At 40.4% G+C, this 72,089-nt stretch overlaps 3 protein-coding genes across 4 annotated transcripts; 1 reads left to right on the top strand and 2 right to left on the bottom strand.

The window, feature by feature from the left end:
* Positions 1-918: 918 nt before the first annotated feature.
* Positions 919-2,378, bottom strand: LOC144997445 (chitinase CLP-like). Its single transcript, XM_078957355.1, has one exon. The coding sequence runs from the start codon at positions 2,351-2,353 to the stop codon at positions 1,058-1,060; it is 1,296 nt and encodes a 431-aa protein (XP_078813481.1). The 5' UTR covers positions 2,354-2,378; the 3' UTR covers positions 919-1,057.
* Positions 2,379-46,845: 44,467 nt separating this feature from the next.
* Positions 46,846-48,322, bottom strand: LOC144997452 (chitinase CLP-like). Its single transcript, XM_078957361.1, has one exon. It carries the CDS (start codon positions 48,317-48,319, stop codon positions 47,018-47,020), a length of 1,302 nt encoding a protein of 433 aa, XP_078813487.1. The 5' UTR covers positions 48,320-48,322; the 3' UTR covers positions 46,846-47,017.
* Positions 48,323-58,644: 10,322 nt separating this feature from the next.
* ORG1 (OBP3-responsive protein 1) lies at positions 58,645-64,722 on the top strand. Of its 2 annotated transcripts, none has more exons than XM_078956818.1 (14): positions 58,645-59,012; positions 59,760-60,084; positions 60,168-60,211; positions 60,287-60,365; positions 60,497-60,619; positions 60,834-61,019; positions 61,375-61,461; positions 62,115-62,194; positions 62,369-62,456; positions 62,566-62,646; positions 62,776-62,852; positions 63,015-63,150; positions 63,234-63,293; positions 63,996-64,722. In XM_078956818.1, the coding sequence occupies exons 2-14, from the start codon at positions 59,776-59,778 to the stop codon at positions 64,605-64,607; spliced, it is 1,962 nt and encodes a 653-aa protein (XP_078812944.1). In that variant the 5' UTR covers positions 58,645-59,012; positions 59,760-59,775; the 3' UTR covers positions 64,608-64,722. The 2 variants fall into 2 exon arrangements, with proteins under 2 accessions (XP_078812944.1, XP_078812943.1); XM_078956817.1 differs by having other exon boundaries at positions 59,751-60,084.
* Positions 64,723-72,089: the final 7,367 nt, after the last annotated feature.

Raw genomic sequence — 72,089 nt, 5'->3', positions numbered from 1 at the left:
GTTACTCCAGAGCCAAAATGATGACTTATGTTCTTGGATTTCATATGGATGGTTTTTATGTGGCTAGAATTCTCTCTCAAAATGTCATCATTTGTCCATGGTGTGTTGTGATTCCATTTGAGGCATTCATACCATTGGTGCTAAGTTCTTAAAGGCCAAATACTACAATTTCTACAAGCTACACAAAGAAGTAAACACCTAACTAGTATTTTATGTTGTTTATATCATTTTTATGCTAGTTGTAGGCTTAAAGCTTTGGAAACAATATTGCATGTATATTTAGAGAAAACATAGATCCAAAGCTTTTAGGGTTGTATGTGCAACATAGGATGTTGTAGTATACTAAACCCAATAGGACTTCGGTCCAATGTTGGGGTTAGCCCGATGCAGATTATATGTTTCCGGATTTCGTTCCGGTGTCGAGGCGGTCCCGAGAAGAGTATATGTGTGCTTGATGTCTTTGTGATTAATGTATGTTATGTGTTCCGAGGCAAACCCGATGCATGTTAGTTATATGTTATATGTTATGTTATGTGTATATGATATATGATGTGTATGTGTCTGGGTATGCCCGATGTCGAGGTGAGCCCGATGCAAGATGGGGTCTGATGTCGGGGTGAGACCGATGCCGGACAGGAGTTTGATGTCGGGTTCGTCCCGATGCAGCTAGGGGGTGTCACATAGTTGTATTATATATTGTATGATATATATGTGTATGGTATGTGATAGTTTGAGGGAGCTCAATAAGTTTCGTGCTTATAGTTTTCAGTTTGGTTTCAGGTACTTCAGCTAGCAAAAGGAAGGGTTCGGGGTGATCGCATGACACACACCACAGTTTCCAGCCTGGAATGTTTACTTGATATATGATACATTACTTGATACATTGATAGATTTTTAGGTTATAAACAAAGGGGAAAATTTTCAAGATTATTTGTTTATTGATAGCACATACATTGAAATAGATTAGTTGACCAATTTCAACTACACTTGGAAGACAATGAACATTAATTTTTTTATCAGGCAACCAACTGACATACAACACGCATATTCCCACTGCTTAATTAGTGAGCGTAAAGTTGAAGTTAGCACAAGAAGTCTTCTTGCGTAACAACGAAGAACTGAACCCAAAACTTGAATTCTCTAAATCAAATACCAGAAAATTGTCTTCTAACTGAAACGTCCCGATCACAATTGCAGGTTCACTTGTTGCACCACCATCAACAAACCCCAGACACGCTACGTCTGTTGTCACTTGCTTAATGGAGTTAGCAGTGGCTATACTCCACTTCTTCCCATCCTGAAGATTAAACTCAATATCGGGAACTCTTAAACCATTAACGGAGGCGTTGAAACAAAGACCAAATGGTGCGATAGGGTTTGCAGGAGGGATTCTTTTTGTAACCAATGAAAACCTCCGAACCACCCACTTATAAATGTCACTTCGAAGAGTGGTGTAAGGATCAACTGTGCTAAGCTTGGTGGTGGCATTCCCGGGAATATCAATGGATCTTGTTTTAATTACGATGGAATTGAGACCAATGAAGTACCCAAAAGAATCGGGATGGTTAATTAACGGAGTATAAGAAAGAAAACTCCTTATGTCAACATTTGATTGGGGAAGAAGGTAATAAGAACTATTTCCATAAAAGAAAACACCAGGAGATGATAACGTGCTGGGTAAACACAAAGCCATTATTCTTTCAAGGGGTTCATTTAAATATGCTGGAAATGCATAAGGAGAGGAGGAAAGCGCCATGACACCACTAACATTCACAGGGAATGATTGAAATGAAGAAGAAGGAGCACATGCAGCATTAGGGTAAGCACCATATAAACCATTGAAAACATTTCTACCATTGCTGGTGTTCACCGTGAATTCGTCATAGTCCAACAGGGCGTTGTCACATGATCCAGTAATAGGATTGACCACGTTGACTGGGCATGTGCAGTAACCCCATCCAGGTAACGTTGAGCCATTGTTTACTGGAGGGCAGGAGGGATTCTTGTATGAGTAAGTAGTTCGTACATCTGTGCATTGATATTCTTCGCATGAGACTGGATAGGTACAGAGTGTGTTGGCAGGACAACTACCAGCGAACGTGTTCCATACCAAAATACAGTCGTGCCATATGAAAGGAGCATCGAGATCTATAAGGAAGTTTGCATGCAGGAATTGCATGTTTACGTATGTTGTCATGATCTGAACACTATAGAGAGGCTTAGCAGCATCTGTATGTTTATATACAGGAACAACTACAGAAGAATAAGGTGGCACAAATTGTGCTATGGCTTCATGCTTAAGAGAGATGAAGGCTAAAGCAGCGATAGCGACTAGTTGTGTAAGCAAAAGCATTTTTGAACGTTTGTGTACTCTGCAGTGTAATTTCGAAAAGGCATCTGGCAGATTTATACATATGTAGGTGAAGGGTTATGTAGGAGAAGAAAGAAAGTCAATGGTGTAGGAACTCAAAAGCGAATAAAAGAAGCAAGAATCTTCTCTGCTCATCCTTTAAAAGATGTCTAACATTGATGATTCGTATGTACTTGTTACGCTAACGGAACATGGTGAGATATTTAAAATAGGGTTAATTGAATAAGCAAGTAATCAAGTTTAAATCTTCAATATATAAAAACTTAAAAGGTAATATGTGGTGTCACATTAATCAGGTAGATATTATATTTGTCATATTTTAATCAAAACTTATCATTTGTATGATAGGGTTATTATACTTGCCATGCTACCTACTTTTTTTTATTTAATATAGAAAATAAATATTTCAATCATATAAACTTTTTAAAAACATAAATTTCATTAAAAATAAAATAAAAATACAACTCAACAAGAAAAAAAAAACATAGAAATTCAAATTACAAACCTAGAAAAAAAAAAAAAAAAAAAAAAAAAAAAATTGAAAAGCAAAAGCTAGATGTTATATTTTTTCGCAAGATCCTCTTTGGCTTTTATAGCTTTTTCCTATTCGCGTTCGGATAGCTTGTTTGTGGGTCTCGTTAAGATGGACATTACACGAGTTTTTTATTTCTCTTGTGCAACTTCCAAGCATTGCTCCAAGGACGACTTCAAATTGTCCATTTTGTTGTTAGTTGATCAATGTTCCTCTTCATTGAGGTCAATCCCGACATGCGCACAGACGCTTGACTATGTATTGTTTCGGATGTTTTGGTTCTTTTAGAAGAACTACCTGTAAAAGTTTCAGAAAAGCCGACATCTTGCCATTCTTTTTAACAATTTTACAATGTTCCAAACATGTAAAAATTTCAATGGCACCCCTTTTTTATTTTGGTATATGTTAAGAGCTTTTTCCAAAATGGTTTCGTCGTTTAAGTCACTTTGTCATTGTCGTTTCACACTCGAAAGCACACCGTTAAACTCCGTCATCACTTTGTTGACATTTCGCCACTTCGAATAAATTTGGTCTTTTTTTTCGGTAATCACCAAGATTCATCTCGTTGAAAAATAACGCGTGATTTTCCGGAAGAAAGTTGGACAATCTTGGTTGTTTCTGACCACCAGATCTTCGAAAACATCCACCCAAGCACGAGTTAACGCCTTTTCTTCGGCTAGTGTCTATTTCTTTGGAACCGCACTTCCGCTTTTTTTGGGTTGTGGGCGATTCTCTTCTTGCTCTGATTCCGTTTCAGTGATGACTTTGGGTTCTGCTTCACTTGGAAATTGGGTTTGGATTTCAAAATTGGTTGGCGAGTCGGGAAGATCATCAAATTGATTAAAGTCATTGTCAATTTGGGATGAGAAATTCATTTGTGGTTGTTTTGAAACTGGAGTTGCCTTTGAAATTGTGGTTGATTTTGGAATTAGGGTTGGTTTTGATATTGTGCTTAACTTTAAAATGGGTAGTAAACTCCACCAAAGTGTAATTTGGTGGAGAATAACTAGGTCGATCGCGTTGATATTGAACAAAGTTTGGAGAAGAAGGTAAGATGTAACACCCAAAGTTTCAAAGGCCAAGAAGAGAAAGAAAAGCCCTAATTTAAGGGCCGACTCGGCGAGTCCAAGGAGGGACTCGGCGAGTCCGAGCGGGATCCGGGTCGAGGTGTAAGCGACCGACTCGGCGAGTCGGTCAAGGTGACTCGGCGAGTCTGGTCTGTGCGTGGAAAACCCTAAATTCGGGACTTGGGGCCTATATAAATGTCTTAATCTTCTTCCTAGGGTTCCTTACTGCCTCTTTAGCCCTGGATATCAAACCCTAGCTGTCATATCTCCTAGTTGAGCCTTGGAAGGTGCATTAAAGCTTGGAAAAGGAAGAAGGAACTTGGAGGAGCAAGAAGGAGCTATAGATCTGGGATTGTGAGTTCATTCTGAGCACTTAGAGGTAATAAACTAGTTCCTGGACCCTTTTTGCACCTAGATCTATGTGTGGTTGTTGGGGCTCTTTTGCCATAATGTTATTATTTTGGGTTAGAAGCCGGATCTGGAGTTGCTACTTCAGATTCAAGTGTTTTAGGGCTTGGAGAAGCATAAAGTATCAGCCATTGAGTCGATTTTGAAGTCCCTTGGCCTTACACCCTAGTTAATGGCGTATCTTGCCTAGATCTCCTTCTCTACACGTAAAGTTTGCAACTTTACGTGTGGAATAGGCTTGGGAAGGGTGGATCTATAGTTTGGAGTCCATGCATGACTCAAAAATCCTCTGCATGTAAGGAGATCTGAAGGGACTCGACGAGTCCTTTGAGTGGACTCGGCGAGTAGCATGAAGTTTTGGAGAAACTCGACGAGTGGAATGAACAACTCGTCGAGTCGTATGAAGATTGCCTTGGACTCGGCGAGTCTGTTCTTGGACTCGGCAAGTCAGGTCGCAAAACCCCAAACCCTTCGAGTTGTGACTCGAATCAGTGAGTCGGGTGGAGACTCAGTGAGTTGAACAGGTCTAGACTCAGAAATCGGTAGACTCGGCGAGTCATGGACTGACTCGGTGAGTCGAGTCGCGGATGAAAGGAATCTGATCATTTTGAACTCGGCGAGTCAGTAGGGTGACTCGGCGAGTAGGGTTGACCTGGAAGGTTGACTTTGACCAGGACTTTGACTTTGGACCAGGGTGGACTTGATTGTCTTTCGGGGGTCAGTTAGACTCAGTGTTGCATTGATATTGGTAGTTCGGGGAGCAAGGGGAGCAGGAGTTCCGTGAGTTGTCGGGAAGCAGCTAGTGAGATCATCAGCAAGTTCAGCCAGTTCAGGTGAGTTTCCCTTTGTGTGAATGGGTCTAAGGCCACAATGCCGGCCCATGTAGTTATGAGTAGAAGACCTGGGGGTTAGCCCTAGGCACAGTATGCTAGCATTGTTTGCAGTACGAGGTCCAGTAATAGCGGGCGGGCGCCCAAGGAATTGTTTATATATGATAGTTTATACTTGTTGTCTGTGTCATACATGTACGTACCTGGTAGGGAGGTGAGTGTGGGCGAGGTCCCGTATCTCACCAATAGCAGAGTGTGGATGGGGTTCCATATCTCACTAGTAGCAGATTAGGGGCGAGGCCCGAATTAGAACAGGAGTGAGAGTGGGCTAGGCCCGTACCTCACTACCATTAGGAGCATGGATGGGGTTCCATGACTCCTCAGTAGTAGGACATGGGCGAGGCCCAGGAAAGGCGAGGCCTTAGGACGGAACCAGTTGCATGTGTTAGTTATGTGTTATGAAATGTTTATGTGTTATTATTTGTTGACGGGCGAGGCCCTGTGACAGGCGAGGCCTAAGTAAAACAGATCTGTATCCGAGCGGGGCTCAAAGCCAGGCGGGGCCTGGAGCGGCGGGGCCGTTGTAGCGGGCGAGGCCCGAGGTAGGGGGCGAGGCCCAAGATGGGGGGGCGTGGCCCAGTATGTGCAGTATGTGGTTATGCATGGTATGTGGTAGGGTGGGGAACTCACTAAGCTTCGTGCTTACGGTTTTTAGTTTTGGTTTCAGGTACTTCCGGTAGCGGAGGGAAGAGCTCGGGGTGATCGCATGGCACACACCATAGATTAGACAGCCTGGGGATGTTTACGTTGATAACGAACATATGTTTTGAAAACTTATACTCATATTATGTTTTGGAATGATGATGATACTTTAAGTAATGATTTATTAAAGAAATTTTTGGTCTTAAATTTTGGGTCGTTACAAGTTGGTATCAGAGCCTTGGTTTGAGGGATTCGGGCATACTCTCGGGTGTGCCTGAACTCAAACTGAGGGGTCGGATAAAAAGTTTTCAAAAGCGAAACGATAGTTTTGTAAAGAGAGTTCTGAGAAAGAAAACGGCTTTATAAAAGTAAAAAGAATTCAGAAAGAAAAGAACTTGAAAAGAGAAAAGAGGTGTGGTGCATGCAATCAACCGAGCTCAAGTAAGTACCCCAAAATACCCATACAAGTTTATGTTTTGATTATCAGTTAATAGAGCAGCATGCTAGATTAGGACTAAGGATCTAGGGAGGATGCCTTATGTGCCTGTTATATGTGCTTTTGATCTGCATGATAGTGCTGAATAGTCAGTAGTAGGATAGCCTGATTAGGTTTTGCCTGAGTTAGGAGTTGTGTTGCATGCTAGTTCAGATTCTTGCTATGTGGATATGATTGCTTGAGTATGTCATGGTTAGATTTTCCCTTGTCTGAATGTTGCTTGCTTTGTGCATTGTGGGATTCTAAGTGATGGGAGTTAGCCATTAGGTGGATACGTGACGTCACATGTGATCAGGGTTGAATAATCTCAGAGTGTTGGATTTGGTCCTATTGCGCAGCTCTTGTTTGAGTCCAACCATTGTAGGAACGAGTCTTTTACTTGAAGGATTATCTGAGCCTCGTCACATGTGATGGTATCCAGGTGATGGCTAATTGGCATTGCGAGGAGGCCTTCAACAGCTGAGGACTGGTTGAGTTGAGTCAAAGGTTTCCCTAGGGTAAGCCTAGGATGAGGTAGTGCTGGGAGCAGTAGTAGTAGAAAAAGGGACCTGGTGGAGTCAAAGCAGTTCCTGAGGAAAGTACGGATAGAGGTGGAAGGTAGTATGGGCCCGTACTACTGAAAACAGAGGATCCGTACTCGATTCAGGGAAGGCCGAGACAAGACCGGGAACCTGGTAGTGAGTATGTTTGGTCTCGCAGCAGGGAGGAGTATTCTGATAGTGGTTATGTTGTATGTTTCAGTATGGTGACATTGCAAGAGGGACCAGCGGGCGGATCAGGCGCCGGAGAGGGATTAGGCTCGGGTTTAGGGGCCGAGCAGCTCGAGGAGCGGATGAGGGAGTTGATATCAGCGGAGGTTACGCGCAGTATTCTAGCTCAGACTCCTGTGATCTTTGGCACGGTCAAGGAGGGTATATTGGAGATTTTGGATGAGAGGCTGGGAGCCTTCCGTACTGAGATGATGGCTTTGTTGGGAGCGCGTACCTTGACATTTCGGGAGTTCAGGGCTTGCGGGGCACCAGATTATCATGGGGCTAGGGACCCCATCGCTAGCAGCAGATGGTTGGCTGATGTTGCCAACGCATTCCGTACGAGCCAGTGTCCTGAGGAGGACAAGGTCAGACTCGCTTCCTGTCTTCTGAAGGACAGAGCGAGGGATTGGTGGGAGGAGATTGGTCACGCTTTGGGGGATGATGCCGCGTTGGACGCGATGACTTGAAGTGATTTCTCAGCGAGGTTTAGAGCGGAGTTTTCGCCGATTATTGAGGTGCAACAGTTGGCCCGGGAGTTTCAGGATTTGACGCAGACTACTGAGACTGTGGCGGAGATCACCGCCAAGTTCAGAGAGAGAGCCCTTCTTGTTCCGCAGTATGTCGCGGATGAGGAGATGAAGAAGGCACGATATCACGAGATGCTGAGGGATGACATCAGGGAGTTCGTGAGCAGGTCCGGATGTAAGACTCTGGAGGATATGATTTCTCAGGCTAGGGAGAGGGAAATTGATTTGGAGCAGATCCGAAAGAGGAAGCCGGATGAGGTTCAGGTAGCCGCGAGTTCGGGAAAAAGGCCCAAGGGAACGGATTCAAGGTCGAGGGATTATCAGGACCGCAGTCGATGCGGAAGGTGTGGCAAGACGCACGGGGGCGCGTGCAGGAGTGGTAGTGGTGGTGAGTCTGGCTGTTTCAGGTGCGGTCGGACGGGTCATTTTAGCAGAGATTGTACTGCTACCATCACCCAGGGATCAGACTTGATATGTTTTCACTGCAATCAGCGGGGCCACAAGAAGGCCCAGTGCCCTAGTTTGTTTTCAGCAGGACGGGTGATGGCACCCGCTCCTGCAACTTTGAGGATCAAAGACGGCCGTTAGGGCCGTGCGGAGGCGCCTGCGGTAGGAGGCAGGGCTTTTCAGATGGCTACTTTGGAGATGTAAGCAACGTCGGACATTGCAGGTATGCGACTTCCGTTTTCAGTTCTTTTATTTTGTGCATGATTATATTGTTATGGTTCTGCATCATTAGCGGTTGAGAATTTTATTTTCGAGCGGGTTCATTGGGATCGAGTTATATGCCATTTGCATACCTTGGTTATTGGTTAGTAATTAAGGGATGAGTTGTATCGAAGAAGGTTACTTTGAGTGCAGTATCCGTAGCATGCCTTGGAGGGACTCGGTATGTCTCGCTAGTTCGGAGCCGTATAAGTTTTAAAATGGACAGGTTGGATCCTTAGCTATGGTAAGCTTGGGATTCCTCAGCGGATTGATTATGGTAGCAAGGATTGGGATTTCTTCTCACCGATCATCGAGGTGTGAGCAGGATCTTAGTGGGGGAGAATCCTCCGAGTGTATAAGGGTAAGGGCACGTGAATCCAGATCGGGTATATGATTTCGGATAAGGAAAAGGGGTAGTTCAGCGTTTAAAAGTTCAGGGTTGGGAGTTTGAGAACTTCCCATCAGCGCGTGCATGTGAAGGGTAATGGTGGGTATGTGGTTCGGATTCAGGTTAAAGGGCCACATGTAGAGCTCGTGTGAGTCGAAATGGGGATCTTGAGGTCAAATAGCAGGAGATGTTTTCGTGTCAGCAGTCAGTGGTGGAAAGTGATGTAAGACTACGGGGCAGTCGTAGCATTTTGTAGTAGCTCGTTGCCGGAGTCGGGGCGAGGCCCTTATCTCCTAACATTCAGATAGGGATCGGGAATAGAAAATGGATGAGAATGGTATGGAGTTGCCTGTATAGTCATGGAGAGATGAGACCTTGGAAGAGGCCTCTCCAGGATACAGTCGGGTGAGACCCGTGGGCGGGGCCCGTATGAGGATAGCAGTATAGGTGAGACCTGAGAGCCGGGTGGCTCAGTAGTACGGTTGGGTGAGACCCGTGGGTGAGGCCCGTGAGTTTTAGCAGCACAGGTAGGACCTGGTAGGATCTTAGCGTCTAGACAAGGGGATCGGGGATCCCAGGAAATTGTAGTGCCAGCATGGTAGAATAGATTGAGCTGTATAGGTGGCGGAAGTATCTTCGAATGTCGCTGGGAGCGACTAGTGGTTGTGCTGGGTCAATAATCGGTGAGGGTCGGTAATCCAGTTGTTGATAGGTTGGTAGGGACCAAGATGGCCTCAGTTCATTCGGAAGCCAGATAAGAATAGCAGGATTCCTAGTCAGTAGCAGTGCGGGGATGCAGAGTATGGTGGAATTCAGTTAGTCGATCGTGGGGTGCTCAACACCAAATGATAGCAGGATGAATGCCCAGAGGGTACTGGCAACGATGACCCGTACTGGGAGTAGTGGGAGTAATAGATTTGGTGAGGAAAGGGTCTTCACAGCGGCAGAAGGGATAGATGGTTATGGAGCGTTGCCTTGGGAAGACAGGGAAATCGCGCAAGGAAAGAAGGGGTGGACCCTTATGTTGCAGTACTCGGAGATTACCAGAAAGATTGTCGGTGGAGTAAGTTGTGTTTCCAGGATGTTCATGGTCAGGATGTGTAACAGCCCGAAATCTCAAGTATTGTTAAAATTACATTTTGGGGTGTTTTAAAGGGGGGACTCGGCGAGTTGGAGCCAGACTCGCCGAGTAGGATCGCAGACCTGGTCGCGGGTTCGCGACTGGACTCGACGAGTCAGATAGGGACTCGGCGAGTCTGCGTTGTTTAGCGAAAACGCTAGCCGTTTAGGTTTGGGATGTATATAATGAACTTATAGGCCGTCATTTTCCGTCTTTAGCCTACTGAGAAGAACCCTAATCGGTTGTGTGCATCTGGAGCAAGGATTGAAGGCCATTAGTGGTCTTGAAGAAGTTATTGTGCAAGGAAGAGAAGGGTTTAGCTAAAGGAACAGCAAGGGAATCACATTCTAAGGATTGGAGATACAGAGAGCACATTATCCAGGTAAGGATTCATGTATACTCTGTTATGGTGATGCATTTAGAGAATTAGGGTTTATGGAACCCTTTTATGGATAGATTGAATGTTACCCTTGTTTCCCAAACGATTGTAACCCTGTATTAGGACCCTTGGAGGTCCAGAATATCCCATGTCTGTGCATTTCGGGAATTGGTGAAGGTTTTGTATTGAAATCCTTATGCCTTAGGTCAACATGTAAATTATAAGTCTTGGAGTGTATCATGAGCACCTAAATGAAGACCTTATGTAATGGACCAGTCGAGGAAGGCCAGACCTATGAATGGTCGGAGCAGTTATGACCTTAGGAAGCAGTTTGCGCGACTGCATGGCATGGACTCGCCGAGTCAGATGAGCAGACTCGGCGAGTAGCTTGAAGAATAACTGGGACTCGTCGAGTTGTTCATCAGACTCGGCGAGTGGAGTCGGGGTGGCCCCGCGATTCTTCCAGGAGTAACTCGTCGGGTCAAGGAGGATACTCGACGAGTAGAAGGGAAACTTAGAGGATTGGAGGACGACTAGACTCGCCGAGTCGCCAGAGTACTCGCCGAGTCCGGTCGAGTTGACCGTGGACCGTTGACCAGAGTTGACCTATGTGTAATTTCTTAGGGTCAGTTGTCTTGAAAGATAAAAGTATTAATAAGAGAATACATTACCCAGGGAGCTTGAAGCTCGGCGGATCAAGTGCAAGTGATTTCAGGAGTTGCTAATTTCCAGTATCCACGAGGTGAGTCTTCTCACTATACTATACCCGGAAGGGTTTGACTGTGTGATCGAAAGGTCGAATACGATGTATGTTATATATGCTATAAATAGAAAGGTAGTTGCTATGCATGATATGTATGTTTATACGGGCCGGAAGGCGATATGTTATGTGACAGAAAGGTCAGGTATGATATATGATGTATGTGCTATGTGCGTTAGATTAAATATGTTATGGGCCGGAAGGCAATATGTTACGGGCAGGAAGGCAATATGTTACGGGCCGGAAGGCAATATGTTACGGGCCGGAAGGCAATATGTTACGGGCCGAAAGGCAATATGTTATGGGCCGGAAGGCAATGTGCTATGGGCCGGAAGGCAATACGTTATGGGCCGGAAGGCGATTATCTCATTGGCCGGAAGGCATTGTGCAGTGGACCGGAAGGTCAGGGCCTGGAAAGGCGTATGTGTATAAGGTGTATATTGGGGAACTCACTAAGCTTCGTGCTTACAGTGTTTTATGTTATGTTGTTTCAGGTTCTTTCAGTAACGCGGGATGGCACCGGCTCGATTGTACACACCAAAGAAAGAGTTGTATTTGGAGGATCCTGGTTTTCTATTCAAGTGAAAATGGAACTATGTTTTGTAATTCAAATATGAATAAGATTTTAAACAAGTGTTTTAATATTAAATTGATTATTTAAATGAAAATTTTGCCTTGAAAATCACGGTGTTACAAATTGGTATCAGAGCCTTGGTTTGAGGGATTCGGATACGCCTTCGGGTAAATCTGGACTCAAACTGAGGAAGTAAGAAAAAGTTTTCAAATAAATAGTTTTCTAAAAGTGAATAAGAGTTCAAAGAGAAAGCAAGAAAGAGCAGTGTGTACAATCAGCCAGAGCCAAACGGTGATTTCCTAAAATACCCTTACTTTTGTGTTATGAAATATCTATGATGCACTTTATGAGATATTATTGCATGCTAGAGATAGGCTAGGTATTTCATATCTTAGGACTAGAGTGGCCTGATTTGTGATGCCTTAGCCTAGGGTTTGTTGTTATATGTGCGTTATGCTTTTGTGTGTATGTGATGAGTGAGGGTATCTAGTTAGAACGCACGAGGGGTAGAACTACAGAGTTCAGTGGTACTTCCAAGGATGAGCCGAGAAGGTGGAGCTGTCACAAATAGGGAGTCCTATGTATTCTTCGATGCTCGAATGTTGCTTGCTTTGTGCTTTGTGGAATTCTCGATGATGGGAGTCAGCTACTAAGTGAGTATGATGATATTCAGGAGGTAGATGGCTGGCATCATTAGGAGCTCTTCAGTAGCTGATAGCAAAGAAGTGGGAGGACGGAGGAAGGGACTAGGGAGTAAACCTAGCCAGATGAGTGCGCTAGTAGAGTAGAGGATTTCGCTGGGGAGCGAGCACGCGCAATGGGATTGGTGAAAGAGCAGGTCGATCAGCTACTTAGGAACTCTGGGATGGTCTGTGTGGAAAGTATGGGTAGATGTGGCAGGTAGTATGGGCCCGTACTACTGAAAGCAGAGGACCCATACTTGATACAGGGAGCATTCTGAAGGTCCTAAGGAACGGGATGAGGAGTGATGTTATGGTTCGAGTACCATACATCGGAGCAGATTGCGGAGTGATGTTATGGTCCGGGTACCATACATCGGAACAGATTGAGGATAGATGTTGTGGTTCGAGTACCATACATCGGAGTGGATTGCGGAGTGATGTTATGGTCCGGGTACCATACATCAGAATAGATTGAGGATAGATGTTGTGGTTCGAGTACCATACATCGGAGCAGATTGAGGAGTGATGCTATGGATCGGGTACCATACACCGGAGCAGATTAAGAAGGAATGTCATGGGATGAGTACCATGGTTCGTAGTGGATGATGCTTGTAACTATCTTGTTATCCGGTCATGATCGATGAGGTAGAGATCGGACGCTATGGGTTTTAGGCCTGTAGACCATGATTGAGTATGGAGAGGCGTTCCTCGAGGGGAAAGGCGAGTGCCTATCAGAGTATTTTGGTAAGGAGTTAAATACAGAGGAAAATTTCGGTTGAGTCGAGCAATCAGTCGATAGAGGAGAAGTCACCTTCTAGGTGGGTGGTGCCATTATGTTCGTGTGCAAGACACGAGAGGCCTGATGTTTCAGTTTTGGATTGGGAATACACCCTGCAGGTTGTTATCGATAATGAGTTCCCTCAAAGTATCAAGTAGCAGGTGTGCCGCGAGGCAGTGACTTATCGTGAGCAGACAGTCAGTTGGGACTGAGGTAGTCGAGGACCACACCACACCTAATTGGGAATAGTAGGTTGTGTTATAGTGGTAGCAGTGGGGAGTTCAGTCGAGTTTTGCAGTGCAGAGAGTTTTCGTCTATGTTGGGAGTGGGTCCCTGTCCTTGGGACAATTCCGGGTTGGAACATTGGTTGATGAGTTGAGGTGAGAGGAACGATGATTTTGCAGTGCAGTCTATGAGCCAGAGATGTTATCAAGCAGTTCAGATACTTAGTGTTAGATTGGTATGGGATTTGGAACGATTAGAGGCAGTCGTGATGAGAAGTTCTTGGAGAGTTAATCAGAGGTTCAGGGTATAGAGGGTTGATTGACTTCCTTAAGGGGGGAATTATCGGGCGTTGCATAGCACTTCCTCGGAGCAGGTACGATTTCGCTGGTGAAAAATAGTCGTGGGTTGGTTGAGTGCTAATTGGTGATGGTTCGAACTCTAAGTGGGGGAGAACCGGGTGCAGTATGTAAGAAAGTAAAGATTTGTCAAGAGTGGTTATAAGTGAAGTATAGAGATATGCTGTAAGAAATCATGAGACCAGAGGTGTCGGTGATCGAGAAAAAGGGTCAGAGTGAGTTAATGCGGGAAGTACTCGAGGAAGAGAACGAATGTATCCATGATAGGTATTTGGTGTCGTTGCAAGTAGATAGAGAATGATTGGGTCGGTATACGCATCCTTGTTTGGATTTTGAGTGTCGGGGAAAAAGGGATTCGGAGGATTATCAGCATATTTCGTAACGTCGGCGTTATCTCGTATTCCAATCGAGAAATTAGATACACCGAAGTTGTAAGGTGGGAAAAATATAGATTTAATTATGGGTTCAGAAGGAATGTATTTTGTGTTTACATGATGTTTGGGGCAGGAGACCAGTGGTTGTGGCAGTATTCTGGGATATCCGGGTATGATATCTTTATTTCGGAGTTACTCGTGAATCTTGAATTGGATCGACTTGTGGTATGTCAAGTATCTATGAATCCAATAGGAGCCCTCGAGTATGGAAATTCAGGGAGATTATTTGAAAGAGTGGATTTTCGCAAAGGTGGGCATTTGTTATGTTGATTGCCTCCAGGGTCTGTGATGGATATTCGAGTTGCAGTACTCACTAGTCAGAGGGTGTTGTGATACTGCGTGGAGTTGCAGTACTCACTAGATGGCAAGAGAATTTCGACGTTGGAATATTTTCGAGCAGTGTATGAGGTGGAAGAGTTTCGAGTTTGGGTAGCCCTGGTATTGAGTTTTTGGAGCTTGGATGTTGAGTCGGGGGCGAGACGGGGGTCTCCGTCTATGTCGGGAGATGCGGTGAGATACGCAAGGAATACGCACAGCAGTAACCACAGATTTGAGTCGAGACGATCCTCGGTTGGATTATATTTTCTCGCACGAGGAAAAGAGGATTTGGTGACTTGCGTGTCACTGGGTCGGGATAGTGGTCACGGGGAGAAAAGTTAGTGGGATATTTGGATCACGATATGGGTGACCATTGGGGGCTCAGATGTGGAGCCAAAAGTTGATCTGGTACTCAGTCTTGAAGAGGAACATGGGAAATGAGCTTATCATGATGACATCTGAGGACACTTTAGAGAGGGTGAACGATTCAGACACCCGAAGACATGCTTCGGGCATGTGTATTAGATTTCGGAGAAAGCCGCAGTACGTAGTTATCATTGGTTGAGTTGTCCCATATCAACAGCCATCATTAGTGCATTGGTATGCCGCCCTTTTGAGCTGTTGCATGGAAGGTGATGTCGGACCCTCATTCGCTGAGGAAAGGTAATGCATGGACCCGAGAGTCATTGCGAACAGATCCAGAGCATGTGTAATACATGGAGTAGTGGCAAGGTTGTCAAGCGGATTTCCCTAGGTAAGGGAAGAGAAAGGTATGTTGGGACTAGTGCAGCATGTGCATGCGAATACAAGAAGGGGACTCGTGAGAGTTGCTCTGAGAGTGCGAATGGGTCTCTCGGTCGTTCCGAAATGGATAAAGTGGGCTTTGGATCGAGGATCCGGTGATTCATGGTTTCCTAACCCTTATGGGTCGAGTGATCGTTGAGATTTGGAGCAGAATTGCATCGTGGGTAATTCTCGGTTACAGGGAGTAGTGGGCAGTACAGAGATCGTGCTTCAGTCGACAGAACAGATTCAGCAGGTTAAACAGAGGTTATTGATCGCCTAGAGCTGACAGAAAAGTTATGCAGACAGACGCCGGTGCGAGCTTGAGTTTCAGGTCGGCGACTTCGTACTCCTGAGGGTCTCTCCTGGAAAAGGGGTGATTCGATCCAGGAAGAGGGGCAAGTTGGGGCCCCGGTGTGTCGGGCCTTTTCGTGAAATTGTGAGGGTAGGACGGGTGGCCTATCGTTTGGAGTTGCCAGCGGAATTGAGATAGATCCACGACACTTTGCATGTGTCGCAGTTGAAGAAGTGTATAGCCGATGAGTCAGTAGTGGTTCCACTAGAGAACAATTAGGTGGATGCGAGCCTGAGTTACGCTGAGAGGCCAGTGGCCATCAGGGATCGGAAGATCAAGATCCTGAGGAACAAGGAGGTACCTCTGCTATTGGTTCAGTGGCAACCTCGGAAGGGATCGGAAGTGACTGGGGAGCCGGAACGTGAGATGCGGGAGCAGCATCCGGGACTATTTTCAGAGTGAGACTTCGAGGGCGAAGTCTGATTCTAGTGGGGGAGAATTGTAACAGCCCGAAATCTCAAGTATTGTTAAAATTACATTTTGGGGTGTTTTAAAGGGGGGACTCGGCGAGTTGGAGCCAGACTCGCCGAGTAGGATCGCAGACCTGGTCGTGGGTTCGCAACTGGACTCGACGAGTCAGATAGGGACTCGGCGAGTCTGCGCTGTTTAGCGAAAACCCTAGCCGTTTAGATTTGGGACGTATATAATGAACTTATAGGCCGTCATTTTCTGTCTTTAGCCTACTGAGAAGAACCCTAATCGGTTGTGTGCATCTGGAGCAAGGATTGAAGGCCATTGGTGGTCTTGAAGAAGTTATTGTGCAAGGAAGAGAAGGGTTTGGCTAAAGGAACAACAAGGGAATCACATTCTGAGGATTGGAGATACAGAGAGCACATTATCCAGGTAAGGATTCGTGTATACTCTGCTATGGTGATGTATTTAGAGAATTAGGGTTTATGGAACCCTTTTATGGATAGATTGAATGTTACCCTTGTTCCCCAAACGATTGTAACCCTGTATTAGGACCCTTGGAGGTCCAGAATATCCCATGTCTGTGCATTTCGGGAATTGGTGAAGGTTTTGGATTGAAATCCTTATGCCTTAGGTCAACATGTAAATTATAAGTCTTGGAGTGTATCATGAGCACCTAAATGAAGACCTTATGTAATGGACCAGTCGAGGAAGGCCAGACCTATGAATGGTCGGAGCAGTTATGACCTTAGGAAGCAGTTTGCGCGACTGCATGGCATGGACTCGCCGAGTCAGATGAGCAGACTCGGCGAGTAGCTTGAAGAATAACTGGGACTCGTCGAGTTGTTCATCAGACTCGGCGAGTGGAGTCGGGGTGGCCCCGCGATTCTTCCAGGAGTAACTCGTCGGGTCAAGGAGGATACTCGACGAGTAGAAGGGAAACTTAGAGGATTGGAGGACGACTAGACTCGCCGAGTCGCCAGAGTACTCGCCGAGTCCGGTCGAGTTGACCGTGGACCGTTGACCAGAGTTGACCTATGTGTAATTTCTTAGGGTCAGTTGTCTTGAAAGATAAAAGTATTAATAAGAGAATACATTACCCAGGGAGCTTGAAGCTCGGCGGATCAAGTGCAAGTGATTTCAGGAGTTGCTAATTTCCAGTATCCACGAGGTGAGTCTTCTCACTATACTATACCCGGAAGGGTTTGACTGTGTGATCGAAAGGTCGAATACGATGTATGTTATATATGCTATAAATAGAAAGGTAGTTGCTATGCATGATATGTATGTTTATACGGGCCGGAAGGCGATATGTTATGTGACAGAAAGGTCAGGTATGATATATGATGTATGTGCTATGTGCATTAGATTAAATATGTTATGGGCCGGAAGGCAATATGTTACGGGCCGGAAGGCAATATGTTATGGGCCGGAAGGCAATATGTTACGGGCCGGAAGGCAATATGTTACGGGCCGGAAGGCAATATGTTATGGGCCGGAAGGCAATGTGCTATGGGCCGGAAGGCAATACGTTATGGGCCGGAAGGCGATTATCTCATGGACCGGAAGGCATTGTGCAGTGGACCGGAAGGTCAGGGCCTGGAAAGTCGTATGTGTGTAAGGTGTATATTGGGGAACTCACTAAGCTTCGTGCTTACAGTGTTTTATGTTATGTTGTTTCAGGTTCTTTCAGTAACGCGGGATGGCACCGGCTCGATTGTACACACCAAAGAAAGAGTTGTATTTGGAGGATCCTGGTTTTCTATTCAAGTGAAAATGGAACTATGTTTTGTAATTCAAATATGAATAAGATTTTAAACAAGTGTTTTAATATTAAATTGATTATTTAAATGAAAATTTTGCCTTGAAAATCACGGTGTTACAGGATGCATCCGAAGTTATTATCTGTAAGGATTGGCGTTGGTCTGAATGATTAAACGGAAGGCCAGCAAAGTTAGGCAGCTGGTGCTAGAATGGATGGTGGGGCTTTGGAGGTTGATCGCCGACAGTAGAGTATAGTAAACTTCGAGGACGAAGTTTAGTTTAAGTGGGGGAGAGTTGTAACACCCAAAGTTTCAAAGGCCAAGAAGGGAAAGAAAAGCCCTAATTTAAGGGCCGACTCGGCGAGTCCAAGGAGGGACTCGGCGAGTCCGAGCGGGATCCGGGTCGAGGTGTAAGCGACCGACTCGGCGAGTCGGTCAAGGTGACTCGGCGAGTCTGGTCTGTGCGTGGAAAACCCTAAATTCGGGACTTGGGGCCTATATAAATGTCTTAATCTTCTTCCTAGGGTTCCTTACTGCCTCTTTAGCCCTGGATATCAAACCTTAGCTGTCATATCTCCTAGTTGAGCCTTGGAAGGTGCATTAAAGCTTGGAAAAGGAAGAAGGAACTTGGAGGAGCAAGAAGGAGCTATAGATCTGGGATTGTGAGTTCATTCTGAGCACTTGGAGGTAATAAACTAGTTCCTGGACCCTTTTTTCACCTAGATCTATGTGTGGTTGTTGGGGCTCTTTTGCCATAATGTTATTATTTTGGGTTAGAAGCCGGATCTGGAGTTGCTACTTCAGATTCAAGTGTTTTAGGGCCTGGAGAAGCATAAAGTATCAGCCATTGAGTCGATTTTGAAGTCCCTTGGCCTTACACCCTAGTTAATGGCGTATCTTGCCTAGATCTCCTTCTCTACACGTAAAGTTTGCAACTTTACGTGTGGAATAGGGTTGGGAAGGGTGGATCTATAGTTTAGAGTCCATGCATGACTCAAAAATCCTCTGCATGTAAGGAGATCTGAAGGGACTCGACGAGTCCTTTGAGTGGACTCGGCGAGTAGCATGAAGTTTTGGAGAAACTCGACGAGTGGAATGAACAACTCGTCGAGTCGTATGAAGATTGCCTTGGACTCGGCGAGTCTGTTCTTGGACTCGGCGAGTCAGGTCGCAAAACCCCAAACCCTTCAAGTTGTGACTCGAATCAGTGAGTCGGGTGGAGACTCAGTGAGTTGAACAGGTCTAGACTCAGAAATCGGTAGACTCGGCGAGTCATGGACTGACTCGGCGAGTCGAGTCGCGGATGAAAGGAATCTGATCATTTTGAACTCGGCGAGTCAGTAGGGTGACTCGGCGAGTAGGGTTGACCTGGAAGGTTGACTTTGACCAGGACTTTGACTTTGGACCAGGGTGGACTTGATTGTCTTTCGGGGGTCAGTTAGACTCAGTGTTGCATTGATATTGGTAGTTCGGGGAGCAAGGGGAGCAGGAGTTCCGTGAGTTGTCGGGAAGCAGCTAGTGAGATCATCAGCAAGTTCAGCCAGTTCAGGTGAGTTTCCCTTTGTGTGAATGGGTCTAAGGCCACAATGCCGGCCCATGTAGTTATGAGTAGAAGACCTGGGGGTTAGCCCTAGGCACAGTATGCTAGCATTGTTTGCAGTACGAGGTCCAGTAATAGCGGGCGGGCGCCCTAGGAATTGTTTATATATGATAGTTTATACTTGTTGTCTGTGTGATACATGTATGTACCTGGTAGGGAGGTGAGTGTGGGCGAGGTCCCGTATCTCACCAATAGCAGAGTGTGGATGGGGTTCCATATCTCACTAGTAGCAGATTAGGGGGGAGGCCCGAATTAGAACAGGAGTGAGAGTGGGCTAGGCCCGTACCTCACTACCATTAGGAGCATGGATGGGGTTCCATGACTCCTCAGTAGCAGGATATGGGCGAGGCCCAGGAAAGGCGAGGCCTTAGGACGGAACCAGTTGCATGTGTTAGTTATGTGTTATGAAATGTTTATGTGTTATTATTTGTTGACGGGCGAGGCCTAAGTAAAACAGATCTGTATCCGAGCGGGGCTCGAAGCCAGGCGGGGCCTGGAGCGGCGGGGCCGTTGTAGCGGGCGAGGCCCGAGGTTGGGGGCGAGGCCCAAGATGGGGGGGCGTGGCCCAGTATGTGCAGTATGTGGTTATGCATGGTATGTGGTAGGGTGGGGAACTCACTAAACTTCGTGCTTACGGTTTCCAGTTTTGGTTTCAGGTACTTCCGGTAGCGGAGGGAAGAGCTCGGGGTGATCGCATGGCACACACCATAGATTAGACAGCCTGGGGATGTTTACTCTGATAACGAACATATGTTTTGAAAACTTATACTCATATTATGTTTTGGAATGATGATGATACTTTAAGTAATGATTTATTAAAGAAATTTTTGGTCTTAAATTTTGGGTCGTTACATAAGATGTTTGGGTTTTGAGTGTTTTTTTTTTTTTTTGGTATTTTGTAACACTTGAATCCTGATATGTTTCATTATTTCCCCTTGAGTTATTTAAAAGTTAAATTTTGGTATATGGCCAGTACGCTTAGTGTACTAGCTGAAAAGCCAGTACGCGGGGGGTACCAAGGGGTACGCTTAGCGTACTGATGCGAGGTTTAGTCGTGACTCCGGACACATATGTGGGGCGTACGTGTGATTTAATGAAACCCTAATTTACGGTGTTGCACACTATATAAACATCTTATGTCATTAGGGTTGTCCTGTTTCCAGCCTCTAAGCCTCCAAAACCCTAGAAATCGTTCCTTAACCTCCATTGTTGTGTTTTTGAGCTCATTGTGTGGATCTTGGTGTGTTTTGGTTCATATTCAAGAAGAAGGAGTTTGGTGCAAGGTTGTAGATCAATGAAGAGCTTGTGGATATTGATTCTCTACTTTATTTCCAGCTTGTTTGAGGTAAAAAGCTATGATCTTGTTTATTAGAAGCTTAGATCTAGTTTAAATGAGTTTTAGAATCTTTTTGGGCTTCTGGTCTTAAGCATTAAGAGCTTAAAAATGGGTTTTGGCTTAATGGGTGAGTACACTATACGTACAATTCTATACGCGCAGTGTACAAGCCATTTAGTGTGTACGCTTAGCGTAAAGCTGAGTACGCCTCGAGTACTAAGGTTATTGGGTTTTATGTTTTGGGCTTCAAGATTGGGCATTTCTTTTAGGCTTAAGTTCTTGGGTTCTTGTTGGGCCATCTTAGTGCAAGTGTTTTGGACTAAGATAATGGATGGGCTTAAGGGTAAGGCCCATGTAAGGGTTTGGGCCCAATTTGGAAAACCGGGCCATAAATGGGCCTGGGATGATTAATTGGTTTTTGGACCTTCTAGATTTTGTGTTTGGGCCTTAGTTTTAGACCAGACTAGGTGAGGGGTAAAATGGTCTTTCTACCCCAAGTATGGATTGTTGGATTTGGATTGGAATCAAAATGTTAATTGGGTGTTATTTTGTATTGATAGCTCGAGGATTTGTCGGACCATCATCCATGGATTTTCAGCGAGATTCAGCAGTCGAGGTGAGTTTCCTCACTAGGTTTAGCGGATCTAAGGCACCAATATCAGCCCTTGTTATTTATGTTAGGATACTAGGAGTCTGAGTGACCCTTGCTTGTATTATGCGCTACTATGTATACCGGGCGAGGCCCGATAACTGAATCGTATGCTATTGTTTTATGATAGTTGTATATGTGTTAGCCTGATTATATGATATCTAAACTATATGTGTATAGTAGGTGGGGCCTAATGTCAGACGGGGCCTAAGAATAACAAATATGTATATCAGGCGGGGCTGGATGTTGGTCAGGGCCCGAAGAAGGGTGAGCCCCGATAGAGGGCGAGGGCCTAGTATGTGTTTTATTATGTATGGTATGTGGTAGTTTGGGGAACTCACTAAGCTTTGTTCTTATGGTTTTTAGTTTATGTTTCAGGTACTTCTGTTTCCAAAGGGGAAGAGCTCGGGATGACTGCATTGCACACACCACATAGTTCCGCTTTTGTGATTACTCTGATTTGAGATGATGTTTGATACACTTATTTTATTTTGATTGTATGGATGATGCTTTTGGAATATTGCTTTTATTAAATTAAAAATAAAAATTTTGGGTCATATTTTTGGGACGTTACAAGTTGGTATTAAAGCCTTGGTTTGAGGGATTTGAGCACACTCTCGGGTGTCTCTGAACTCAAACTGAGGATTTGGTAGAATTTTCTAAAAGAAATGTTTTATAAAAAGGGTTTCTAATAAAAGATAAAGGGTGTGGTGAATGCAATCTACCGAGCTCAAGTACGTTCTCCCAAATTACCCATACATGTTATCTGATATGATTTGATCTGTTAATCTGTGAAATACATGTTGGTTAGGACTTATGATATGCTCAGTTTTGCATGATAGAATGTTATGAGAGATTCCTTTGTATGCATGTTGTATGAGCTTGTAGAATTGCATGTTATAGGCTGGTTTGATTAGGTGATGTTTGATTTTGGTTACTTGATGCTTGAATGTTGCTTGCTTTGTGCTTTTAGGATTTCTTACCAACTTTAGCTAACTAGTAAGCGAATATGCTAAGTTACTTATTATGGGAACTAAATGTTTTTATAAGGTTAGGTTTTAACTCTATTGCGCAGCTCTTGTTTTAGTCTAACCGTTGTAGTGTGAGACCTTTCATTCGAAGACTTATCTGGTTTTAGTGATATGTAATTGTATTCGTGAGCTAGTTAGAAGGAGTTAGTGGGACTTCCTTATGCAGCTGATGGCGGAGAGTGGTATGGAGTTTGCCCTAGGAAAACCTAGGACGAGATCTAATGTTGGGAGCTTTATCTGTGAGGGAAGTTGTATGGATGTAAGTAACTTGGTTGAGTCAGTTCAATCCTTGAGGAATGTATGAATAGATGTAGAAGGTAGTATGGGCCTGTACTACTAGAAGCAAAGGATCCATACTCGATTCAAGAGGAGTTGTGATGAAACTAGTGACGTTGTGGAGTTTTTTATTCCTCGATATATATTTCGATGCGTATTTTGATGGTTTATATGGTCTATTTTCAATATGGTGACTTTGCAAGGCAGACTTGCTGGCAGTTCTGGTGTTGAAGAGGGCTGAGGGTCAAGTTTTGGATCCGGGAAGCTAGATGAGAAAACGAGGGAGTTCATCTCGTCTGAGATTACAGCGCAGTATTCTTGAGCAGAGTCATGTGATCTTGGCATAGTCAAGAAGGGTATTCTGGAGATTCTAGATGAGCGGTTGAACGCCTTTCGCTTTGAGATGGTAGCCATGCTTGGGGCGCATTCATTGACTTCAGGGAGTTTCGGGCATGTGGAGCTCCGAACTATCATGGGGATATGGACCCCATTGTGAGCAAACAACAGTTAGCAGATGTTGCTAACCCCTTTCGCACCATCCGTTACCCAGAGGAGGAAAAGGTCAGACTAGCTTCCTACCTTATGAAGGACAGTACATGGGACTGGTGGGAGGAGGTGGGACGTGCAGTGGGTGATGATGATGTGTATGTGATGTCATGGGATGATTCTCAACCAATTTCTAAGCTGAGTTTGCATCGGTGATAGAGGTGCAGCAGTTGGTGTGAGAGTTTCAGGATCTTCATCAGACTATGGAGACGGTGGCTGAGATCACCGCGATGTTTTGGGGGAGGGCACTTCTGGTTCTGCGGTATGTCGCAGATGAGGAGATGAAGAAGGCCCGATATCATGATATGTTGAGGAGTGACATTCGGCAGTTTGTGAGCCGATCCAGGTGCAAGAAATTGGAGGATATGATAGCGTGATCTAGGGAAAGGGAGATTCACCTTAACGTGGAGAGGAAGAGGAAGTTGGATGAGGCTCAGTCATCAGGAAGTCGGGCAAGAGGCCCAAGGTATTGGGTTCCAGATCAAGAGGCCACCAGGGTCATAGCCGTTGCTTCAAGTTCGCTCTTACAGGTCATTATAGCAGGGATTGTACTGCCACCACCACCCAGGGTGTAACACCCAAAGTTTGGAAGGCCAAGAAAAGAAAGGAAACCCTAATTTTAAGGGAGACTCGACGAGTCCAAGGATGAACTCGGCGAGTCCAAGCGGGATCCAAGTCAAGGAGTAAGTGACCGACTCGGCGAGTCGGCCAAGGTGACTCAGTGAGTCTGGTCTGAACGAGGAAAACCCTAAAATCAGGACTTGGAGCCTATTTAAACGCCTCATTCTCTCCCCTAAGGTTCCTTTACTGCCTCTTTCACCCAGGACATCAAACCCTAGCCGCCACATCCATTGATTGAGCCATTTGTTGCCTTGGAAGGTGCATTGAAGCTTGAAGAAGGAAGAAGGAACTTGGAGGAGAAAGGAAGGACTATAGATTTGGGATTGTGAGTTCATTCTGAGCATTTGGAGGTAATAAACTAGTTCTTGGACCCCTCTTTGCACCTAGATCTATGTGTTGTTGTTGGGTTTTTTAGCGATGATGTTATTCTTCCAAGTTAGAAGCCAGATCTGAAGTTGCTACTTCAGATCTAAGCATATGATGGTCTTGAGAAGCACAAAGTATCAGCCCTTGAGTGGATCATGGAGCCTCTTTGCCTTAAACCCTAGTTCATGGTGTATTTTTCCTAGATCTCCTTCTCTACACGTAAAGTTTGCAACTTTACGTGAGGAATAGGCTTCGGAAGGGTAGATCTACAGTTTGGAGTCCATGCATGACTCAAAAGTCCTCTGCATGTAAAGGGCTTTGAATAGACTCGGCGAGTCTTTTGAGTGGACTCGGCGAGTAGCATGAAGTTGTGGAGCAACTCGACGAGTGGGATGAACAACTCATCGAGTCATATGAAGATTGCCTTGTACTCGGCGAGTCTGTTCTTGAACTCGGCGAGTCAGGTTGCGAAACCCCAAACCCTTCGAGTTGAGACTTGAATCAGTGAGTCGGGTGGAGACTCAGTGAGTTGGACAGGTCAGGACTTAGAAATCGGTAGACTCGGCGAGTCGAGACGCGAATGGAAGGAATCTGAACATTTTGAACTCGACGAGTCAGTAGGGCGACTCGGCGAGTAGGGTTGACCTAGAAGGTTGACTTTAACCAGGGTTGACTTGGTTGTCTTTCGGGGTTCAGTTAGACTCAATGTTGCTTTGATATTGGTAGTTCGGGGAGCAAAAGGAGCAGGAGTTTAGTGAGTTGTCGGGCAGTAGCTACTGAGATCATCAGCAAGTTCAACCAGTGCAGGTCAGTTTCCCTTTGTGTCAATGGGTCTAAGGCTACAATGTCGGCCCATGTAGTTATGAGTAGAAGACCCGGGGGTTAGCCTTAGGCACAGTATGCTAGTATGATATTCAGGACGAGGTCTAGTAATAGCGGGCGGGTGCCCAAGCATTTGTTTATATGATAGATTATACTTGTTGTATGTGTGATACATGTATGTGCCTGGTAGGGAGGTGAGTATGGGGGAGGTCCCGTATCTCACCAATAGCAGAGTGTGGATGGGGTTCCATATCTCATTAGTACCAGAATAGGGGCAAGGCCCAATCTAGAACAGGAGTGAGAGTGGGTTGGGCCCATATCTCACTACCATTAGGAGCGTGGAAAGGTTCCATGGCTCATCAGTAGCAGGACATGGGTGAGGCCCAGGATAAGCGAGGCCTTAGGACAGAACCAGTTGCATGTGTTTAGTTATGTGTTGTGAAATGATTGTGTTATTATTTGATGGCAGGCAAGGCCCTGTGACAGGCGAGGCCTAAGTAAAACAGATCTTTATCCGAGCGGGTCTCGAAGGCAGGCGGGGCCTGGAGCGATGGGGCCGGTGTAGCGGGCGAGGCCCGAAGTAAAGGGCGAGGCCCAAGATAGTGGGTGTGGCCCAGTATGTGCAGTATGTGGTTATGCATGGTATGTGGTAGGGTGGGGAACTCACTAAGCTTCGTGCTTACGGTTTTCAGTTTTGGTTTCAGGTACTTCCGGTAGCGGAGGGAAGAGCTCAGGGTGATCGCATGGCACATAGCATAGATTAGACAACCTGGAAATGTTTACTCTGATAATGAACATGTTTTTTGAAAACTTATCCTCATATTATGTTTTGGAATGATGACTTTGCCTTAAGTAATGATTTATTAAAAGAAATTTTTGGTTTTAAATTTTGGGTCGTTACAAGTTGGTATCAGAGCCTTGGTTTGAGGGATTCGGACATGCTCTCGGGTGTGTCTGAACTCAAACTGAGGATTTGGTATGGGAGTTTTCAAAACGAAAATACATTTTTGTTAAAAGAGAGTTTGAGAAAGAAAATTGTTTTAGAAAAGTAAAAAGAATTCAGAAAGAAAAGAACTTTGAAAGGAGAAAGGAGGTGTGGTGCATGCAATCAACCGAGCTCAAGTAAGTACCCCAAAATACCCATACAAGTCTATACTTTGATTACCAGTTAATAGAACAGCATGCTAGATTAGGACTGAGGATCTAGGGATGATGCCTTATGTGCCTATTATATGTGCTTTTGATCTGTATGATAGTGCTGAATAGATAGTAGCAGGATAGCCTGTTTAGGTTATGCCTGAGTTTATGAGTTGTGTTGCATGCTAGTTCAGATTCTTGCTATGTGGATATGATTGCTTGAGTGTGTTATGGTTAGATTTTTCCTTTGTTTGAATGTTGCTTGCTTTGTGCATTGTGGGATTCTAAGTGATGGGAGTTAGTCATTAGGTGGATACGGTACGTCACATGTGATCAGGGTTGAATAATCTCAGAGTGTTGGGTTTGGTCCTATTGTGCAGCTCTTGTTTGAGTCCAACCGTTGTAGAAACGAGTCCTCTACTTGAAGGATTATCTGAGCCTCGTCACATGTGATGGTATCCAGGTGATGGCTAATTGGTATCACAAGGAGAACTTCAGCAGCTGAGGGCTGGTTTGAGTTGAGTCAGAGGTTTCCCTAGGGTAAGCCGAGGATGAGGTAGTGCTGGGAGCAGTAGTAGTAGAAAAGGGACCTGGTGGAGTCAAAGCAGTTCTTGAGGAAAGTACGGATAGATGTGGAAGGTAGTATGGGCCCGTACTACTGAAAGCAGAGGATCCGTACTCGATTCAGGAAAGGCCGAGACAAGACCGGGAACCTGGTAGTGAGTATGGTTGGTCTCGCAGCAGTGAGGAGTATTCTGATAATGGTTATGTTATATGTTTCAGTATGGTGACATTGCGTGAGAGGCCAGCGGGCGGATCAGGTGCCGGAGAGGGTTTGGGCTCGGGTTCGGGGGCCGAGCAGCTCGAGGAGCGGATGAGAGAGTTGATATCAGCCAAGGTTACGCGCAGTATTCTAGCTCAGACTCCTGTGATCTTTGGCACGGTCAAGGAGGGTATATTGGAGATTTTGGATGAGAGGCTGGGAGCCTTCCATACTGAGATGATGGCTTTGTTGGGAACGCGTACCTTGACAATTCGGGAGTTTAGGGCTTGTGGGGCACTAGATTATCATGGGGCTAGGGACCCCATCGCTAGCAGCATATGGTTGGCTGATGTTGCCAACGCATTCCCTACAAGCCGGTGTCCTGAGGAGGACAAGGTCAGACTCTCTTCCTATCTTCTGAAGGATAGAACGAGGGATTGGTGGGAAGAGATTGGTATGCTTTGGGTGATCATGCTGCATTGGACGAGATGACTTGGGGTGATTTCTCAGCTAGGTTCAGGGCGGAGTTTTCGCCAATTATTGAGGTGCAGCAGTTGGCCCGGGAGTTTCAGGATTTGACGCAGACCACTGAGACTGTGGCGGAGATCACCACCAAGTTCAGGGAGAGGGCCCTTCTTGTTCAGCTGTATGTCGCGGATGAGGAGATGAAGAAGGCTCGATATCACAAGATGCTGAGGGATGACATCAAGGAGTTCGTGAGCAGGTCCGGTTGTAAGACGCTGGAAGATATGATTTCTCGGGCCTGGGAGAGGGAAATTGATTTGGAGCAGATCCGGAAAAGGAAGCCGGATGAGGTTCAGGTAGCCACGAGTTCGGGCAAAAGGGCCAAGGGATCGGATTCGAGATCGAGGGACTATCAGGACCGCAATCGATTCGGAAAGTGTGGCAGGGCGCATGGCGACGCGTGCAGGAGTGGTAGTGGTGGTGAGTCTGGCTGCTTCAGGTGCGGTCGGACTGGTCATTTTAGCAGGGATTGTACTGTTACCATCACTCAGGGATCATACTTGATATGTTTTCACTGCAATCAACGGGGCCACAAGAAGGCCCAGTGCCCCAGTTTGTTTTCAGCAGGACGGGTGATGGCACCTGCCCCTGCAACCTTGAGGATCACAGACGGCCGTCAGGGCCGTGCAGAGGTGCCTGCGGTAGGAGGCCGGTCTTTTCAGATGGCTACCTTGGAGACGCGAGCAGCGCCGGACGTTGCAGGTATGCGATTTCTGTTTTCAGTTCTTCTGTTTGTGCATGATGTTATATTGTTATGGTTCTGCATCATTATCTGTATGAGCATTTCATTTGAACGGTTTGATTGTGATCGAGATATATGCCATCCTGCATACCTTGGATATTTGGATAGTGGTTAAGGGATGAGTTCTATTGGAGAAGGTTACTTAGGGTGCAGTAACTGTAGCATGCCTTGGAGGGACTCGGTATGTCTTGCTAGTTCGGAGCCGTATACGTTTTAGAATGGACAGGTTAGATCCCTAGCTATGGTAAGCTTGGGATTCCTCAGCGGATTGATTATGGAATGGTAAAGGATTGGGATTTCTCTTTATTGAGCATCGAGGTGTAAGAAGGATCGAAGTGGGGGAGAATCCTCCGAGTGTAAAAGGGTAAGAGCATGCAAATCCAGAACGAGTACGCGATTTCTGAGAGGGAAAAGAGGTAGTTCAGCATTGGATGGATTGAGTAGTTCAGGGTTGGGGGTTTGAGAAACAGTTTGTGCGTGTAAATGGTAATGGTGAGTATGTGGTTTGGATTCCGGTGAAGGGTCGCCTGTAGGGCACGTGTGAGTCGAAATGGAGATCTTGAGGTCAAATAGCATGGGATGCTTTCGTGTTAGTAGTTAGTGGCAGAAGCAGCATGTAGAGCATGGAAGAGTGGCGGGAGAGCCTCGGCTTTCTTCAGCAGCAGTTTGTGGTGGAAAGTGATGTAAGACTACGGGGCGGCCGTAGCATTCACTAGCAGTCAGTGGTGGGAAGTGTTTTTAGACTACGGGGCAGCCGTAGCATTCCGTAGTAGCTTCGTTGGCAGAGTCGTGGCGAGGCCCTTATCTCCTAGCATTCAGATAGGGATCAGGAATGGGTAATGGATGATAATGGTAAGGAGTTTCCTGTATAGCCCTTGAGAGGTGAGACCTTGGGAGAGGCCGCTCTAGGATATAGTCGGGTGAGACTCGTGGGCGAGGCCCGTATGAGAATAGCAGTATAGGTGAGACCTAGAGCAGGGTTGCTCAGTAGTATGGTTGGGTGAGACCCGTGGACGAGGCCCGTGAGTTTTAGCAGCACAGGTGGGACCTGTTAAGGATCTTAGTGTCTAGATAAGGGGATCGGGGATCCCAGGAAATTGAAGTGCCTGCATGGTAGAATAGATTGAGCAGTATAGGTGGTGGAAGTTTCTTCGAATGTCGCTGGGAGCGACTAGTGGTTGTGTTGAGTCAGCGATCGGTGGGAGCCGATAATGCAGATATTGATAGGTTGGTAAGGACTAGGGTGGTCTCAGTTCATCCGGAAGCCAGATAAGGAATAGCAGGATTTCCAGTTAGTAGCAGTGCGAGTATGCAGCGTATGGTGGAATTCAGTTAGTCGATCGTGGAGTGCTCGACACCAAGTGATAGTAGAAAGAATGCCCAGTGGATACTGGCGATGATGACCTGTACTGGGAGTAGCGGGAGTAATAGATTTGGTGGAGACAGGGTCTTCACAGTGGCAGAAGAGATAGGTGGTTATGGAGCATCGCCTTGGGAAGGCAAGGAAATCGTGCAAGGAAGGAAGGGGTGAACCCCTACGGGGTCAGTGCAGTATTTGGAGATTACCAGAAAGATTGTCGGTTGAGTAAGTTGCGTTCCATAATGTTCAGGGTCAGGATGGACCCGAGATTATTATATGTAAGAATTGACATTAGTCTGAATGACTGAGCGGAAGGCCAGCGAAGGTAGGCAGCTGGTGTTAGAATGAAGGGTGGGGTATTGCAGGCAGATCACAGGCGGTGGATCATAGCAAACTTCGAGGACGAAGTTTAGTTTAAGTGGGGGAGAGTTGTAACACCCAAAGTTTGGAAGGCCAAGAAAAGAAAGGAAACCCTAATTTTAAGGGGGACTCGGCGAGTCCAAGGATGAACTCGGCGAGTCCGAGCGGGATCCGGGTCGAGGAGTAAGTGACCGACACGGCAAGTCGGCCAAGGTGACTCGGCGAGTCTGGTCTGAACGAGGAAAACCCTAAAATCGGGACTTGGAGCCTATTTAAACGCCTCATTCTCTCCCCTAAGGTTCCTTTACTGCCTCTTTCACCCAGGACATCAAACCCTAGCCGCCACATCCATTAATTGAGCCATTTGTTGCCTTGGAAGGTGCATTGAAGCTTGAAGAAGGCAGAAGGAACTTCGGGGAGCAAGGAAGGACTATAGATCTGGGATTGTGAGTTCATTCTGAGCATTTGGAGGTAATAAACTAGTTCTTGGACGCCTCTTTGCACCTAGATCTATGTGTTGTTGTTGGGTTTTTTAGCCATGATGTTATTCTTCCAAGTTAGAAGCCAGATCCGAAGTTGCTACTTCAGATCTAAGCATATGATGGTCTTCAGAAGCACAAAGTATCAGCCCTTGAGTGGATCATGGAGCCTCTTTGCCATAAACCCTAGTTCATGGTGTATTTTTCCTAGATCTCCTTCTCTACAAGTAAAGTTTGCAACTTTACGTGAGGAATAGGCTTCGAAAGGGTAGATCTACAGTTTGGAGTCCATGCATGACTCAAAAGTCCTCTGCATGTAAAGGGATTTGAATAGACTCGACGAGTTCTTTGAGTGGACTCGACGAGTAGCATGAAGTTGTGGAGCAACTCGACGAGTGGGATGAACAACTCGTCGAGTCAGATGAAGATTGCCTTGTACTCCGCGAATCTGTTCTTGGACTCGGCGAGTCAGGTTGCAAAACCCCAAACCCTTCGAGTTGAGACTTGAATCAGTGAGTCGGGTGGAGACTCAGTGAGTTGGACAGGTCAGGACTCAGAAATTCGTAGACTCCGCGAGTCATGGACTGACTCGGCGAGTCGAGATGCGAATCGAAGGAATCTGAACATTTTGAACTCGGCGAGTCAGTAGGGTGACTCGGCGAGTAGGGTTGACCTGGAAGGTTGGCTTTGACCAGGGTTGACTTGGTTGTCTTTCGGGAGTCAGTTAGACTCAGTGTCGCTTTGATATTGGTAGTTCGGGGAGCAATGGGAGCAGGAGTTTAGTGAGTTGTCGGGCAGCAGCTAGTGAGATCATCAGCAAGTTCAACCAGTGCAGGTCAGTTTCCCTTTGTGTGAATGGGTCTAAGGCCACAATATCGGTCCATTTAGTTATGAGTAGAAGACCCAGGGGTTAGCCCTAGGCACAGTATGCTAGTGTGATATTCAGGACGAAGTCCAGTAATAGCTGGCGGGTGCCCAAGCATTTGTTTATATGATAGATTATACTTGTTGTCTGTTCGATACATGTATGTGCCTGGTAGGGAGGTGAGTGTGGGCGAGGTCTCGTATCTCACCAATAGCAGAGTGTGGATGGGGTTCCATATCACATTAGTACCAAAAATGGGCGAGGCCCAATCTAGAACAGGAGTGAGAGTGGGTTGGGCCCGTATCTCACTACCATTAGGAGCGTGGACGGGGTTCCATGGCTCATCAGTTGCAGGACATGGGCGAGGCCCAGGATAGGCGAGGCCTTAGGACAGAACCAGTTGCATGTGTTTAGTTATGTGTTGTGAAATGCTTATGTGTTATTATTTATTGGCGGGCGAGGCCCTGTGATAGGCGAGGCCTAAGTAAAACAGATCTGTATCCGAACGGGGCTTGAAGCCAGGCGGGGCCTGGAGCGGCGGGGCGGTTGTAGCGGGCGAGGCCCGAGGTAGGGGGCGAGACCCAAGATAGTGGGTGTGGCCCAGTATGTGCAGTATGTGGATATGCATGGTATGTGGTAGGGTGGGGAACTCACTAAGCTTCGTGCTTACGGTTTTCAGTTTTGGTTTCAGGTACTTCCGGTAGCAGAGGGAAGAGCTCGGGGTGATCGCATGGCACACACCATAGATTAGACAACCTGGGAATGTTTACTCTGATAATGAACATGTTTTTAAAAAACTTATCCTCATATTATGTTTTGGAATGATGACTTTGCCTTAAGTAATGATTTATTAAAAGAAATTTTTGGTTTTAAATTTTGGGTCGTTACACAAGGTCCTGATCTGATTTGCTATCATTGCAATCAGCGGGGCCACAAGAAAGCCTATTTTCTGAGTTTGGCTGCAGCAGGATCAGTATCAGCAACCACTCCTGCAACTCTTAAGATTATTGATAGCCGCCAGGGTCGGGAAGATGTACCAGAGGCGCAGAGTAGGGGTTTCCAGTTGATGGCCGAGAAGGCTAGCATAACTCCCGATGTGGTGATTCGGGGGCTACCCGATCTTTTGTATTGCTTGCGCTTAGCAAGTGATTTACTGGTGCTCCGTGGATGATGTTTCGCCTATGTCATAGATACCCGGGACAAGGGTAAGGCGACCATGGATGATGTGTCGATTGTACAATATTACCCGAATATGTTTCCTTAGGATTTTCTTCGGGTGCCTCCGAATAAGCAGGTTGAGTTTAGGGTTGATATGGTTCATGGTGCGACTCTGATAGCCAAAGCACCGTATCGGTTGGCTCCTCCTGAGATGCAGGAGTTGTCTACATAGCTGCAGGAGCTATTAGACAAGGGATTTATTCGACCGGGCAGTTCACCTTGGGGAGCACCGATTCTGTTGGTGAAGAAGAAGAAGGATGGGTCTCATCGTATATGCATTGACTACCAGGAGCTGAATAAGGTAACAGTGAAGAACCTTTATCCACTCCCGAGGATTGATGATCTTTTCGACCAGCTTCAGGATGCATCTTGGTTCTCCAAGATAGATTTGTGATCGGTTATCATCTGATGCGAGTCAAGTATGAGGATGTGCATAAGACATCTTTTTAGACACTTTATGCTCATTACGAGTTCGTGATGATGCCTTTTGGGCTCACCAATGCTCCAGTCACGCTCATAGATCTCATGAACCGCACGTGCAGACCGATGCTGGATCGGTGTGTGATTGTATTCGTTGATGATATCTTGGTTTATTCCTAGACTCAGGAGCATCACGAGGAGCACTTGCCCGAGGTGCAGTTTCTGAGGCACCTTGTTAGTAATAAGGGTATCTGGTCGATCCAGTCAAGGTCGAGCCTGTGATGCGGTGGGAGGTTCTGAGGTCTCCATCTGAGATTCAGAGTTTTCTTGGATCAGCAGGTTATTATCAGAGATTCATCCAGGATTTCTCTAAGATAGTTGTTCAATTGACCCGATTGACCAAGAAGGCTGTTACATTTTGTTGGGGGACTGTGTAGCAGGCAGCTTTCGAGAGTTTGAGGTAGCAGTTGTGCGAGGTGCCGATTCTAACCCTGCCTGACGGTATTGATGTTTTTTTAGTTTATTGTGATGCTTTGATCACAGGATTGGGGGTAGTGTTGATGCATGTCACACCCTAAAACCGAGAACAGCGGAATACGCTCTGGGGTGGAGGACTTCATGTTCAGTATCATAACAATGCATAATAGTAAAAACAAGCAACCACATCCATTGCATTAATATAATAATTGTAATACAAGCGTGTTCTGTACATATATGTAGACACCAAAAGTATAAACAAAATAAAAGATGAGTCATATATGCTCCATCTTCCCAAAAGTTGCATCAGTACCTGTTTATTTTTGACTTGAGAATACAAGTTATTTTGAAAACGAGTATCAACATAAAGCTGGTGAGTTCATAAGTATTTAGTTTCGTTGCTTGTATAAAAGTGTTTACAATCTTGTAGTGAAATGGCTGTTATCAAAATTTGAAAGTAGCTTGATTCATAGAAAATCCTATATTTTCCAGCAAAAGTAGTATTTTACCAAAACTAGGTTATTTGTAAGTTCGTTTGTTTGTAAAGGTAATAGTCTTCTCGTGAGAGTTTCAATAATGAAAATACAGTTTTAAACTCGTTCATTATAGAGAAGGAATAGGGTTTCACTCCAGCAGCGCCCCTGCCGGTTAAATATAATAGTCAATGTAAACTCTGGTTAGTGTTAATTTTGTATGCACCTCGGGATGTGTTTTTAATTAAAGTTTAAATGTGAACTCGTACGAGATCATACTGAGTGATAGTAGTATAGTGGCCTACCCTCCAGGTCACCGATAGTATAGTAGTATTTGTCATCCCTGGACCAAAAGGCTCGGACTGTAGCTAGCAGTCGGGATGGGCGAAAATCTGTCCCGTATAGATCTATACACGTAGTGGTCGCTCTCCCTCCAGAAGGCGATGGTTATCCGACGATCGCATATCGATAGGTCGTATCGAGAGATACTGCATCACATTCTGTTATAGTATTCTCTTACGTATGGTATATAGTGTTCTCTTAGTATAGTGTATAGTGTATAATGTTCTCTTCACATTGTACATTGTACATATAGCCTTGTACTTGTACTGTCCATAATGTGTATCATAGTTTATTCAAAATGAGTAGTAATCCTTAACTATACCTATTATAGCTAAAATGAGTCCTTGATTTAGTGTCGTTGGTATGTAGAAGTATCGATCTAGAATGAAAACTTTTATATCTAACAAAAATATACAAGATATATAACTAAATATTAAATGACAGTAGAACAGATAACCTAATACCCTAAGCCCACAATCAAACAAGAACAGGAAATAAGGTCAGTTATCAGTTCCAAGTCATTTAATACCTATTTATATAATTATATAAGTGTAGATATAATTTGGAAAATAAATTTTAGGTTTTGAAAATATTAATATGGTTTTAAGACAATTGATTTGTGAAAATGAGTTTGATAAAGAGTTACAATAATTTCTGATAAAACACTTTAAAATGTAAAAATCCTTATGATAGTAAGCCATCAATCACGTGTGATTAGTTTTGCAATGTATTGGATTCAACTTGTATCCCCCCCCCCCCCCCATAAAACAATTAAAAACATTTGAAAGGTCAATTAAGGGGGTATGAACTCACCGTTTGACGTAGGGTTCAAGTGTGCTATCGCTACGAGTGTCGAGTGTCAACGGATGCTCTGAACGCAAGTAGCCCCTATTAATCATATGGTGACACATATATAAATTAGAGCTAGGGTGTTTCATGACTAAAATGATGAGAAATTACCCTAAGGACTTGGAATCACTAGGACTAAGTGTCCCGTATTCCATACTCAATGATTTATGCAAGTGTAAGGCTAAATATGAGTATTAGGGTGGGTTTATAACCATAAAAATGAGTGTGCGGCTGGGGAATACGGCTAGACTTGTGTGTGAGGCTGCACACTAGAGTGTGCGTCCGTATACAGGGGTGTGCGGCCGTACACTCCTTGTTTGAGTCCTATGTGTCGATTATGTGGCCGTACTCTCACTTTGGAGGGTGCTTTGGATATGTGCGGCCACCTGATGAAGGTGTGCGGCCGCACTCCTTCAAGGAGTGAAGAACAAGAAGAACATTTTGAGTTTTGGGCTTGGATTCAAGTGTTTTACCTTTATAACAAGTTGAAAGATGATGTTCTTCTCGTTTTGGAGGCCTTCTAGGTGTTTTTAGGTGATGTTTTTAGAGAGAGAAAGTAGAGAGAGATGAAGAGAGTGCAGCCAAAAGTGAATGGAAGGGGTTCTCTACGATATATAGGGTTGGGTGTGAGGCGGAAGAGGTTTGCGGTTGGGTGTGCGGCTGGTTGGCCGCACACACTAGTGTGCGGCCGCATACACCTCTCTTGGTGTGTTTGGCTAGGTTTTACGATGTAACACCCTTCCTAACCCTTCCTATGGCCCACATTTATGATATACTAAGCCTAAGACACTCGTGCGGACCCAACATCTTGCTAAAAGATGCTAATTTCATGTGAATTATAGATATATGGATCGATTTCACAATGTAAAAGTGGCGGGTTGTTACATTCTCCTCCCGTTAGGTAAATTTCGTCCCAAAATTTAGAGTTCAAGTAGTTAAGTTATTACAAATAACTAAGTAAAAAGATGGGGGTATTTAATTTTCATTTGATCTTCGCGCTCCCAAGTGAACTCCGGTCCTCGTTTAGCATTGCAACGAACCTTCACTATAGGGATGCGGCTTTGTTTCGTTCGTTTGACCTCTCGATCCATAATCTCCACCGGTTCTTCCACGAAATTGAGGCTCTCGTTTATCTCAATCTCATTGAATGGGAGTACAAGAGTCTCGTCGGATAGACACTTTTTCAAGTTTGAGACGTGAAATGTAGGATGTATGTTACTAAGTTCGCAAGGTAGGTTGAGTTTGTAAGCCACGGGGCCGATTCTAGCGAGAATTTGTAAAGGCCCTATGTATCTTGGATTTAGCTTTCCATGCTTTCCAAAGCGTATCGTGCCTTTACAGGGTGAGACTTTTAGAAGGACTTGGTCTCCCACCTGGAACTCCAAGGATTTTCTTCGTTCGTCTGTGTAGCTGTTCTGTCGATCTCTAGCGGCCTTTAATCTTTCACGAATTTGAATGATCTTCTCGGTCATTTCTCGAATGATCTCTGCACCTGTGAGAGTACTATCAGATATTCGTCCTTTAGCTAACTGGGTGTCACCCACCTCAGCCCAGCAAAGAGGGGATCTGCACTTTCGGACGTAGAGGGCTTCAAATGGGGCTACCTTGATGCTCGTGTGGTAACTGTTGTTGTAGGAAAACTCGACCAGAGGTAAGTGGGTATCCCATGCCTTACCAAAGTCGACCACACAGGCTCACAGCATGTCTTCCAGAGTTTGGATGGTCCTTTCACTTTGTTCGTCGGTCTGCGGATGGTAAGTTGTATTCATGTCCAACCTCGTTCCTAGGGTGCATTGCAGCGATTGCCAAAATCTTGAAGTGAACCTACTATCTCTATTGGATATAATAGATATAGGAACACCATGTAGTCGAACAATCTATTGGATGTAGATTCGTGTAAGCTTTTCCATCTTGAAAGTTTCTTTGATTGGCAGGAGATCGGCAGATTTCGTCAGTCGATCGACAATTAACCAAATGGTGTCGTACCCACTCGGAGATTTGGGTAATTTGGTAATGAAATCCATAGAAATCATCTCCCATTTCCACTCAGGTATCTCGGGTTGTTGGAGCAGACCCGAGGGTTTCTGATATTCGATCTTCACCTTGGCACACGTCAGACACTTACCCACGAAGGTAGTGATCTCGGCTTTCATGTTTGGCCACCAATATAACTTTTGGAGATCAAGGTACATCTTTTCCAAACCTGGGTGAACAGAGTACTTGGTCTTGTAAGCTTCGTTCATGACCACCTCTCTATAACCACCAAACTTTGGGGTCCAGATCCGGTCCATGAAACAATAAAATCTGTCTTCTCGAGTCTCAAGATTCTTATCCATTCCTCTTAAAGTTTCGTTTATGACGTTTTCTGGTTTCAGGGCTTCCATCTAGGCTTCACGGATTTGCCCGGATAAGTGAAAATGGATAGTCATTGTCAGTGATTTAACCTTTCGGCCTGAATATTCTTTCCAACTCAGGTCGTCTGCTACTACATTAGCTTTACCCAAGTGATATTGAATTTCGCATTCGTAATCATTGAGTAGTTCGATCCACCGTCATTGTCACATATTGAGCTCTTTCTGGTTAAGTATGTGTTGGAAGCTTTTGTGGTCGGTGTATATCGTTCTCTTTGTACCATACAGATAGTGTCTCCAAATCTTTAGTGCGAATACAACCGCTCCAAATTCGAGATCGTGAGTGGTGTAGTTGACTTCGTGTGTCTTCAGCTGTCTTGAAGCGTAGGCAATGACCTTACCTCGTTGCATCAGAACACAACTGAGCCCAAGATTAGACGCATCGCAATAAAGCACAAAATCATCTGTTCCCTCAGGAAGGGATAGTATCGGCGCGGTGCATAAGGCTCGTTTTAGGGTTTGGAATGCCTTCTCCTATTTCTCTCCCCAATCAAAAGTCACACCCATCTGGGTTAATGTTGTAAGAGGTTTTGCGATCCGGGAGAAATTCTGAATGAACCTGCGATAGTAGCCCGCAAGACCTAGAAATTGACGAATTTCTGTAGGCATCTTCGGTGCTGACCAGTTCTCAATAGCTTTAATCTTGGATGCGTCCACGTGGATTCCTTCTTCACTAACCACGTGTCCTAAAAACTCGACCTTTCGGATCCAAAATTCGCACTTACATAATTTCGCATATAGCTTGTCTGATTGTAGGGTTTCCAGGACTCGTCGTAGATGCTGGCTATGCTCCTCCTCACTTCGAGAGTAAACTAGTATGTCATCAATGAAGACGATGACGAACTGATCCAAATAAGGATGGCACACTCTATTCATTAAGTCCATGAATACTGCATGCGCGTTGGTCAGTCCGAATGGCATCACTACAAACTCGTAGTGCCCATAACGAGTTCGGAAGCCGGTTTTTGGAATATCCTCCTCGAGCACTTGCAACTGATGGTATCCGGACCTTAAATCAATCTTGGAGAAGTAACTCGCCCCTTGCAGCTGGTCAAAGAGGTCGTCTATACGAGGAAGAGGGTAACGATTTTTAATCGTCAGTGTGTTGAGTTCTTTGTAATCAATGTACATACGGAACGATCCGTCTTTCTTCTTTACGAACAATACCGACGCTCCCCAAGGTGAGAAACTCGGTCTTATAAAGCCCTTGTTGAGTAGCTCGTTAAGTTGAATGGAAAGTTCCTTCATCTCAATAGGTGCTAGGCGATACGACGATTTGGCTACAAGGATAGCTCCTAGAATTAAGTCGATCCTGAATTCGACTTGACGTTGCGGAGGTAAACCTGGTAACTCCTCGGGAAAGACGTTAGGAAAGTCGCACACTACAGGAAAGTCTTTGAGATCTTTCGTATTCCAGCTCATATCAACAACGTGAGCAAGGAATGTGTGATATACCTTACGCAAGTACTTTTGGGCTTGAATACTCGAGATGATGCGAAGACTCGTACTGGGTTTGTCTCCGTAGATTAACATAGTTTCGTTATTCGGCAGATTTAGGCGGATGGCTTTGTCGAAACACAGAATATCATCACGATGGAGACTCAACCAGTCCATGCCCACAATGACATTGAAACTCTTGATCAACACTGGTATGAGGTCGATTGGGAAAGTATGATCATCTAGTGTGAGAGTGTAACCTACGTAGATTTCGTTAGAGCTCTCTGTCTTTCCGTTAGCCATTTCTACGATGAATGTTTCTTTTAGTGGTTGTGAGGATTGTTTAAGTAAGTGCTTAAAGTTTTGGTTTACGAAACTTCTTTCTGCTCCACTATCGAAGAGGATACAAGCATAAGAGTTATCAATAAGGAACGTACCCGTGACTACTGTGGGGTCTGCCACCGCTTCATTGTGACCGATAGCAAGTAGTCTTCTTGTTCCTCCCGCATTCCTAGCTTTCGGGATGTTTCTTTTGAAGTGTCCGGCCTCTCCATATCCATAGCAGGCTTGACTCACTCCAGTACTGGGAACTTGACTGATAGGTTTGGGTTGAGACTTGCAAAACCGGATGGTATGGCCCTTTCGATTGCAATTAGTGTAGTGCATTTCACGACAGGGGTCGTGATGATGGAAAGAGCACTTGGTGCATTTGGGTAGGTTTCGTGCATAGGTTTTGGTTGGTGTAGGGGCAGCAGGAGTGGTGGCAGCATGAATAGCCACCGTCTGTTGGTTTTGGGGGGATGATTGAGTTGACTTTCCCTTCTTCCGGTCCCACCGCTTCCTCTTGTTATTGGACAACATGGTTGGCGCAGTGGTAATCGTTGTGGTTGTTGTTGCTGGAGTGGAAGGAGTTTCATGATCAATCAACCTGTGGGCCAACTCCTTGGCACTGTTAAAGGTTGCAGGATGTGAAGATAGAACATTTCCTTGATACGGGGGCACTAAACCCTAGATGTATCGTTCGATTTTCTTGCTCTCAGAAGGGATCATGTTAGGGCACATAGCCACCAGGTCGCAGAACCTGGCCGTATAAGCCACTATATCTGTCCCTTCATCTTGAGGTTCCAGAGTTCCTCCTCAAGCTTCTGAACCTTGCCTTTAGGGTAGTACTCCTTTCTCAGTAGGTCCTTTAGTGTATCCCAGCCCATGGCATTGGCTGTTACTAAGGAGAGTGAATTGACATGGCCATTCCACCATGCCAGGGCCCTTTCAGTAAAGGTGGCAGCAGTGAACTTGATTTTGCTCTCTTCGGGGCATGAGAACATTTTGAAAACGGCTTCGGCTCTTTCGATCCATTGGGATAATGCAAGAATTTCTCCAGTACCATTGAAGAAGGTTGGTTTGCAGTTCATGAAATCCTTATAGGTGCATCCCTATGCACGTTGATGATCTTCACCATGTCTAGAATTTCCGCCCATTCCAGCACCACTTACATCACCGGAATTTATTTGAGCCAGAGTTGCAGTCACCGCTGCGGTTACAGCCGTTTGAAACATCACTCGATCGAACTGTGGAGGGGGTGGTGGTGGAGGAGTTTGAGCCGCATGTCTGCCATTGTTTGGGCGCTTACGGGGAGGCGTCTTTTGCTGAAAATTTTATATGGGTGATGATAATAGTGAGAAACAATGGTGAGTATGATCAAAGTGTTTTATGAATTAAACCACCATATACAAGTTGTCAAACAAGGTCATATACCGAGTAGGGAGCCATAAGAATATAGACTTTTCCCAATAGGTTAGATAACTGTCAATATTAATGATATTACTGATGTAAATGAGTTCTACAAAAATGGCCTAACGGTAGACCTTACATCAAAACATGAAGAGAAAACGATTGACAGTCTAGATAACTATATAGTATACTAAAAGATGAGAATATTATATAGACAAGTGTTTCATTCAAAATCAGACGTTAAAGACTATTCCTAAGTCAAAAGAAAAGATATGCTAGTCATATTTCATCGGCGGCGGCGGATGTTTCTCGGGCGGACTCGAAGATCAGCCAGCTGGCGCTCCATGTCGAGGAGGTGTCGCTCGTAGACCCTCTGGCGAACTCAGAGTTCTACGACTTCAGCCCGGGTCTTGGCAAATGCTTGTAGCAAGGCCTCGCGGCTTGCTGCAAACCTCTCATTAGCATGTTCTAGGCGGCTGGTGCGAAGGGAGTGCAGTCCTCCATTTGTATCAACCTCAGCGATACGCTGGAGAGCAGCCCTACCTTGAATTTCGTTACGGGAAACTCTTCGGACCAGAATGGGCAAGACTCTGTCTGTCGTTCCTCCTTCACTTGTGTTGTAGAAGCTTCGGTTTGCATTGAAGGGCATGGGTTGATTTTTCTCTTCACCCCACGTTTCTATGTATTCCACCCATGCAGGCGTCGGGCCGTGGAAGGCCTGGCGGGGGTTAGGGTTCGAGACCGGGGTCGCAGGGGGTAGGTTGTTAACTTCGGGTTCGGATTTTGACCCATCCGAGAAACCTTCTGCTTGGTGGTCATCTAAAGGGATCTGATGTTCCTCATCAGGGTCTTCTTCAAGCCATCCCGCATTGCTGTGATTTGCCCCTTCTTCATATTATATGTGGATTACATTACATGTGCCGCTCATGTGACTTTGTAACTAATATCATATTTTATATGATTTTCAAAACTTACCCTATTCACTATAATAAAGTCCCTCTATAATAATCAATTCCGTCAAAAATCACTTAAAATAAGTACGAGATCATCCCTTAAAATAAGGAAGTCGTAATCCTTGTAAATAAGAAACTTTATTACTCATTATCATTTACTTTTTCATATTATTTCTTAATTCTACATATATACTCCCTATTTCTTTTAATAAATTTTGTAAATGTTTCCTATTCATTAAATAAACAAATTCATTTTCCTAAAATTTGTATGAAATTTCAAGGTTACAAAACAATTAGGTCAGATGGTGTGGGCGAGGGAAACGGTATGGGAATGTTTCTCTCTTAGCTGAACACAGCACCTTAACCGAGGGAAAGTTGGTGAGGGAGCCCATTGCTTCACTCTCTCTCTCCTATTCCTATTGGCCAAATTTTTTTTAATATTTTTTAATACTTATTAAATTATATACGTACTAAAAATTATAAAAAATATATCAAAACTCATGGTTTTATATTAACTACAAAATAAGTATAATACTTGTAGGATATATATATATATATATATATATATATATATATATATATATATATATATATATATATATATATATCTTCCTTCTTAATAAAAGAAACCCTTAATCCACGTGTCACTATAACATTACAGAATTCTACCATTGTGATTTTACTCTTATGCCATTCCTTTAGAATACAAAAGTTCCTGGCTTTTAAATTCCTGCAACTTTAAATGATATAAAAATAGATATACATATATTTGGTATGAATTGGTATCCTTCTACGGACATTTTTTGGAATCATTATTTTAATCTAAAATTACTCACTAACTCCATAATTTAAGGAATTAACTGAGAATTAATTTGAGAATTAATTGTGAATAAATATTGGTTTATAAGTTTTATTAGTTTTGCCCATTATTTTTTTAAATTTAAAATTATGCTCATATTCAATATTCAATATATTCAATATACTCAAATGCAAAGTATGAACAAAACTGTCATTTTATTAAATAAAGTTAGTGGTAATTAATGTTTTTCTTAATCTGTGTATTTTTTTGTCTTGGAACAATTATATTGGGACGGAGAGAGTATTATGTTTTATAAATATATATTAATTTTATATAATCAATACAAAAAAATTTAAACAAACTTAACTCTTATTAATAATATAAATATTTTATAAATTTTTTACCCGTGATTCCCACAGGTTGTAACCTATTTTATATATATATATATATATATATATATATATATATATATATATATATATATATATATATATATAGTGAGGAAGTTTTCCATCCATTTCTTGGGTTTAGGTGAAAGAAAGGAAAGTGAGGGAAAATGTGTTGTGGCCCACAAAAAGTGAGGGAAGTTTCCTACTCACGCCCTCTGGTCTTACTCACTCCGATCAACTCCCTGAAAATCAGAATGTGATAATCTATGATACCTTATTTTTTTAAATTCAAATTACATTTCGGTTGATTTACTTCCTACTTTTCATCTTAATTCACTTCTATATAAGATTGAAAACGTTTTGACTATCGATTTACATGAACATTTGTCATTCTTCCTTTGCAGAAAACAAGAACAAAGCTTCTCCAAAATTGTCATCGACCGGATATGTCTACCAAGTGCATGTACTTCTTACTTAAAACATTTCTATATAATCCCTTTTGCTTTATTTCTCAATCAATAACAAAAAAAAATTGATTAAGTTACATTAATGTATCTATGTTTTTTTCAAGAATATTTTGTTGTCCAGCAAAACATTTTCCAAATAAACATAAAGTAGAATCCACATGAATGTATCTATGTTTTGCTCCTTTTTCTATAGTGACAATGTCTGCCCAGAACATAATTTTCATAAACTAATTGGATAATATGAAAGATGATTACACGTTAAAAGTCTGTATTATTCGTTTGTGGCAATCAGTCTTAGATATAAACCCAAATATAGTAAAATCACTAGAGATGACCTGATATATTAGATGGTAAAATCCACTTTTATTATACTACATTTGTCTTATATTTATTGTCCACTTTTGAGTTTTGAAGTCTTTATTCTTCAATTTTGATCATAAATATTTTTATTTTTGATATATAATACTTGATGCAAAATCTATGAATAGATTGTGTTTTAAATATTTTTTTCATTGTTATATGTTTTATCAAAGTAATTTATAAAACAAATAAAAATAATTAAGGTCAAAGTTGAAAAATAAAGACTTCAAAAATCAAAATTAGACAATAAATACGAGAAATTGTATTTTAAATTTGTTACATGCATTTCACGCATTCAATTTGTAGTTATAATCCATTAAAGTACATTGCATTTAGGTTTAAACCCATGCATTTTGCATGTTTTCGAGATTTTTCATGATGCAATTCCATTCACACACTTTTATGATATTTCAGGGACTTTTGAAGGAAGAATATTAGTTGAGATGATGAATAAAAGATGCGGATGAAGTTTCGGGACTAGTGGAGCATCGAGGAGGAAGTTAAGAAGAAAATGAAGATTTTAACTTTACAGAGATTTACACGGCCGTGTAAACGTAAGCATGTAGTTTACACGGGCAATGTAAATGCATACTCGTGAGCAATGTACTTCGAAGGCCTAGCAGTTTTGAGCATTTTAGTTTTGGAGTTTACACGGCCGTGTAAATGGTCAGTGTTAGTTTACACAAGCCGTGTAAATGTGTCACCGGTTTTAAAACAGTTTTATCATTGGTAAAAAAAGACAGCCGGTTGTAGGGGGAAGTTAAGTCGCATTTTCGGAGAGAAAAAGGCGATTTTGGGAGATTTTGGAAGTGGATTAACATTTAGAAACACTTTAATTTGCACTTTGTAAGTTGAATTGAGGATTAAACTTGTTGAAGTGTAGTTTAACTTAGACATGTGTGGCTGATTTCTATTTCATTTCTAATTCTGAATTCTTAAGTATGTGTTATTAGGTTGTAATTTACATTTGACTTATGTTTAATATCTAGTAATCTTTGATTTGATCCTAATTATGTGTTTGATGGATTCTCTTTTTCACTTGATTAATGAACTAGGGTTCCATTCAATCTAGTTAATCAAATTATGAAATTCGTATATGTTTTATGATTTGATGTTAGTAACATACACTTGATTGGTTGAATTTAAATCAAAATAAGTGTAATCAAAGGTTAAATATTCATAATCCCAAGCTTAAGAGGAATGTTGAACATTGTTGTAATTGTTGCATGAACTCAATGTCCTTCAATAATTTGATCCAAGAACTTATTTGAATTGAATCAATTAAAGGAATTTTTATTTAAAGAGCATGTTTTGAATAAAACATTTTTGTCAACTTAGATATTAGAGTTTATTAATATCTAAATTACCAACCTATATACAACATGAGTCATAATTATATTACATCTTTTAACATTATACATATGTAGGAATCGGAATCAGAAATGTATTTCTTTTACTTAATTTAGTTTTCAATCTTACTTCTTTATGAATTTTAATTCTAGTTCAAACACAATCCCCCATTTTAATATTGTTTGTATGATGTGTGAGAATATGGCTAAATAAGAAGTCATGTATTCCCGTGGACCGACCCTGTTTACTTTATACTATCTCTAGTGTATGAAGTAACAGTGACTTGAATTTTATTGTTATTATTTTATCCCATTATTTGTTGGTTTGACAGCCAAACAAAATTGTAATTGAAAGTTTTATTTTTTTAACTAAATGTTTTTGTCCTATTTAAATAAGGTACAAAAATTCGAGCGAGTGTATATCCAAGGGATCTTGATAGATTTTAATCAAAACTAAAGAAATTTTTTTTTTTGCATGAAAGAACATCTGTGAATGAGTGTTTCGACTTTCCTAAAGATTTATACTGTAATTTCGTTTTGACATGTAGTTTTTTCAATTATATAATACATTTTCGTGTTTATCTGTTGAAAAATAGGTTTTTTGAATATATATCCAAGGGATTTTGATAGATTTCAATCAGTTTTTCCATCCCTCCAATCAATTCAAATACAATATTTGAAATATTTAATAGACTTTTTAAATGCAACAAAAATAAAATAACACTCATTAAAACTTCAAATATGGTGTATAAGATCATCTCTAACCCATCTTCATTTTTTTTCTTTATAAATAGAGTAAATAGTATTTCATCTCTAATTTTACTCTATTTTTTATCCTATTTTTTATCCCAAAAAGTATATTCCTAGAATATTTTATTTTTATAACTTATATATATTGTCAAATACACTCCTCTACTAATTAACTCTATATTTATGCTCAATTAATTTAAATTCGTATATAACATCAAATTATAATTATTAATTATTGCATTTAAATTAAAATTAATAGATAAAATAAACTAGAAATATATAAAATAAAAATGAGAGAGATTAAAATTGACAACCAAACTTCACCTCTATTTTTGGAGATATGAATAGTATTCCCCCATATATGGAGGAATACTATTCATATCTCCAAAAATAGCGGTGAAAATGAGGTAGGGTTGGAAAAAAAATGAGGGACGAAATAGAGTTTGGTGATGGATTGGAGATATCATAAGCAATTTTTAGAAATTTATAAACCTTTTGTATTTTTTAATTTGTAATTTATTGTTTTGTGTTTTATTATTTTTACTACGTATATGTTATATTTAATTTTTCATGTATCAATGTCAACTTCATGAGTCATAGTTTTTTTCTTTACACTATATTTGAACATATATTTTATTTTTTAATTCTTAACTAAATAAAATTTCTTCACATTTTACATATATATGGATATTCAAACAAATATTAATATTCATTTTAAATAATAAAAAAAGTCTTATAAAATCATAAATGTTATTAATAATTTATTCATTTAAATATATTTTTTTTATCATTTCCAGGAGTTGTAACCTAGTTATTAATAATAAATAAATAAATAAATAAACTCATTTTTGTTTCGTGTGTTCCCCGGAGAAATTCGATCTCTTCATTAAATAACTATAATTGTGGCCACATAGTCAAATAGGTGAACAGGAAAGAGTCTGAGGTTGGGTTGGACAACATACACCGAGTGGTTAGGCGAGATTCCAACTTCTGTCTCATGGCAATTCCATTTCTTAAAGTGCAAGTCCAGTTTTCTCTTTTTATGAAAGTGAGAGTCTAGTTAGCCCCTTCTTTTAATTCCAAAGATGCTCAAATTGATGTTCAAGATTATTTTACCCAACGGTTTACATTGCATATGAGCTTCAAGTTCTTTCTCTTTTTGGATTAATATTTGTAGGAAAAGAGCAAGAAATCTTTAGTAATTATCATCACGCGCGCTATATAGATGGATCTCTTCTTTATTCTTAAAAAGTAATGTATCACATTTTTTTTTATGGATCGGGTTATGCTTTTTACATGGCAAACGTTGAAAAAGAAGCAGTTTATTGGGGAAAAAAAAAAAAGACTATTGATGAATGCATACGCCCTTTATAGAAACAGCTTCAAGTGATACCTCATGTGATCGTGAAGTTGAAATTGGCACATGAAGTCTGCTCACCCAAAAGTGATGAGCTAAACCCAAAAGCCGAGTTCTCTAAATCAAATACTATAAAGTTATCCTCGAACTGAAAAGTCCCAATCACAATTGAATGTTCAGTTGCAACACCTCCGTCTACAATCGCCAGACACACCACATCTTTCGTTACTTGTTTCATTGAGTTAGTCGGGGATATAGTCCACTTCTTCCCATCCGGGAGACTGAAATCCATGTCAGGAAACTTTAATCCCACTCTCGTGCCCATGTCGAAGGTCCTAAAACAGAGCGTGAATGGTGCGACTGGCTTTGCATGAGGGATTCCTATTGTGGCCATCGAAAATGTCTGAATCACACGATTATAGATGTCAGTTCTAAGAGTGGTGTATGCCTCGGTTGTGCTAAACTTACTAGTTGCATGCTCAGGAATGTCGATAGATACATGCTTAATTACAATGGATTTGACATCGATAAAATATCCAAAAGAATCTCGCTGTTTTAGTAAAGGAGTATAAGAAAGTAAACTCCTTAAGTCGACATCCGAGTGGGGAAGTAGGGAATAGGGACCAATTCCAAAGAATAAAACCCCAGGAGCAGACGAGTTGCTAGGCAAACATAAAGCTAAAATTTTCTTAAGTGGTTGGTATAAATAAGCGGGTAACGCATAAGGTGAAGACGAAAATGCCATGACGCCATTAACATTTACTGGGAATGATTCAAACGATGAAGTAGGAGCACATGCAGCGTTAGGGGAAGGACCATATAAACCAGAGAAAACATTGCTACCATTACTTGTGTTAACAGTGAAATCATCATAGTTGAGCAGGGCTTGGACACAAGCTCCGGTAACCGGGTCCACCACGTTGACCGGACAAGTACAGTATCCCCAACCAGGTAACGTCGAACTGTTGGTCACCGGAGGGCAGGAAGGATTGTCGTATGAGTAAGTAGTTCGGACATCTGTGCAATAATCTTCTTCACAAGAAACAGGAGATGTGCAAAGCGTATTACTGGGGCAACTACCAGGGGAAATGTTCCACTTGAGGATGCAATCGTGCCATATGAGTGGAGCGTCGATGTCTATAAGGAAGTTTGCTTTCATGTATTGTGAGTTTGCAAATGATGTCATGATCTGAACGCTATAGAGAGGCTTAGCAGCATCGGTATGTTTGATTACTGGAACAACTATGGAAGTGTAAGGTTGTACATATTGTGCTACGACTTTATGTTCATGAGAGATGAAGGCTACCACCATAACAGTTAGTTGTATAAGCAAATGCATTTTTTTGAGTGTTTCTATAATCTCATATATATGTGGTTTCTGAATCGGAATATAACATATCTATATATAGATATGTGAAGCATGCAAATGCATTTTTGCTAACCGACTTTTAATTTTATTTTGTATGTTATAATTAACTTATACCGATATATAATTTGGAATAGTTAATTGTATATTTAGCCATTCGTTCAGGGTATGTTGGCCTTATCGAAGAAATGAATGCTAGAGAGCGATTACACGTATTAATACAATTTAGTTTATTATTTAACTAATATCCGTATATACGTGAGTATGGGGAACTTAAAAAGCCATGACCCACAATCTTGCCTTGTAAGGTTTAGATGTTGGCCACATGAACCAACTAGATACGTGAATCTACCGATAAAGTCGCCGAAAACGTGGAACTGGGATCTCGATGAAAAGTTTTTGAAGCAGTCGCATAGCTCTCTTTTATATAGACGCAAAAGACTTTCTTTTTTCTCTATGATCTTGGCGTTTGATCTAATTAGGTTGAACTAATTCAAAAAAATACTGATAAGCAAATCTTACTATATTATTATACAAATGTTATTATTTCTAAAAATAAATTTAGTACGTCCAAATATTTAAGCTTAAAGTACAACCGAACTTTAATAAAATAATATTAAATTTTAAATTGTCCAAGTTTATAAGCTAAAAGTATAATAAAACAATGCACTATAGATCACTTTCCCGTGCCTCATTATCTTTCCTAATCTATTCACTAGACTCATTCAAATTCCACTTATTTCTCGCCCCCTTCCCTTATATCTCGGACCCGTCACCACATCTATCATATTTGAAGTTAAATCATTTATAAGAGGGAAAATACAAAGCTTTCTCTCCTCCGTTTGTCACCTCTCGAAACCCTATCACGCTCACTCCAAAAGGAACCCTCTTTCTCCGCCTTAGTCTTTCACACGGAACCCTAATCGGTGATCTACTATTTGTCGTCTCCACCGTTTACCACTTCTATCGAACTGCTGACCTGATGCTTCCCTCACCGTCGCCTGCCTCCACCATGACACACTCACTGACCAAAAAATACACCAACCTGTCACTGAAGAAAGAAAGAAAAAGGTCTAAGCAAATCAAAATGGTAGTTTTTGTTTTTTTATCACTTCATGCTATTTTCAAGCTGGGGCTTGATGTTGATAATTGCATAACAAATAAAACCTATATTGGTCTCTTTAACTTTTTTAATTCCTTTCTGAATAATTATTCTGTAAAAATAATTTTGAAGATACTCTTAGATTCTTTCGAATTTTGAAGATCCAAAGTTGATTACAATAGAAATCGGATTTGGGGCTTTATTTTTCTGGGTTTGTCACTCGATAGGTTTAGTGTTTTCTTCTTTTTTTTTTCTATCCTTTTTTCAGATCTTTCTTTCTATGTCTTTCTCTCGATCTTCATTTTCGTATTAATGGAGAGAAGTTTGTATTACGACTCAATGATATCTCAAGCAAAAGGAAAGTCAAACCTATATTCAAAATTCATTTAAGGTATAATTTTATATTTGGTTAATTGTTGTAATATTGCATATGTTTAGCCATTTATTGCTTCTTTCCGATTATTGTATCCTCTGTATAAAACCACCACAATTGTTCAATAAAACATACAACTTTCAATCTTACAATTCCTCTGCACCTCTTTAGTTTGATATCCAACGACAATGGAATGAGATGTGTTTACCTAGGTGTTGGATTCAACCATAGATCTTCATATCACCATCGTCTATCTCTCAACTGTGATTTATCTCTTCTGTAGTTACCCTATAGCTTTTTCCTCTTTTAACCATGGTGAGTATGATCTTATGCTTCAATATGTGTTCTTAGTACTTACTACTAGTATACATATATACATAAACGAATGTAGTTGTTTTCAAAAAAGATAAGGATCAGCTCCTATTTGAAGACAACTCATGATAGATTCAACTTATTACATGCAAGCGGTTCAAGCATGAGTCAATCTCAATTCTCTTAATTGGAAAGTTTGATGTTTTCCTATTTATGGTTGTAAGCTTGCTAGTTGTTTAATGCAATTTCCGTAGTTATAAAAAACATAAATAAATATTTGCACGTTAAGCATGATTATTTAGTTTTTTTTAACATTAATAAAGAACATATTTGTTGATACGGTTAAAATGATTAATTGATGCTAGTTTACGTCCATACATTATTAAATATCATCATTTAATGATGTGGTTTCTTTGAGCGGAAAAGTAAAATCACTCTACCAATTAACGGACTCATGGAATGTCCAGATACTGCACCAATTAAATCTCACTCGCATCAATAATATGTCACACCAATAAATATCAATTTGCTCCTTAAGATGTTTTGCATCATTAAATATTTACACATTATCAAACAAAATGCATCATTCAAAATAAACCGCATCATCATACAAATAACAAAAAATTATAAAATTTCCAGTATATTTGTTCCGGTTTCCAATTTACATGTATATATTTTACAGTTGAAGATATCAAAACAAACATTCATGTTGTTATTGATGGGTTTTACGCATAACAAACAAAGTCAAAAACTCTTAAGTGTGTATGCAACCTAAAACAAGATCTAAGTTTTTTCTATTGAACTTACAACTAAAAACATCAAAAAGAAACTTGCAAACCATTGGTAATTTTTGAAATTAACATTAGAAGGTTTTAAGATTACATACATTTTAGTTGCTATAGTAAACAACTAGAATTCCTCTTGAAGATCTCTTGGAAGCAAGCACCACAAGTATTGTGTCTCTAATGGAATCACACTCAAACTAGCAAGAGAATGAATTAGGAGAGATGATGGAATTTGGTTTGAGGCTTGTGGAGGGAAGGCATGGGATGAACTTAAGGACTAGGAGGCTCCTTATATAGTTAAGAAAACGTGTCAAAGCTAAGGTTTAAAGAGATATGCTCTAGATCCTTTAGTAGCCCAAAACCCCTTGTCCAAGGGGCCTTAGACGAAATCTCATATGGTTTCCCTAGAGATTTTAGTCCACCTCTTCCTAGAGGTTCTACAGCCTTCCTTTCTCAACTATTAAGACATAATAGTTGAGTCTTCCAATTAATCCCGAAATTAATTACAGTTAATTTCAAATTAATTATTAATTAAATAATATGATTCATAATTAATATTTTATTCTCATAACATATTAATAAACTATTTATTTAATTTATTATTCACATAATAAATTAATCTATCTCTCTAATATCATCATGTCCAATTGCTAGGTTTGAGGGCAACCCAAAAGGACTGTGCTACTATCAATTCAAGTATATACCAATTTTATTTATGGCTTAGATACCTAATCCAACAGTCTCCCACTTGGATAAGTCTATAATGGTAATTTTAAGTACACTTCTGAATCAATCATCAAATTGTAGCTTCTAAAAGTCGTTGTCGAACTCTGACCCAGTCAGTTACGTGTCCTAAGATAAGTGATCATATAATACTCTATTCTGCAAGATATCATTCGAACATGATACATGGAATAAAATCAATCCCATTGTCTAATACTTTGTTTCCCGATTTTTGATTTGTAATGACATAACACATCCATTTAGTCCTAGTCGGGCCCGGCAATATAAGTCAACACCAAATTACTTAGGGGCCCAAAGATATTGCTTTCCCTGTTAAGGCAAAAGAAACGAATAAACTTTGAATTGTATGCTTGCACCATTTATGTATGTTAGTGTATACCGGATTTAGATCTGATGTTAGGGTTAGCCTGATGCAGTTTATATGCTCTAGATTTCGGTCCGATGTCGGGCGAGGCCCGAAGAAGGATTATATGTAGGTTCCGAGCGACAGTTCGATGTTGGGTGGTACCTGAGCAATAGTGTATGTTTAGTTATACTTGTTGTTTTTTGTGATACTTGTATGTGCCTGGTAGGGAGATAAGTGTGGGCGGGGGCCCGTATCTCATCACTAGCTAAGTGTGGACGGGGTTCCATATCTCATTAGTAGCAGAGTAAGGGCGGGGCCCTTGATAGCGGGGCCTTGAGACTAGTAGTTATAGTATAACGATTGTTTGTTATGTATTAGCATGATTATATGTTATTGTTTGTATGTGTAAAGCGAGCGGGGCCCAAAGACAGGCGGGGCCTAGTAGAAGCAGATCTATATACCGAGCGGGGTTCGATGCTAGGCTGGGCTTGATGTCGGATTCGTCTGATGCCGGGCGGGGCTCGATGTAGCGGGCTAGGCCCAGTGTTTGCAGTATGTGTTATGTGTATGGTATGTGGTAGATTGGGGAACTCACTAAGGTTCGTGCTTATAGTTTTCAGTTTTGGTTTCAAGTACTTCCAGTAGCAGAGGGAAGAGCTCGAGATGACTACATGTCACACACTAAGAAGTTTTAGCCTGAGATGTTTACTCTAATAAAAAGAACATGTTTTGAGATAATATTGTGATTTGATATAACGATTTTTGTTTATGAATGAAATGTTTGATAATTATGGTTTTTATTAATGATTTAAAACGAAATTTTCGAACCGTATTTTGGGAATGTTTCACAGAGATGCTGGAGCATTAAATGGAGTTGTTAACTTCAGCAGACTTTGTGACATCCCCAAAATCACGGCCATAAAAGACCGGTTTTGTTTATACTTTATTTCAGAATCAGAGTAACCTTTTAATAAAAGAGTTGCGGAATTTGTCCCAAAACAATAATATGATAAAGAGTTATCAAAAGCATTTCCTTAGAAATGTATTTCATTAAAAGACTCGGGATGTCATGTTCGATACAATACATAAGTATAAACAATACAATATAAGCCTTACTACATTATTTCATATCTACAGGCCTATATCTGTAATCCTTCATCCCAACACATCACAACTATGCTCGAGCGCAACTACCTGTAATACATAAAACTGAGTGGGTCAGGCTTGGGAGCCTAGTGAGCACATAGGGTTTTCAACCCACAATAAATAAGTTTATTAATTTCATCGACCAACAATAACCCAATTACCCGTTCCTGTTATCCTCACATTACGTCCCTAAACACCTATCATAAGGGACCTATCCTAAGGATCATCATCGGGATGGACACTACTGCTAAGGGGGTTCCTTAGCAATAAATGTCCTAAAGGCAACCATGAGGGGGATGGAGTACACCGGTGAACACATCGTTCACAAACACCTACAGGTTGCGAGCCTGCCAGCGTTCCACTGGACTGTCTAGAAGAGTCTGTGGTCGTCCTCTATACTCCGCTAGATGACTGGATCAACAAGAACAACATCGAGGTCTTTCATCATTTTATCACACATCGTTTTATTACATCTACCCATGTTTTACCCCAATATTTTTGTAGATATAAAATACATATACAGTTTAAATCATTTAAAACTTGTATAAAAACATTCATTCAGCATAGATAGCAAGTATACAGATAATATGCACACATAACACGTAATATATAAAATACTTCATATCTATGTGTAAGATGAAAGTAACTATGCACTCACTTGAAAAGGTGGTGATTCGGTACTCGGACAACGCTTCGTTTACTTTAAAATAATTTCCTTCGACGAAACCTAGTATTATTACCACTAGATTTTAGTCTAATATTTACCGTGACTAACTATTAGTTTTATTGTTATTATTATTATATAAGCGTTTAAAAAATACTTTCCAACCACTATGTACAGACAGGGGCCAAACATAAAACACCGGAGGGCAGGACCATTTTGGCGTATAGCACTTCTGAAATCCAACAACCCTATGCAACCCTTTAAACCAGATTCCCCGTACCGCGAGTAGTTAAAAAGATATTATAACGACACTTATATAAGTCATAATAATATCTCAAATATTTATTATAAGTTCATAATAACAATATTAGTTTTAAATATAAGCTATATGAAAATAGGGTAAGCATAACTTACTTATAAGGAGATTTTAGCTATGAGTCGGGCTCCGCAGGGGCATAACTTCGTCGTTGAATCTTTCTAAGAAAGATTCGTGCAGCGCTTCAGCTCTCACCTTACTATACTAAAAACTACAGAAAGAGAAGTCGAATCACGAGGGACCGAAATGCTCGGGGGATAAGGAGAGAAAGACTCTTGAATCAAGAGAATGATGCAAGAAATATGAGAGCCCAATGCTCTTATTTATACTAATTGAATTTTCAAAAACTACCCTCCATAATTACTTAATGACCTTTTAGTTATATAAACAACTACACACCCCTCTATAATACTATTTTAAATGGATTTAATGATATTTGTACTAAACTAATGTCGAAATAACTCAACATTAGTCTTATAATGACCGCATCGTCGATACCTTTCTAATGATATATACATATGTATATATATGTGTACGTATATATGATTTATACTTTATTTTAATACGTAAATATGCTATTATAATTTGTAACTCATTCATACGAACTCCGTTTTTGACGTTCTTTATATCCACGCATAGGTGGAGACGTACTCTACAACTTTCGTTTAGACTCCGTCAGCTAATTTTGACTTTATTTTTAAAGTTATATTTTTAACAGACCGGGATATAATTGGTCCGTTAAAATCTCATAACTTCTTCATACGAAGTCAAATTTTGGCGTTCTTTTTATGGACACTCTCAGTTTAACATATTCTACGACTTTCGTTTAGATTTCTAAGGCTAAAAGTCGCTCTATCGTAAGTTCACTATTTACGCTTCCCGGTGTCGCGTCGGTTCCTCATAAAACTTCGACGGGTCATAACTTCATTATAACTCGGATTTCGGTGTTCTTTATATCCCTGAAATCCTTGTTTCGACTACTACAACTTTATGTGGAGATATCGGGCTTATCTCACACTTTAATTTTGAAGCTTATTTTTATTCTTTATTAATTGAGTAAATTACTGAAATCGTCCCTGTGGTTTAGTCAAAATTGCACGTTTGGTCCCTAACTTTTTTTTTGCACTTGGATCGTCCCTGTGGTTTGATTTTGTTGCGTTTTTCGTCCCTATGGTTTGGTAAAAATTGCATGTTTGGTCCCTAACTTTATATATGTAAGGGACGAAAAATGCAACAAAATCAAACCATAAGGACGAAAAACACAACAAAATCAAACCATAGGGACGATCCGAGTGCAAAAAAAAAAGTTAGGACCAAACGTGCAATTTTGACCAAACCACATGGACGATTTCAGTAATTTACTCTTATTAATTATACGTTTATAATTAAATAATAAGAACATAAATACACGTAATTCACATAATACTCAAATATTTCATCTTTATTACTTCAAAAAGAGTTACCATATTTAATCTAGACTATTACATTGTCAAAAATGCTTAGCCCCAAAACTCGGGCATTACAAACGGGCGTTACAAACTTCGAGGACGAAGTCTAATCCAAGTGGAGGAGAATTGTTACACTCAAATCCTGTTAAATTTCCTTCCAACCCTTTAATTTGCGACTTTTGGCAACTTTGGCCTTACGGGGGGCGTACCTGGATGGTATGCTGGGCGTAAGGGGGATTTAGCAGAACACCATCATTTGATGGAGTACGTTGGGCATACTCCGAGTACATTGGGCGTACTCTGAGTACGTATGGTGTACTCCACCAAGACTCAAACCCTAATCTTTATGATTTGGTTCATATATATTGCACTTTAAGTCCTATTTCCAGCCTCCATCACTTGAAACATTTCCCCTTACAAACCCTAGCCCCATTGCTGCATTTTGAAGCTTGAGAGTGTGTTTTGTTTGTTTCAAATGGAGAAGAAGGTGGTGGTGAAGCTTGGAAGCTTGAAGCAAGCTTGGATCAGGAAGTCTTGTATTATCCTTAACCTCCAGAATGTATAAAGTTTATACCTTGGTGATTAAGTTGATAAATCTTGTTGTATGTTGATAATATGAACTTTTGTCCCCAAATATGGCCTTCTTGTGTACGCCATACTATAGAGCAACCGGCCTGTCCTTTTGGATGTTTTTCTAGGCTTATAATGATAAAAATGTGTTCTTGACCCTTAGTTCTCCCCCATACAAGAGTTTGGTTGTCTTAATGGCTTAAGATGTTGGGATTTTTAGTGTTAAGCACATTAGGGCTATGCCAGACCATAAAGTTGGAAACTTTATGGTCAAGGACAACATTTAAGACCTGGATATGTAGTTTGGTCGAAAAAGGCTTATATATTAAGCCCTTAATGAGTTAAGAACATTCAACTGCGTATGCTAGGTGTACCAGGAGGTACATTGTGTGTACGCGGTCAGGCCCCCGTCTGTTTTGGTCGCAACCAAGAATGCCGCACGTACTGGAGTGAGTCAACTCGGCTGAGTTGACTTAATTGGGTTGACTCAACTGATTTATTGAGTTTGACCAATGTTGACATAAGGGTATTTTGGATAATTTAGTATTAATTAAGGTTGTACTATCAATTGCATAATAGGTGACTGGTAGAGCCGATATTTAGGGTCGAGACTTATTTCAACTTGTGTTCGGTTTGTAAAGTGAGTTCTCCCACTATGCCAATGGGTCTAAGGCACCAGGTCGACCCATTTATTGAGTTTATGTATCCTAAGTTGTAGGACTGCTATGATAGTTTTACGTGTTATTTATTTGTGTATATATCAACATATGTGTGGTTGGGTTGAGGCCACGTGCCAACAAACCCGATATGGCTGGGATGAGACTGGATGTCAACAAATCCAATAAGGTTAGGTTGAGGTCACGTGCCAACAAACCTGGATTGTTGGGTTGAGGCCACGTGCCAATAAACCCTGTACGGTTGGGTTGAGGTTTTACTGCTCTATGATGTAAACCAACAAACCCGGTATGGTTGGGTTGAGGTCAAGGACCAACAAACCTTGTATGCATGCTTGTATTGTATTTTTATTTGTTTGTGGTGTGGGGTATTTTAGGAAGCTCACTAAGCTTTGACTTACAATATGGATTTTAGTGTTTTAGGCACTTCTGATGAGCGGGGAAAGGCGAAGACGTGATTATACACATCATCCCACAATTTATGTTATCGATACTTGATTTGATGTTTTGACTTATTATGATTTGTAAATAATGTTTTGGTAACTTTTGGGCTTGTGGATTGTGTTTTTAAAATGAAAAATTTTACTCTGATTTTTGGGCCGTTACAGATCGTTAGATATCCTAGAAAGATAATAAATTAGGATTTATAAAATATATCCTAATAAGATAAGAAGATTGGATTGTTGGATATCCTACAAGAAAATAAGATAGGATCGTTACAAATCCTAAAAGATAGTAAGCTAGGGTTGATAGAATACTTTAGGAAATGTTTTTCTGAAAGAAAAATGATTCTTAAACTAATATAACCAAATAAAAGCCGAAAACTCTAAAAACTCATGTACTCACCAACATTATGTTATATTGACGTTTTCAAAAATACATGTATTCTCAGGAAGATGAGTGAGAAAGAGAATAGTCGTGTCAAGGAGGAGGATGATAGTCGTATCAAGAAGGAGGAAGTCTAGAAGGAAGCTGCTGGAGTTTAAGCATTGTTTGTTTATTGTCTTAGTTCTGTTTAGGAAATGTGTTTGTCTTTTAAAAAGTAATATAACCCCGGAATAATTTATAATAAATAAAACATGTTTGAGATAAACCTTATGTTATGATATATATATATATATATATATATATATATATATATATATATATATATATATATATATATATATATATATATATATATATATATATGTCTCGGTCCAATTTCCCCACGTTCATACCGCCCGATGTTTCCGCTATCGGCCAGAGGTGTGACAGATCTATAAATTTTTTAATTACCAAAGTAGAGTATTTAAAAAAAGATATTTACCAAAATGGTATGATTTTAAAAATGTTTACTATTTAAGTTAAATTTAAGAGGTAAAATAAAAAAGAAGACAAATTGAATTTTCAGAGTAATTATCTTTTTGTTTTCTTCATATTTTGGTAACTTTGTTTTTTTGTATATATCTAACAAATTTGTTAAAAGTGTTTAAATATGATCATTATAACCGTCACTAAGTTGTTACATCTTGTCATAATTAAATGTGTAAAAAAACAAAATTACGTGGACATGAACCAAATAAAATGATATTATCTAACAAATTTGTTAAAAGTGCTTAAATATGACAATTATAACCGTCACTAATTTGTTACGTCTTGTCATAATTGTCATCTATATAAACATTTACACCAATTCGTTAGCTAAATGTGTAAAATGGACATAAACCAAATAAAATGACATGATAGTGAATTTCAAAAAAAAAAAAAAACAAAAAAACAAAAGAAAAAAACCTTGTCTCTAAAACATGGCTAAAACTGTTAACCCCGTCAAACTGATGTGGTCGGTCCCTTGGCACGCGCGTTCAGCAGTAATAGACCGGCCGGCCGGATGTAGGCATGAGAAAGACGCACGTTGAGAATCTATTACACGCAACCATCACACTCTCTGTTAATCTATATCACCGCTCCATGTTAACTAACAAATCCCTAAATCAATTTCATCCCTAAGTAATTGTTCATGCGAATTCGATTAGGCAAGTCTTCTTGTTCCCATTTTCCGTAATAGGAATACCCTGTTCACGTTGTTAGGCTCCTTCCCCATACACGCTCCTTCACAACGTTCATCAGAGAGAAGAGCTGCGACCCTTCTTCGATCTCCGTTCCAGACTTCCTATCGCCGGCGCCGGCTACTGCTCCTTTATATGGTAAGTCCGACTTTTTTTTATCCGGTTACACCTCCTGGATTGATACATGACGTTTGATTTCTGGAATTGATGAAGCATATAACTTTCTTGTTCGATTTTGTATCTAGAGCTTAATTCTTGTTCCTAACTTGAGTAATTTCTGGTTCGGAATCCCACTTTCTTTTTCTGGTTCTGTACACCTCGATATAAGCTGATGATTTTTTTTAGCCAATAAAGCAGTTAAATTTTAAGCACATGAATTTTTTTGAATCAATGAAGCTTATAATCTGATTTGGTGTTACAATCTGATTTTGTTTATTTAGTTTGGTGATTATCTGGTTACATGTTAAGTTGTTAACAGTAAGCACTAATCTGATTTTGTTGATATAGTTTGGGCTTTTGTTTTAAAAATCACTTAATAAACCTCTTAATCATCCATATGTCTGATCCAGTAAGATAAATATTCATTTTTTTTTTTTTTAATTAGATACATGAGTAGATCCAAAAGTTTGACAGAGTTATATTATTAGTAACTGCATTGTCCTGAACTCCTGATAGGTTTCTTTTGAAAGTATAATGCTAAAAAAGTTTTCATCTTTAAAATACCGTGTCTAAATAGAAAAAAAAGTATACAAAAAACATTTAAGTTTAGATTTCCAAAGTACAATTGGTAAAATTAAAAGTTTAGATTTCTAAATCTGTAAGAATGTCCTTTTTGGTCATTTTACATGTATAAGTCGATAATCACTTTTGTTGCAGTGAGTGCAGTGTTGTTCAGAATCAAATGGCTTTACTAGGAGGGCATTATTTAAGTGGCCTTAAGGAAACAAGCAAATGCTACACTAATAATTTTCCATCAACACTGATAAGACCAAGTTGCTTGCCTCGAATGTGGACTAGTTTTGATTTGTTTTACAAACAAAAATCACAAATCAAAATTAGGTGTTCACTTTCGAGAGAGAAAGAGGCCCTATCTCCACTTGAATTCGAAGATTCGGATTCTTTGGAAGGAGAAGAATTTAGCCATGTTATCAAGTTTAAATTTTCTGATTTTAAGATCAGTGATCGCGTTAGCATTGGCTTGGGTGGACGGGTATGCAAATATATTAATTCTATCTATCTATCTGTCTATGTGTCTGTTGGATTGGACGTGATATTTGTGGTGATTGATTGTAGGGAGATGAGGTTGTATTTGAAGCGATAATCAATGACACTGATAGGTAGCTATTACATAACACCCCAACCCCAATAGCTTAAGTTACTCATAACTCCTCATAACGTTATGAAAAATGCAGCCCATTGCATAATACGAGAGTGGTGCTTCGGCGACTCACTAGTGCTCAAGCACAACGAAGAGGGAAACGCGCTATGCAGGTGTCTGCTTACTAGTTATATTCATTATCAAATTCATAATATTTATCGCATCATCATCATCATCATCATGTATGTATGTATGTATGTATGTATGTATGTATCATTGTTTGGATTTGGAATATGGAGTGTAGGTGTTAAAGAAGCTTTGTCGCCGTAAAATGATGTACCATTCATATTCAATGCAAGTACATGGTTACGTCTTCTCCCCAGAAACAACAACGGAGGATGAGGGCTCTTTTACACTTGTTCATGGGGTAGGTCCTATTAACTTTTTTATTAAATGACTTTAATTGCTTCCTTCCATTTTCTCAATTTTCATTCCACCGTAAAATAAAATGAAAATTTGCAATATAATTCTTTTTTATGATTTTAGTTAAAAATTAACTTTTTTTATTTTCTTAAATACAAAAGTGATTATTTATAATTTTACGTATATAATATAATTGAACATGAACATGATGCATGCAGTATCATGGTGGTTTGTCTTTGAGGCACTGGCTTCGACAGACAGACTGGCTCCCAACATTAGAAGCTACGCTTGCTTTAGACGAAGAATCTGCGGTGAGAAGGGCGGGTGATGATACCGTAGGCGGCCCTGCGGTCTCTCGTCAGCTACGTGTTACTCGAATTCTTATGAGAGATCTACTCATTGGAGTACGTTGCTTAATAAATAGTTAAATACTCTATGTCCCATATTTATTGTCTGCTTTTGACTTTTGAAGTCTTTATTCTTCAACTTTGACCTTAAATATTTTTATTTGTGTTATAAATCATTTGATGAAATTTATAACGATGAAAAGACATTTAAAACACAATCCATTCATATATTTTGCATCAAGTATTATATATCAAAAACAAAAATATTTAAGGTCAAAGTTGAAGAATAGAGACTTCAAAATTCAAAAGCAGACAATAAATAAATATGAGACGTAGGTAGTAGTTATTGACATTTGCCTTCATGTTCATGTTGATTTTAATTTTGATTTTGATTTTGTTGTACCTCACTCAGGTAAACTACTTACATAGTCATGGACTTGCCCATACAGAGTTGAGATTGGAGAATGTTCATATAAGTCCAGTCGATAGACATATTAAAGTGAGTATTCTTATTTCTTAATCCACACCAATTGTATGTATTCATATTTCTTTGCTTCTAAAAATGTTAAAATCACAACTTTGATTAAATTATTTTTATCATTCTCAAAAATAGATAAAGATATATTTATTTCTCTTCGTATTTTGAGATTTCATTGTATTCACTTTATTTGTAAACAAATATTTCAAAGTGTTGAATAGTTATTTTTTACTATCGGAAATGCACATGGTATATTTCAATTTTCAAACAAACATAAAAACACGCTTATATGTAATGTATTTAGTGTTCATTTGAGTAAAGTTTAATTTATAAATTTATATTTATCGATTTTAGTTTTACTCAGGATTCCGGTTAAATTCCTTCAATCCAACCAAACATAATAATGGTATAATAATGGCTCATTCTAAGGACCTTTGTGATTCTATTTCATGATACCAAACAGACAATAGGGAGTGCTTGGTTTGCAGTATGTTATTTTGAGGTGTTAGAAAAAATGAGAGGGTATTTTCGTCTTTTGTTAGAAAAGGAAGAATGGAATCGAACAAATTGAATTGCATCCATTTCAATTAACAACCATCATCAAACCAAACACTTACATAGGATGCAAGATTTATATTTTTCCTTTCTTATAGCTCTTTGACTTTTTATAACAGGTAGGAATATTGGGGAATGCTGCTGACTTTTTTGAAAACAACATGGATAGACAACAAATGATGATTGCATTTGATATGAGGTATGCAGTCAACAAAGAAATATGTGCTGTGTTGAATTGAATTGAACAAAAATTGTTAGGGTTACTCTTGCAAAACATGTAATTTACAAAAGTAGTAGCCTAAAGGAAGAAGGAAATTATGTATGTTTATGATAAGGGAGATGATCATTCTAATCTTATAATATATTAAATTAGATGTCTTGGATTCATAATGGCAAAAATGGTATTACGGGAACTTATGGATCCAGTAATCTTCACAAAGTTCAAAGCATTCCTCAACAAGGTAAACATATTTCTTATATCATATATTCATGTTTAAAAACCCTAAATTCAATCAGAATCCTAAAAAACTAAACCAAAGTAATATCCACTTATTCTCATTATCTTTGCAGGGAAATGATCCTTCTTGCTTGCGTGAGTTCCTCCTACCAACTCTAAACATGAATTCATCACATGGAAATATCGGGCTGCAAGTAAGTACACATCTCTTCAATGTGTATACAAATTATATATATATTTGAATTATGAATAAAGGAATGTAAGTTTTTTAGTAATAGTGTGGGGTAAATCATAAATGAATATATGGTTATTTTTTATTGCAGATGCTAGATAGGAACTGGGGTGCAGGATGGCATCTGCTATCAGTGCTTCTTGCAGCTAAACCTGTTGATAGAATAAGGTAACCACTAACTGACTACATATATATATATGTAAGATTAGAGGTTCAAAAGTTGGACTCCATTCTATAAAATAGTTTGGGTATTACATTAGTGAAATGATCAAGGGAAATCAACAATAACTAATTTTTGTTTGAAAAAGTTGTAATTTAGATTTGTTACAGATGTTTAGATGCTCTGAGACATCCATTTCTATGTGGGCCAAGATGGCGTGTGAATCCATCAATGGATGTAATCAGATGGAGTTTGGGATCAACTGCAGTTAGAATTACTGAGGAATACATATATGGCCACCAACAGGTACCTTTTCTTCTCTCTATTTTCTCATGTTGTTATTATTATTATTTTTTTCATATTATTATTATTATTATTATTGTTTTCAGCGCATCAGGCTTGCTCATTTCCTTGAGTTAATGGAGATGTTGAATCCTTCAAAGCCCAAGGTTAATAACACATCATTCCCCTCTCTTGATATTTTATAATTCCAAGTTCACTTCACTTTGTTATATCATATGAGACACGCTTTCTATGTCTTTCCTTTACGATGAGGGAGGGTAAGGGTATTTACGTCTTTTTCACATACGAGAGATAAAAAATAAATCTCTTGTTGCTGTCCCACTGCCTTTACCCTTCTATGTGGAACACAAAATTATAACTTTTTGTCTTTTTGTTCCATACAGCAAATAGATGAAATCACACAAATGGTCCCTATGGTTTAGGGTAATTTGCACGTTTTATTTTTTTAACTCGGAAGGTCCCTACTGTTTGTTTTTGTTACGCACTTGGTCCCTATATCTTACCTAAAAAGACTATTATTCAAATAGGGAAAAATGGTAGGGTAGGGTAGGGTAGGTAAGGTAAGGTGAGGGGTGGGGTTGGGAGTGTGTTTATTTAAATAAATTAAAAAATCAAGGACAAAGTAGTCTTTTTAGGCAAGGTAAGGCAGGGAGACAGGGACCAAGCGCGTAACAAAAACAAACAGTAGGGACCTTCCAAGTTAAAAAATTAACTTAGGGACCAAGCGCGTAACAAAAACAAACAATAGAGACCTTCCAAGTTAAAAATTAACCTAGGGACCAAATGCGCAAATTACCCTAAATCATAGGGACCGTTCGTGTAATTTACCCCAACAAATATATATACAGAGCTGGCGGGGGTTGCTACCAGGAAGATGGAGATTGGTGTACTGCAGCGGGCGGCACATAGGTTTAACCACCCGTGAACCACCTTCCCGTGCCCTCATCGGAGATGTCAACCTCACAATAACTCCACCATCATCCAAACTATTCTCATTCACCTCCGACATCACATTCACCGTCTTAACCGGAAAAGACTGGCCACACCACAAGGTAGGAGTCGCCGGAAAACTTCAAATAACCTCCGATTTCCGGCTAACCGCCGGAAAACGACTTTACCTGAAACAAGAAAATGGAACCGAAAATCTCCCGTCTGTAATCAAGAAACTCTCGGGTAACAAGTGGAGAAAAGCATTAAGACATAAAGAATTACCATCAAGTCTTGCAGTTGCCAAATTGGTGTCGGTGTCTGGGGACATTGAGGTGACAATGACATTGAATGACCCGTTGTCTAAAGACATTCGGGTTGGGGAGCTTGTGGTTAATGAGGTTCGCATGCAGATTCCACCTGAAATGTTTGATTTGTCGAAGATTGTTTGTGGGACGTATGTAGATTCGAGGATGATGATTCTTCGTAGTGTCAATGGATCCGCACTTTTGTTTAGTAGGATTGGATGTTAATGTTAATGTTGATGTTGATATTTTGCTAGTTTGTATATATTTAGAGATTGTTGTTATATGTGTACATTTTTCTTGTACAAAATAATAATTGATAATTGGGGTTACAGGATCAAAACGTGCTCGTAAAATTTTATATCCTAAAACACAATCTTGATGAATGTAATTGAGAAAACAGGAAGATATGATACAAATTGGATTGGATGGGGATCATATAAGTTTTGTAGAGCTGTTATTAATGATGAAAGTAAGGAAGAGATGCATGTCTTTTGCATTCACTAAAGATTGAGGAAGCTTAATAAGCTTCCTCGCTTGTTAATCTCTTTCACAAGATGAACATGAAGTGGTCAAGTGTCTCTATTAATAGCTTACCCTTTGTCGTTCAATATATATGGAAATCACAATTGTATATCCTAAGGCAGTTCTTGGAGTAAAAGACAAATTTGGCTAATTCTCAAACTTTTTTCAAAATTTAGCCAAAAAAGTAAGATTTACCAAAATAGCCACAGAATCAAAACCCTTCCCATATTATACAAGTTTATTCCAAAGCATACGACTTTTTTAGATGTAGATGTTGATATCTATACATATGGATCTTATATATTTATGATATAAAGAAGTACCATATGGTGGATATATAGGAGTCAAAAGCTACCTGACCACTTTCGCAATTCAGTTGTGAAGCAAGAAATAGGCAGCCAAAATATGTAATACGTCGCGAAATGGGCCTCATGATCCGGGAATGGTTGTTTGGTGCTCGGGTATAGTATACAATGAATTAATATAGTGATTTTTTTTTTATCTTGTTATTATCCTAGATCTATAATTTTGCTAATTTTGGTGTATTTTTGGCGTTTCAACCTATGAAAATGGTTTTTTTTTTTTTTTTTTTTTTTTTTTTTTTTTTTTTTTTTTTTTTCATGTAAAACTAATATTTTTGTATGTCACACCTAATAAAATATGAATTCCACATGCGAAATCCTCATTTTCACATATAAAATCTAGTGTTTCGAAGGCAGCACCTGCAAAAATACAATTCTTTTACGTAATGACAATATCACGCGTCAATAGCTTTCACTCGTCTAGCTATGCCATTTATATTTTTTTACTGCTATTATAATAAATATATGTTATTAATAAAAAAAATATTCTATATATGACATGTTTGGTTGGGGGTAGTTTTTTTTTTTTTTACGGACACACACTACAAGAAGACGCGTAAGTGTTTTGAAAAAGATTTGATGTACACCATCTATGGATTTCTATTTTTGAGCATGGAAATTAGATTGTATTAATATTCTGATATTATAGTATGTAGTTTCATGCCTAACCTTTGAAATAATGACTTGCTATACGTATTTGGGAGATACTTATTGTTGAGAATGGTAAGTAGTATGATAGGACAAGATGCTCAAGCCGAGCATGTCACACCCCCGAACCCGACAGCAGAAACGTCCGGGGGTTTGGGTGACTTCATTTTTGTAGTATCATCATAGAGTATATAATTGAAACATAACATAACAAAATATTCATATAGTCTTGCTGACCAACCTTCGCAATATACATATAAAAGGGTAACTAATGCCCATTTAACATTTATGTTATTACAGACCTAATAAGGACGTGAATACCGAAATCGATCCGTGGTTTGTTACATTGGTTGTTTAAGCTATGTTGTTTACCAAAGCGACATAAAAAGCTCACCTTTTGTAAAAGGTCATTTTTGGTCCTCAAAAACTGAAATTTACAATTGTGGCACATTTTTGGTAAGAATGACATTTTAAGTGCTTTAAGGTCAAATTTTGCATTTAAGACTAGTTTTAAGTAGAAATAAAATTTTTAACTCACTTTCGTCAACAATATCAATTTTTGGCTTGGTTTTATGAAAATGTGCATTTTCGACCCATTTATAAATAAATTCATCTTTTATGCCCAAGTTTTAATAAATTCACATTTTTAGTTCCTCTTATAAAAAATTTACATTTTGGCACAACTTTGTTGAAAATGACATTTAAGCCCACAAAAGTAAAAAAATTTACAAACTTGGCCCAAAAATTCGTAAAAGCCCAAAAGAAGCCCATTTATTAACTTTTACACTTCTATCCCTTTTTAAAATCATAAAATACCATAAAGATTCATATTTATCAAAATACATCCTTTTTGGTCCCTTTAAAACCGTGAGTTATTATAAAATAACTCATTTTTTGTTTAATTTGTCATTTTTGGCCCTCTTATGCAAATTTTTTAGTTTTAAATAACTTTGATGTAATTTTTAAAGCTTTTCTTTGCATAATAAGTTGAAATGAGTGTTATGTTCTACAAATATCATCACATTTTAGTAGATCTTCAAGTTCATGTAGTTTTTAACATATAATCACACATATATCATGAAAAACACAATATCATGCATACATACATAGATCTACACAAAACAACTAGTATTCTCCCCCAAAACATAGTAAAAACCGAAAATAGGGGGTATGAACTCATTTTGCTTTGGAGATTTCGGTTTTTGATGAAGGATGAATGAGATATCGGCCCTAGAAGCTTTCTTGAGAGGATCCTCGAAAATATGATGTCTCTAAGAGTATAAACACGAGATTTGTGATGTTTTGAGGAAGATCTAGACATAAGATGGATTTATCCAAGCTAAGAGTGAAGTAACCTACCTAGTAAGTGATCTCGAAATGATCCACCTTTAGCTAACCCACACAAATCATGGTTTTTAGAGAGGAAAGGGGAAAATTTTTCTTTGTTTCCTTGAGATATTAGAGAGAATTTCTTAGAGAGTTTGAAGTGGGAATGAAGATGGTGGTGAGTTGCTTAGGCTGAGAATAATAAGAAGAGGGAAGAGAAGAGAGTAGTGTGATGTGATAGTTGCATGGATACTTGAGATTGCATAAATATTTGTGAGATAATTTTCATGGATTCCATACAAATATTATGTGTCATCCTTGCAATTAATTCAACATTTTCTCTCTCTCTCTCTCTCTCTCTATCTTTCTCTATCTCTCTCTCTCTCTCTCTCTCTCCCCTTCTCTTTCTCTCTCTCTCTCTCTCTCTTGGTGTGAGCTGTGAATGAGGAGGGATAGGGTTTACGATCCAATTACATTAAAGAAATGGGTTTACGGCCCAATTACATTAAAGAGATGGGTTTACGGCCCATCGTTGTTCAAGAGAGTGGTTCACAGCCCATCAAGGCCCATGAGAATGAAGTGGGACATTTTAGGCCCAATTAAGCCCATGAGAAGTCTTATGGCCCAAAATTCTATTATTTAATGAATATGGGTCTCTTTAGGGTCCAAATAGGGTTCCTAGACCCAAAGTAATCAAATTGAGAGTTTACTGGCCCATTAGGCCCAGTAAGAGGATCCTGGTCCATTCTGAAGTGAAATGGGTTATTAGGGTTTCAAATCCATAGTTGAGTATATGAGATGTATTGAATTAGGTTTTGAACTTTACTCAAGAATTTTGGGTTCAAATGGTTGATTTTGATTGTGCATAGCACTTGACATTATCTTCTATTACAAGTTATATAAGAGTTGATCTTTACATGAAGACAAAATTTCCTAGCTAAAAAGACTAGTTGTGATAGAGCATGATGACAATAAATTAAAATGATGACCTGGGATGGGTTACGAGCCTAGTCAAAGACCAATTCGGGACAACAGAAACAATAATAAATTATGATATATAAATTCATAACAACATATCTAGCTTAATTAATCTATGCAACTTAAATGACTTAAAAAAATGAATCGCACCTTCATGTTTTTCATTAACTTCTTTGGTCAAGCTAGTTGATCAAAATTGAGAACCCAATGTAGAGTTCCTTTCTTGTGATCGCACCCAAGACGCAAAACACAAACAAATTTGAAAGCACCTCGAGAACCAAAACAAAATAAACTCAATCAATGGATCTGATGTAACATTCATAATTTGGTATGTTTCCCATTTAGCCCTTAAATAAAAATCTATATCTTTTTGGTCCCTAGCTAGTACGCCCCATGTACTCTATGAGTAGGCTTAACATACTAGCTCTTTTATGGACGCGGGATTCACCCATGTACACGGGGCATACGTGGAGTACACATGGCGTACGTTGTGTAGGGGTAAACCCTATTTTTTCACCCATATTTAAGCAACTTATACCACCTTTGGACATTCTATTAATCAGCCTCCGTCACCCTCTACCCTAAAAGCGAAACCCTAAGTGCTTTTGGTGAATTTTGAGCTTGAAAGTGAGATTTGGTGGTGTTTCTAGTGAAGAAGAAGAATACCACTTGGTGGTTGTTTTGGAGTAGCTTAGGCTTATAGATCTAGGTTCATCTTCATTTTAGCAAGTCATTTGAGGTAAAAAAAAGCTCCCATATTGATGATTCCTTATGCTAGATCCAACCTAGGGTGTTATTCATGCATTTTTGGGTCTTTTGAGTTAAAGGTGAGATTTTGATCTACTCTAGAAGCCATTGATGTTAGATCTTAGCTTCATTGAGACCCTTTGTTCATAAAAATGCAAAATTTATGTAAGATTGTAACACCCCAAAATAAGGTATGTATTGATAACCCTAACTTTTTATTGAATTGTCAAAGCTAGCCCTTAATTAACAAAAAGGTGGCAAATGAGTATGCAGGGTGTACATGTGTGTACGTGTGACATCCCCAAAATCTCGGCCAGAAAAGACCGATTTTCATTTATGCTTTTAAAATAAATTCAGAGTAATCCTTTTGATTTGAAAGAGTTGCGGAATTTGTTCCCAAAAACAAAACATGATAAAACAATGTTTACCAAAGCATTTCATAAAAGAAATGTATTTTCATTATAATCAAAACTCGGGGTGTCATGTTCCTATACAGACCAATAAGCATAAACGAATACATTACAAGTCATATAAAAAATATAAACATATGTAGACTTGTAAACAAAACAAATTGATGGTTCATCCATCTTACGCCCTTGCGCCACTTCCTGTAATACAAATAAAACTGAGTGGGTCAGGCTTGGGAGCCTGGTGAGCATATAGGGTTTTCAACCCACAATAAATAATTAAATTAATTATTATCAACCAACAATAACCCAGTTACCCATTCCCGTTATTCTCACTTTACGTCCCTAAAATAACTAACACAAGGGACCTAATCTAAGAATATTTTCATCGGGGTGACAACACATGCTGCGGGGTTTCCTTAGCAATATAAGTCAAATAAGGCAACCATGAAGGGGATGGAATACAACGAATGAACACCCAAGTTCATTAACACCTACAGGTTATGAGCCTGCTAGCGTTCCACATGACTATCTAGAAAAGTCCGTGGTCGTCATCTAAATTCCGCTAGATGACTGGATCAAACAACAACGAGGCCTCTCATCTGTTTATTACACACCAACTATCTACCCATGTTCTACCCAACATATCAGTAGATAAAAACATACATTTTTATACATATATTCAAAACCTGTATAGCATGCTTGATCAATATATTTTCCATATAACAGATGAGGCACACACACATAACACGTATTTCATATAGAAATAATCAGATCTGTAAGACAGAAGAAAGTGAATATACATTCACACACATAACAACAAAATATACACATAACACGTATCTCGTATAAAATACTTCATAATTATACGTTAGAAGAAAGTAACAATGCATTCACACATATAAACGACAATAAACTTAATACCCACGAACCATACTTGTATTATTATTGCGTTTATGAAAGGTAGTATACACTCACTTGATCAGAAGATGATCGGACAGCACTACGACTCGCAAAAGTAATAATCCTCCGCAGATCTGGAAGATCTCTACGAAAATCGAACTTCTCGCGGGCAGAGCTTCGGCTCGGAAACCGCACTTCTCGGGATCTTCGGGATCTTGGGACTCGCTTCGGGACTCGGGAATATTACCGGGGCTTCGGGATGGCTTCGGGGGTAAAACCGCAGAGCTTCGGCACAAAAACGAGAGGAAATTAGCAAATAAACCCGGACCCCTCGCATCCTATTTATAGGAGGCTGGAAGCCTCTCGTACACGGGGCGTATTGGTGCGAGAAACGTCATCGCTTACGTCATCCGAAGCCACTTGCTGCGATGTCGACACTTTCGGAGTACGCGGGGCGTACTCACTTACGCGGCGCGTAAGTCGGATCGGATCGATGACTCGCCTTCGGATAAGGCTTCCGAATTTTGATTTAAAAATAAATACAAATTATTTATCAAACTTCGGAAATTTATATCTTCTTCATACGAACTCCGTTTTCGACGTTCTTTATATCCACGGAAAGGTGAGACTACGCTCTACAACTTTTGTTTAGACTCCATCGGCTAATTTTGACTTTATTTTTATTATTTATTTTTAATAGGCCGGGACAGAAAATTTCATTATAAATTCATAACTTCTTCGTTTGACGTCCGTTCTTGCCTAACTTTTTATCGCTTTGATACTAACAACGAGATCTTCGATTCTCGTTTAGATCACTAAAAATATCGCTTTAACGTAAATTTCACTTTTTACGTTATTCAGCGTTGCCGGTTCTGTCGCGAAACTTCGACAGGTCATAACTTCCTCGTTATAACTCGGATTTCGGTATTCTTTATATCTTCGGAAACCTTGTTTAGACTACTACAACATTATCTAAAGATATCAAGTTTAATTTACACTTAAATTTTGACGCTTATTTTAATTCTTAATTAATCAAACCACATAATTAAGCAATTAAGCACAAAACACATAATACTCAAATAATACAATCTTATTATTTCAAAACGGGTTACAAAGGTTAACCTAGACTATCACATTGCTAAAAATGGCAAGCCCAGAAACACAGGCGTTACAGTACGCTCAGTGTACTCATGTACATATTATGGACGCGGAGGCCACCTAGTACGCTGCACGTACCAGAGGGTATGCTGGGTGTACTAGGCTCAGAGTGAAAACCCTAATTATGTGGTGTGTCCCAATTTAAGGAACATGATGGCCTCATTTCCAGCTACCATTTCCAATCTTCAACTCTCCTGAAAACCCTAATTTCCGTTTCATAGCTTGAGTGGCCATTTGAAGCTTTTGAGTGATCTTTGTGGGATTCTTTGGGTGAAAAAGGAGCTTTAAAGAGAGTAGAGTTGGTGTCCAAGCTTTGGATCTGAGTTTCCCTATGGTTGGTGCATCATTTGGAGGTATCAAGCTCAAAGCTTTCTCATTGTTTTGATTTATGCATATTGTGGTTCATTTTAGGGTTTATGTCCCAAAGCTTGAAGCTTTATGAGTTTGTTGAACTCCAGAGCATAATATCTGTCCCTTTAAGTGTCTCTAGTTGAGTGGACTCATAAAAATGGGATCTTGGACGTCAAGATTTCCCTATGCATGATATATGAGAACTTTTGTGAGTAAGGAGTGAGAGTTTATGAGTTCTAGACTTACTCAGCAATGCTAACACTTAAAGTCACAAACTTTGTGGAGTATTAGCCTTTAGTGAGTCC

The sequence above is a fragment of the Lactuca saligna genome, chromosome 5, assembly GCF_052625555.1.
Source record: "Lactuca saligna cultivar CGN05327 chromosome 5, ASM5262555v1, whole genome shotgun sequence".
In the NCBI taxonomy this organism is placed as follows: Eukaryota; Viridiplantae; Streptophyta; class Magnoliopsida; order Asterales; family Asteraceae; genus Lactuca; species Lactuca saligna.
The sequence above is the reverse complement of the archived record's forward strand: the minus strand, read 5'-3'. Positions and strand labels throughout refer to the sequence as shown.

Excerpts from the sequence above, each read along its gene's own strand:
- LOC144997452 (XM_078957361.1), bottom strand. The coding sequence starts at position 48,319 with ATGCATTTGCTTATACAACTAACTGTTATGGTGGTAGCCTTCATCTCT.
- ORG1 (XM_078956818.1), top strand. The coding sequence starts at position 59,776 with ATGGCTTTACTAGGAGGGCATTATTTAAGTGGCCTTAAGGAAACAAGC. Across the intron at positions 60,366-60,496 it reads GAGGGAAACGCGCTATGCAG|GTGTTAAAGAAGCTTTGTCG; the intron begins GTGTCTGCTTAC and ends TATGGAGTGTAG. Across the intron at positions 62,853-63,014 it reads AAACCTGTTGATAGAATAAG|ATGTTTAGATGCTCTGAGAC; the intron begins GTAACCACTAAC and ends GATTTGTTACAG.
- LOC144997445 (XM_078957355.1), bottom strand. The coding sequence starts at position 2,353 with ATGCTTTTGCTTACACAACTAGTCGCTATCGCTGCTTTAGCCTTCATC.